The sequence below is a fragment of the Triturus cristatus genome, chromosome 9 (assembly GCF_964204655.1).
Source record: "Triturus cristatus chromosome 9, aTriCri1.1, whole genome shotgun sequence".
NCBI lineage: Eukaryota > Metazoa > Chordata > Amphibia > Caudata > Salamandridae > Triturus > Triturus cristatus.
This window is the reverse complement of record NC_140592.1, coordinates 479,816,688-479,888,776: the sequence shown is the minus strand read 5'-3', so window position 1 is coordinate 479,888,776 and position 72,089 is coordinate 479,816,688. Positions and strand designations below refer to the sequence as shown.

At 44.0% G+C, this 72,089-nt stretch overlaps 1 protein-coding gene and 1 non-coding gene across 2 annotated transcripts; one reads left to right on the top strand and one right to left on the bottom strand.

Annotated features, from left to right (window-relative positions):
• Positions 1–34,838: 34,838 nt before the first annotated feature.
• Positions 34,839–34,920, bottom strand: TRNAS-GCU (transfer RNA serine (anticodon GCU)). The gene has a single exon. It is a non-coding gene; the product is annotated as a tRNA-Ser (tRNA).
• A 608-nt stretch (positions 34,921–35,528) lies between these two features.
• On the top strand, positions 35,529–66,804 carry B4GAT1 (beta-1,4-glucuronyltransferase 1). The gene is made up of 2 exons (XM_085625431.1): positions 35,529–37,300; positions 60,456–66,804. Exons 1-2 carry the CDS (start codon positions 36,158–36,160, stop codon positions 60,645–60,647), a joined length of 1,335 nt encoding a protein of 444 aa, XP_085481557.1. The 5' UTR covers positions 35,529–36,157; the 3' UTR covers positions 60,648–66,804.
• Positions 66,805–72,089: the final 5,285 nt, after the last annotated feature.

Here is a 72,089-nt window from a genome sequence, read left to right as displayed (position 1 = left end):
GTATCACGTTTTCTAAGCTCAATGTGGTGGGCACGGATGAATTTTCTTAAAGCTTAACCACGGACTGGGCTTTGTGATTGACCTTCTCTTTGCTTTATTCTCTAGTACCATTTTAACCTATAATTGTTTTTACCATGATGTTTAGCCTTGTTAACTGTTTTAGCAATGTTTGTACCTACTTGTGTCAGTTCTTTTAAGGTCTATAAACCAAAATAAAGAAATATACGATGATGATAAAAGTAAATTCACACCTGCAATTCCCTACGCATGAGTGGGTATATGAGTCTAGAAGTGCAAATAGACTGAGGTGCCCACTCACACTTTATACTGTACCACAATTGTGTAATACTGTAATATCTCACACACACAGTCTACTGCGGCCATTAAAAAGGATGCAAAGATTAAAACTCCTAGGTACCATCAAGGTAGGCTTCCTGCATAGGTGCTTGGCAGGGTAGTTACCGAAGTCGGACAAACAGCGAGCACTTAGCAGCGAACACCAGGGGCACGAGCTGGGTCAGGTCTGTGCGAGTCAGGGCGAGGCGGAGGCAGGGCAACAAACAAGGAGGTGACGAGGGCACGTCATTGAAACAGCTCTGGCCTGCACTTGGCTCTACCTTTCTATCACACGTACACAGAAAGCCCTGGGAGGTGGCTGTTTGGTGAAGTCAAACATTTGTGTTTAAGTGACATGGCTGATGTTCAAACCGAGGTCTAGCGCCTTCGCCACTACTCACAACAGCTACTAGTATCCAGTCAGAGAAAAGTGAATGCACTTTACTCACAATATGAACCTCGCCCTAGCCGGACCTGTTGAAAAGTTTGTTATTGAAACAGGTTGAAAGGCGTGCACAGATAGGAAGGTTTAATCTCAACTGCTCTGGCGCCCTCTAGCGGCCACACAAGCACAAACACTTTCTGGACGGTCCTTTCAAAGCACAGACGGCGATAACGAGGCTGACTGAAGGCGGCGGAGGCCCAAATATTGGGGGCTAAACCGACACGTGAAATCAACACCGCACAAAGGATCACAAGCACAAACAAACAATTATAGGATATAATTCAAGATAGCAGTTTGTACTGAAAAAATCTGAAAATCACCTGTACATTTAAAACACAATAGGGGGAGGAGGAGCCTAGCGCGCATCCAAGATGGTCGCGTGAGCACAGGGCTCCCCGGACCCTCGCTGCTCCTCGGAATTTATCCTGACTTTATCCTGACTTGGTTGATGGAATCTGGAAGACGAATGCTGGCTGAACACTAAACTCCTTTCGGAAATCAAATCGGACCTGGCAATCCGGAGTTATGGTGGTTTGAACTTTTGAGGCCCAACCGATGGCTGTGCCCGATGCGAGGGTGATCTGTGGAGCCGGGGCGTAGTTGAACAACAACGGCAGCGGGGCTGTGCCAGTGGCCGTCACATCACTTTCGGTTTCACTTTTGGATCTTTGAGGGGCTGGACAGTGGACTTGCTTGGTGCGACTGGGCTTTCACTTTGCCTTCGCTTGATGCCTGTGTCTTCGCCTGCTACCAGTGTGCTCATCGACGGTGGTCCCTTCGCTCCGCCACATTGCGGCCTCTGGTGCGGCCCACGTCTGCTTGGCCTGTGCCCCCTCGACGCTTCCTCGGTGGTCCCCTTCGGCGAACGTGGTTCTCATGGGAGGCTGGGGAGACCCCGAGAGGCGTAAGACCAAGACATCCCTACGTGGGGGACCGGTCCAGACGAACAACATGGACCGCTACACTCAGGGTAAAGGATCCCCTGGGACGGCCAGTGTCCCCCCGATGATGCCAGTGGTGGCCCGTCCGTTTCTCCGGATCTGTCCCTGCAGGACATCATGGGCGCCATTAATGGCATCAGGGAGACCATCGCTACGCAGTACGAGGCCTTGGCCCGTAAAATCGACACGGTGGCCATTGATGTTACGCTAATCCGGGCGGATCTCTCTAAGACCAACGAGAGGGTTCAATCGCTGGATGTGCGGACGTCCTCCCTTGGTACGGACGTGTCGGACCTGCAGGCTACTCTCGGCGATCTCAAGTCGGCCAACGATCTGATGGCCCGGCGGCTGGAGGACTTCGAGGGACGGGCTCGACGCAATAACATCCGCGTCATAGGAGTTCCGGAGACCTCCGACAACCGCCCGGTTGATCTCATGGTTGAGGAGCTCATCCTCGAACAGCTTGCCCCCGCTGGCCTGAGTAAGTTCTTCGCCGTGGAGCGGGCCCATCGAGTTCCAGGTGGTCGGCCACGACCGGGGGCCCCCCCGAGGCCTATTGTTGCGAAACGTTTTCATTACAGAGACCGAGATGCGATTCTGCAGGCCTCACGGGTCCATGGCCCGGTCCGATATGAGAACTCTTCCATTAACTTTTTCCCGGACTTCACCCAACTTGTCCAGAAACAGCGGATGGGTTTCCAGGGGGTGAAGCGTCGTCTCCGGGACCTCGGTCTCAAGTACTCTATGCTTTTTCCTGCAAGGCTCCGAGTAGAATATGAAGATCGGACTACCTTTTTTGACTCTCCTGCGACTGTGAGTGACTGGCTGGATTCGCTGCCGGACTGGGGTGACCGGACTGGGCCCTCTGCCGGTACCGAGGGTGGCGGGTCTCCTTCAGAGTGACTTTTGGTCCTTGACTTTGCCATTTTGTACTGTTCGGCTGGGTTTTACTTCTTTAGTGCATTTTGTTTCATTATGACCGGTGTGGGGGGCAGGCGGGGACGGGTCCCTTTCCTCCTCCGGGGTCTTTTTGTAGAATGGGGTTTGTAGGGCGACAGGCACACTGCAAGTTGGGGTGGTTTTTTGGACCGCAGGGGTGCAGGGTGGGGGGTGTTGGATTCGGGGGGGGGTTGGTGGGTGGGTGGGGTTGTTGGGATTTGTGTTTTTTGTTTTCAAGGCGAAGTATTGGCTATGGTTCAGTTTCGGGTGTTGCGCTATTTGCTAGGGGACCGTTGTTCTACTGGAGGGGATGGGGGGGGACGGGTTGAGATTGATGTCTTGGAACGTCAATGGATTGGGGGACCGTATCAAACGGGGTGTTGTGCTGCAATATTTGCGTCGTCTGACTCCTGATGTGGTGTTCTTACAGGAGACGCATCTGGTTGGTAATGTTTGTCATGCCATGAACAGGGGGGGATACCGACTCGTGGCCCATTCTGGTTTCACCACTGGTTCGAGAGGGGTAGGCATTCTCCTGCGATCTTCACTTCCGTTAGAGGTCACCAGGGTAGTCCTAGATGATAGAGGGCGCTATGTGGCTCTGACTGGGAGGTGGGAGGGGCAGTCCCTTTCCCTGATCTCGGTCTATGTTCCCCCGGGCCTCCAGAACTCCACTTTCTCGGACTTGGGTCGTATGCTGCTTGGGCTTCCCGACAGTCTTTTGCTTATGGGTGGGGACTTTAATTCGGTTGTCTCGGGTGACCTGGATCGCCACCCGCCCAGGGCCCTCCCTGCTGCCCAGGCGTGGCTCGGCGGACTCCTGGAGACGTTCGGTCTGGTGGATTGTTGGAGATTAATGCATCTGACACAGTGTCAGTACACATTTCACTCTGGGGCCCATGGGAGTCTCTCCAGATTGGATTATTTCCTTATGCCCGCGGCCCAGGCTGCTCGGATTCGAGAGGTTAAACACCTGGCCCGGGGTATCTCTGATCATTCCCCACTGTGGTTGCTTTTTGACACTGGGACGCGGTCCGCTGGGCGGATCGCTCCTATTAACCCTTGGTACCTGCGAGACCCCAAGATCCGTGATAGCCTGATTAAGTCGATTGATCAATATTTTCTTGAGAATGAGGGGTCGGTGTTGTCCTCGGTATCCCTGTGGGAAGCTTTTAAAGCAGTGCTCCGTGGGCATGCCCTGTCCCAGATAGTGGAGGCTAAGAGGGTTAAGAGAGAGGCGGTGGTGACGCTGGAGACTGAAATATCGGGACTGGAGGCAGCCTTGGAAGCGGGTGTCACTCCGGATGGGCTGCATGCCCTCAGCCTGAAGCAGTTTGAATATAAGTCTCTTGTTACTGACGCTGCCAAGACCATGTATAGGGAGCAGCAGGGTAGGTTGTATGATGCCGGAGACAAGGCGGGTAAGCTGATTGCCTGGTTGGACAAGAAGGAGAGAGTGAATCGTGTGGTCCCGGAGCTTCGGGCTTCGGATGGAGTGTGTGTGACTGATCCTGGTGAGATTGTGGAGTGTTTTGCTGACCACCTCCGGGCGGTGTACTCCCCGGTGTCTGATAGAGATGAGGACGACTCTCGTCTTCTGCTGCGGGATATTGCCCTGCCCGGCCTGTCCGTCGAGGACCGCGAGCTGATGGATGCCCCTTTGTCTGTCGACGAGATTGCTACTGCGATTCGCTCCCTTCGCCCGGGCAAGGCTATGGGCCCCAACGGCCTGCCGATTGAACTGTATAAATTGCGCCCGGATAAAATCGCGCCTTTCCTCCGTCATATGTTTCAAGAGTCGCTCGAGAGGGGTTCCCTCCCCGACGACCAGCGTCTGGCTACTATAGTGGTGATTCCCAAGGATGGTAAGCCACGTGACCGCTGTGCCTCATATAGGCCTATTTCCCTACTAAACGCCGAACCCAAAATCCTTGCTAAGGTCCTCGCTAATCGCTTGCTGAGCGTTATATGTGACTTGGTACATCCGGATCAATGCGGCTTCATTCCACATCGCAATACCGCTCTCAACTTACGGCGTCTGCACGGCGTCCTCGCTAGGGCGGAGTACTTCTCTGAACCGGCCATATTGGTTTCCTTAGACGCCACGATGGCCTTTGATACCATTGAGTGGCCCATTCCTTTGGGCCGTCTTGGCGAAGTTTGGTTTTGGGGAGGGGTTCCTTAGCTGGGTGAAGCTCCTCTATGCTGGACCAATGGCTCAGGTTGTTGTCAATGGGCGGGTTTCTCGGCCTTTCGCTCTCGGGAGGGGAACTAGGCAGGGGTGCCCGTTGTCCCCGCTGCTCTTTGCTCTCGCCTTGGAACCGCTCGCTGCCTGGCTCCGTTGGGAGCCCTCGATTAGGGGGCTCCGGTGGGCCCCGGGCTTCGAGGATCGGGTCTCATTGTACGCGGATGATATTCTCTTGTATCTCACCTCTCCGCGGAAGTCGCTCAATGTTCTCTTTGATGTCCTTACTTCCTTCGGGAAAAATTCGGGTCTGATAATTAATTGGTCCAAATCTTGTGTGTATCCTATCTCTGGTGGCCTTCCTCTCTTGCCGCCTCGGCTTCCGCTCCAAGTATCTCAGTCCGGCTTTAAATACCTGGGGGTGTACGTTTCGTTGGATCCGGCGGTCCGCTATGAGCAGAATCTCCTGTCTCCACTCCGGCGTTTGAGGGCTGATACGGCTCGGTGGTGTAAGTTGCCCTTGTCTCCACTTGGTCGCGCGGCGCTGTTTAAAATGATGTCCCTTCCCAGATTTCTTTACGCACTCCAGAACTCCTTCGATGTCATTCCGGCGGCCTACTTTAGGGAGGTGGAGAGTTTGCAGAGGAGACTGGTTTGGGACAGGCGAGCGCGTATCGCTTTGGCAAAGCTGACTCTCCCCTGGTATGACGGGGGCATCGCGCTTCCTGATATTAGACGGTACTATTGGGCCTCCCAGCTGTCTGCCATTAACCATGCTACGTATGCTCCTGGTTTGAACCCGGCATATGAGATGGATAAATTCCTGCTTCCCGGTGGTAACTATAACAGAGCGCTTTACTCTCGATCTGCTGGTGGGACCCTCACGGGCCCTACTAGGATTGCGGTACGTGTGTGGAAGGCGGCGAACGTAGCGATGGGCTGGAGTGAGCGTTTAACGTGTGCCACTCCTTTATTCGCCTCAGAACGCTTGGGAAGCCTCTGGACAACGAAAGGCTTCGAGCACTGGGACACGATCGGCATCAGCCGAGTGGGGGACCTGTGGGTTAAAGGTGCGGTTAAATCCTTCGCGGTGCTCCAGAGCGAGCACGAGCTTAGTGAAAGAGAGTTCTTCCGTTATGCACAGGTTCGGCACGCCCTGCTCTCGGTCTTTGGGGAGGGGACCACGGTCCCTGCTTCTTCGCCTCTCGAGGACCGCATACTCGATGGTCACGTCCCCGACAGTACTATCTCCTTGATTTACAAAAAACTGATAAACAATCGGGCGGACCTCTTGGTGCGTCTTCGGGAGGCATGGACGGGAGATGGGGTGGAGTTGGACGACGAGGACTGGCAGACTGCACTGTCATCCCCTAAGGAGGTGGCCATCCCGGCCCGTCTCCGTCTGGTCCAGCTTAAGATTCTCCATCGTGTATATGTGACGGGCCCCCGCTTGGTCTCGATGGGGTTCTCTGACGACGGACTCTGTAAGCGTGGCTGCGGGCTCAGTGCCACCTTTCTCCACATTCTATGGGAATGCCGCGAGGTGGCGGAATATTGGCGCCAGGTGCATGATATTATGAGACGAGTCACAGGGGTCGCTCTGCTGCCGGAGGTGCGTCGTTGTGTGCTGAATGTATGGGAGCCCAATGACTATAATGCGGCTCAGGCTCGGTGGGCGGCCTTGGGGAACATGATTGCAAAGAGAGATATAGCGCAGCTTTGGGGCTCCCAACGGCCTCCCACCGTGTCCGTATGGAAGGAGAACATGGACTGGTGCATGTTTAGGGAGAAAACTGTGTATGTGGCTCGTGGTAAACCGGGGGCTTGGGGTAGAATCTGGGGGCAGTGGAACGTGTATCGCGGGTCTATCTGTGCTCCACCCCTGGTGGATACGTCTGGGGTCGCCTCGTCCCCCTGATCCTTGAGGGTTCCTTGCTTATCTCGTACTTCGGAGTACAGATTCGGTTCTCCCGTGGCCCCCCCCCTCCCTCTCAGGCCTTCTTTTATTGGCCGCCCTTGGGTGGTCGGGTGTGGACTCCCCCGGCTGTGGTTCGACGCCCATTTCAAGTCGTTTCGCCTTGCTTTTGTTTTTCTTTATTTTTGTTGTTATTTATATTAAAAGTGTGTATCCTGACTTCCCTTATGTGCAGTCTGATCTACTGTGATATAGCGGAGCCCCTGTGGGCCAGTCATTGTTTTTGATCTGCTTGACCACTTTAACTACTAGCGGCCGGCCCTGGTGGTTGTAGGCCCGTGCTTGTAATCTTTTCTCTGCACAATAAAACTTTTTTCAAAAAAAAAAAAAAAGAAAAAAGAAAAAATAAAACACAATAGACTCGAAAATTACACTTGAAAAACTGGTGTTAATCATGTTATTTAACGAAATTGTTTTGCCATCCCCAATGAAGTAAATGCAATCATGTTCAAGCTAATGTCACATAAAAGTACCAATAATTACTAAACAGTTGACGAGGAATAAATAACAAAGGTATTTACACAATTTGTGTGTGTGCGGAAGCGGGGGGGCGGGGCGCTAGCCCAACCAAATCAAACGAAACCGAAAGCATCAGCGGAAGAGATTTTGTCAAACACCTGAAGCGCACACAACACAAGAAAATTTATAATAATTGATTTCATTTTAAAGTAATTCAATTAAGATATAGAGACAGCACATCGGGTAAGACACCTGTTGCTGAGATGTGAAATCAGCCTGCAGGTATGTTGAGCTCTTATGCTTCGGAAGGTGAAACAAGTAGGACACGGTTGGGAAATCGCTACACCTGTATTTTTACGGGACTACTCAACAGTAATCCGTGGTGTTAAAAAAGCCTGCTGTGTGTGGTAAAAACATTTCACAACTTGGTCTCAAACTATTCCACGCTGATTAAGGCAGGAGCTGAAGTTATGCAAATCTGAGCAGGCGCGATCCGCTTTCGAACGAGTCGAAGTAAATGCTTCCAACCCTTCGGGGTGACCTTTCAGGTGAAACTGTTGGCTGGTGGCGGAGAGCCGACAGCCCGGCGAAGGAACATTAAGAAAGAGAGGGAGCGAGGGGCACAGAGTACGTATTATCTCCTAATGAGCCACTCGCCAGTAACTAACCGCAGTGATGCTACGGCAAGTTAGATGGAGATGTAATAAATGAAAACGCGCAGAAATGACAAAACCTGGTTTTAAAGTTGCAATCCTTTGAGATCTGGTCAGTAACATAAAAAGATAAAATTAAAGACATGGCTCACCTCATCGACTCCTGTGGGTTGGCCTCTTAGCACACAGTATAGACCTGTTTTGGCAACACGACCTCAGGGGCTGGAGAGCCTGATACGCCATCACCGCCTTTCTCCAAGGTCAAGCAGAAATGCCTCGGAGAAACGCAGCGGCATTTTCGGATTGGGGGGCGTGTTTTTCTTTCTCTCCTCTTGCCATTGGCTGGAATGTTTACATTCCAGAGGAGAGAAAGAATCGAAAAAACACGCCCCCGAATCCGAAAAGGACGGGGCTTGTTTGGAGAGACAAACCTCTTCTCCAATGGCTGACCAGCATTTAAGAGGCCAGCCAATGGAGAAGAGGTAAAAAAAGAGGGGCGGTTAAAACCCCACTCCTGAACATTAAATCTCGGAGCCTTCGAGCCGAGACCTAAAAAGATTGCTTTATTTAAATTCAATCACAGACATAGTGTGTAGTACCTTGTCCACGCAGGTAAGCCTCACATGGGCATTGTGTGATGTCATGGCTCGTGAAGGTTAGTGACACAGACCGTGTCAGCGAGAAGGTTGATGGTTGGAGTAACGGGCAGTTTGAAGAAGGGGACTCGGCTGCTTGTCTTTGGGATGATGCCTTTACACTTTGTGTCAAACTATGTATCTAGACGAACACCGTGTCCCGTGATCACTACATAAAAAACATGGCGTCGATCACCATCCCACACAGAACTCGCGTGAACAGACATCCGACGTACAAGGTGCCCTGAGTTATATATCATCATTCTAACCGAAGTCTCCGTCAGGCAATGCGAGGCGGAAGTGGACGAAAGTCAACCAATGCGGTTGGACGTCTCATACTGGCAGTTCGGTACTTGAAGAGACGGGATTGCAGCTGTGTAGTGCGCGACCTGCGGTAGTTCCTGGAGGGTTTTTGGTTTCCAGAAGAAGTTTTCCGCAGCTGCGTAGTTCATCTGGTGGGCGACTGTTCAAGTGGGTACGCCCTGGCTGAATTCAATTTTCACGGAGGTGGCCACTGGTGTCAGTCAAGGTTGCAAACCCGCCCAGGCTCAGTCAGATGTCTGCTGCTCGCACTGCATACTCTATCTGGTGGTTGGTTGCCTAGTCAGTGACACCCGGGCTGACTTCAAGCTTCAAGGAAGTTGCCACAGGTGTCTGTCAAGTCGGCAACCCAGCTCAGGCTCAGTCAGGTGCCCGTTGTTCATTTAAAAGCTGTTCAGAGGCTGTATTCTTCGATAACATTAGTAAGTACTGTCATCAATTTTTTCCATTACTTATACATACACAAGGGGGGTGACGTGCACATCTGTTGACCTTTTGTGTGGAACTTTGACAGTTCAAGTACAATTTGACATCGCAAACTGTGACAGCGTGGTGATGCTCACATCAAAACGTACAATTTTGTAATTTCTCATCCTTTGACACTGTATTTCTAGATGACTCGAGACAGCTCAGGTGTAATTCTTAGTAACAAACAGTGATAGTGCGGTGACGCGCACACCCACAGGCATTATTTCTATTTTTTTGTTTTTGTTTTTCTGCTTTGTTTTCAAGTGTCTTCCAGATATTGATTGTGGTTTTTGTACTGTTTATATAGTCACAGTTTTTTTTTAGCATACTTTTATGGCAATGCAGGCAGTAAATCCACCACCACTATTCTTGGATTCACCTGGTGAACCCCCAATTTCGTGGAGTCATTGGTTAGATGCTTTTGAAACATACCTTGGAACAATTGGTGCTCATAAATTTAGAAGGGAACGAAAAAGTACCTTTTACTACATTCACTTGGGTTTGAAGGAAGGGCAACGTTCAAACATCTTTCTGATCTTGTAGTGGGTGATGGGGAAGAATTGGATGAATACTAGAAAACCATAAATAGAAAAATTAGCAAGTAGTTATAACGTCCAACCTAGTCTGGTTGCATTACGTCATAAATTCTTTAAACGAGTCCAGAGGGTTGAAGAAGACGTTGACACATACATAAGTGTATTAAGGATGTTAATGGCAGAGTGCGATTTTGAGAATTTTAGTAACCAGTTGGTGCGTGATCAATTAATTAGTCATTGTTCTGACAGAACCATACAGCAGAAAATGTTGTCTTTGGGGAATCCCTCCCTGGAAGAATGTTTAAGAGTGGCCAAAAGTATAGAAACAGCACAACATTTATAAAAGAATTACATGGTAAAGCAGTAGAAGCAGTTACCCCAGTACGCCTCATTTCAAATACTCCAAGAAGGAAAAAAGATGGTTCACAGAGGAGTTTTTTAAAACAAACAGACCTTTTTTTTAGATGTGGCAACACTACTCATAGTAAAACAGACCTTTTTTTTTAGATGTGGCAACACTACTCATAGTAAGAGCGGAAGCTCATGTCCAGAAAAAAATGTTGTATGTAGGTCTTGTGATAAGCTTGGACATTTTACGACAGTGTGTAAGGGACAGAAAAAAATGAAGTAAAAGTAGGTTTTGGGAAAGACGACAGTGATGTAGAAGACATGATTTTGGACATGAGGGACATGGTGTTGGTTATTAGGGACGACACTGTAAGAACAGGAGTTCCTGCGGATTGTGTAGATCCACATGTCAACATACTTGTGGGTGAAAAAGAACTACGCCTTTTGGTTGATTCAGGTGCACGCATTACCATGATCACCCAAGCATTATTTTCTGCAAAGTGGAAAAATAGAGAGTTGATGCCACCAGATTGTGCACCTGGGTGAGGGTCGTAAAATAGATTTCCTTTGTTATTTTGGGGATGTTGTGAAACTTGAAGGCAGACGTATTCAGGCCAAAGTTTATGTTGCAATCAAAGGATTGAACATACTCTGGTGGTTCCATCAAGGTTTATTCGATATGCTGCTATGTCCTGGTGCCAATGAACAGGTTTTGGCTTTAAGAGATTCCACCCTGGTCGCAGAACTGTTGAATAATTACCCCAAGGTGTTTTCGGGTGAATTGGGAAAAATTAAAGGTTTCAAACATTGAATTAAAGGTAAAAGAAGATCTGTCCCCATTAAACATATGTTAAGGAGTGTCTCTTTCAGCATGAGGGAGGATTTAGAAAAAGAACTTGCAGTTTTTTGGTAGTAGCACGCAAGGAGATTATTGAGTGTTGAGTATGCATTGATTTACGCAGTCTCAACACAGAGATTTGGGTGGACTCCCATCCCCTGCCCAATACAGAAATGCTGCCCATTTATAAAACTTGATCTGGCATCTGCGTATCACCCGGTGGAATTAGATCCAGAATCACGTCACCACTGCTTTTGTGTCCCCATCAGATATTTTTCATTTTTGCCTTTCGGGTTAGCCTCGGCGGCATCTGTTTTTCAGCATCTCATGGTACACCTAGGGCTGGCTTTAGCACTGGTGGCGCCCTGTGCGACAATGTTTGTTGGCGCCCCCCCCAATAACCATCTTCGCCACGGATTTCCTCACAGTGCCCCTCATGTCTCCATAACCACTCCCTCCCTAAGTTGCATCTAATTAGGTTTATAGCGCCGCTCATACCAGTGTAGGGTGTCTGAGCACTTTAAACCACACACACATTACACAGAGACACTCAATTACACATGTGTAAATCAGTGTATAGGAATGTTACATAAGACAGAGGAATACAAGGTGTAGGAGTCACATGTCATCCATACTGGTAGACAGTATAGTTTAAGAGTGCTTGGTGTGGAGAAGCACAAACTCCGAATATAAAACATAACACCAAGGTTAGAATAATGAAAGGCTTGACAGTTATTAGCCCACTGTTCCATATTAGGATTTTAACTTATACACCACTAGGAACAAAATGATCTCTCTGACAAAACCACCGACCTCTTTAGATTATATGCACTTTGTGATCTGCACGGTACACTTACTTTGCATCAGGCATTTTAACCCACTACGCTACTTTTGGTTGAGTCAAAACTTCCAATAAACAAAACTCTGATCTCACTCCTGGTGCTTTTAAAACTATAACATACTTGCAAACATGGCGCCCCCAGAAGTCATCACCCAGTGCAATGGCACCAGTCGCACCACCCTAGAGCCGGCCTTGGGTGCACTTACTAAAGGGGGTAAAGAATGCAGCCATTTTTCAAGACAATGTCCTCATTCATGCTCCCTATAGCAAGACACATGATGAGATTTTGAACAAGGTTCTGTCTATCTTTCAGGATCAGGGTGTTGTTCTGAAACTTGAAAAATTTGAATTTTGTAAACAATCTGTGGAATATTTGGGACACATAATTTTCAGCACAGGAGTCCAGCCTGGACCAGGTCTAGTCAAAGCTATATTGCCGGCACCCATACGGCGTAACAAAACAGGAGTGACATCGTTTCTGGGTTTAAGCGAGTTTTACTTGCGGTTTATTCCTGGTCATGCCACTAAGGTCAGACCAATTTCCAATTTGTTGAAAAAAGACACTGTGTTTGAATGGGATGCTGAATGTGAAACTGCCTTTGAGTGGCTTAAGAAACAGTAGTATGTAGTCAAAGCTTTAAAACTCTATGATCCTGCCGCTCCATGCATCTTAACTGTTGATGCAAGTAATCACGGTTTAGGAGCAGTGTTGATCCAAAACATTGACAATGTGAAACATGCTATAGGGTTTGCATCTAGAGTACTGGAAGAAGCTGAAGTACACTGTTCAGTAATGTAAATGTAAATGTCAAGGTACTTATAGAGCGCACTGTCACCAGACAGCCACCTTGCGGTGACGCCTTTGCGGTTTCCTGGCGCTGATACTCATACCGCTGTGGAACCCCTCCTGGCTTTCCCTGTGAAGTGTCCACTCCTGGGCACCCCCAGGGTGAAGCCAGACATCCTTAGCGCTGTTGGGGCCGGTGTGGAGGCTAAGCAAGCTATTGCCCAGAGTTGCAGCGTGGGGCCCGTGATTAGAATAGGCACCGAGGCGAGAATAGACAGGTCCGAGGAAATTGAGCCCGAGCCCCGCCGAGGTGGAAATCGAACCCTGGTCCCTGGCCAGAACTCTGCTTCAGGGTCTGCCGCTCTAACCATTGAGCCACACTCCTCCACACACTCCTCCAGTAATCAAGAAGGAGCTCCCTGCATGTTAGTGCAGATTTAACAGATCTTTCAATTCCCTTTGCAATTTTACTGTCTCCTATAATGAAGGATTAATACAACATAGTCAATGTGCTTGTACCTTTTTGAAAGCCCAGTTCAAGACTATTTCATTTCGAATGTAATCATCAACAGTATTTTGAAAACAATGTGCTCGGTAGGATTCATATGGAAGAAACTTAATGGTCTATACTTACCAATGGTAACTGTTTCTTTGAATAAAAAATAAATCTATCTAATACCACACTTGGCTCATCGTGAAATGTGAGGAAAGCCTTTTCACAGCCACTGTGTAAACATTCCATATTCCAGAGTCCCCTAACACTTCTGTAGATGGTCTTACATCAGGCAAATGATGAAATATTTCAGAGCCTCAGTACTGAATAGCAGGACATGGCATGTTTTCCAGGGGCTGCCCTGCTATTCAGGGTTTATTATGATTTTGTGGGGGAAATGAGTATCCAGGTGGCTTTTAGGTTTCCTTCTAGAATTTTGGTGGTAGGAGATTCACCTATTAAACTAATGTGTCTGACAGAATAGAGAGTTTTTTAATGGAAGAATGTATTAAACATTACACTGTTTCTTTATATAGTCCACAATTCAAAGGTTGCTGTGGAGTGCGCCAATACATTGTTGAAAGAAGGTATTCAGATTACATTGACTTGTGGTGTAGATGTAGTCGAATTTGTGAGGGAAAAATGTGGACTTATCACAACACTCCAAATAGTGCCAGTGAATTTTACCCTTTTGTGTTGTTGAGGGGGAGGAAATTGCATACTGGACTTGAACCTAATTGGTTGGAAGAAAAGAAAAGGTCAGTAAAAATGCTAGGCAGGATAAAGTGTATTTGACTAAATTATATTCCACAGTCAAGCTTGCACAGGAGAAGAATAAACATTATCATGATAATTAATGTTGAGCTCTTAGTAACACTGTAATGATTGGATCTTGGGCCATGTTGAAAAATATGAGATCTAGAAAATGTAAAACTGATTATAATTTCTATGTTACCCGCAATTCAGTCAGGCTTTCTGGAGGTTGATGGTGGGCAAAATGCATCTTTGTTCTATTAGAGACATTTAAAGAGAATGCGAATCAAAGTAAATTGCATGTCCAAAAATAGTTACTATTGGGTGGTACTATTCCATAAGTATTGATTCTGTTTTAGCAGAAAGTTGAGCTTTGCAGAATGAGGAAATAAATCCATCTTCTGCTAATCTTGAAATGAACTGTCCATATTCCTACTGGTGATCCGGATCATAGTGTTCCCAATGAAGTCATTAATGGCCATCGATTTTGTTATCAAGTCATTACCAGATGAGGAGGACTTTCCAGAAAATCACACTATTTAGAAAATGTCTGTACTTGGTTACGTTTTTGTACTGTTATGTTCCTCTGCTTTATTTTTAATTTTTCGTGCATTAAATATTTTGTTAAGGGGATCAGATGTTGTATCTTGCATTACTTGTATTTATTCTCATATGTGTTTTGCATAATGCATGTGTTTGGTTCATGTCTGTTCTACCTGCATTCTGGTTCTTGATCCGGACCATTTTGTCAGTTGAGAGCCGGATTTGTGGTTACAGAAGACCTGCGGACTCATTGCCTGCTTATCTTCAATAAAAATGTATTCAAGAAAACCTACCATTCCAGCGTATTCTTTTCAAGGATATCTCCACAACAGGAACTTTTTAGTTAAATATTTTTACTCCTGATCATCTCCAGCTTCAGATCACGCCAATATCTATGAGCAGGAGCCTTACCTGGTACATAAGGATGCTCTACTGGTTGGAAGGAGGATACAGAGTACTAAATGTATCAATCTTTGCATTTGTTTGAGAGGCAAAGTCCCTGCTGGCAGAGCTGCAGCGGGCCGCACTATTTAAAGTTCCATACTTGTTTGGTGGGGATTTTTATCTGAAATGCTTTTGCCAACAGGACCGGACTACTTTTGTCAAAATTGCCCAGTGATCTCTAGCCAGCAGTGCCCAGGTACCATTAGGACCCGTCTGGTTTTTGTTTATCATTTTTCAAAGATTAACAAAAATCAATGTCCCTGACATACTGTAATTTTCTCACAGTGCTTAGGGGTCACTGATGTTTTTTTGGGCTGCCCGAGAACACAAGCAGAGCCAATGAGGACCCCAGCATAGGATATAACAGTAGCCTCACCCTTAACGGAGGTGAAAGAAACTAATGTTGGGCGTGCAGGCAAGCCGCTGATTTTTTATAGATTTCTTGTCACTTCCCAACTATAAGTAAGTTTCTTAGTACTTTATTTTGTTATGATAGATTGCGAATCAGTACATGCCCAGTTGCCTCCTTGGACATGTGTCAGAATCACCTGTGTAAACATATAGTAAAGAGGGAAATAATGACCTGTGATCACAGCGATGTTGAACACATTGAAAATTACAGGAGAAGTGGATGTACATCGGCAAATATTGAGTTGAGGAATCCCTAAACAAGGTAAAGCACTGGATGAATGTGGGTCATATAGACCAATCTCGCCTATGAATTTCAAAGCTAAGGTGTGGGCAAAAGTGCTGGCTAATAGGCTTTGGCCTGTGATTTCCACGGTAATCCATCCCGACCAATCTGGGTTTATGTCTATGAGAAGTACAAGGCTGAATCTCGAACGTTTATATGGAGTAATGCATGAGGTACTGGCGCGTTCGATTGAAGACGCAGAGGTGGTATTATTGGATGCCCATATGGCATTTGATAGTATTGAGTGAAAGTATTTGTCCAGGGTATTGGCCAAGATGGGCTTTGGACCAGAGTTTTGCGCCTGGGTCCGCCTGCTATATTCGGACCCTATGGGCAGAGTTCGAGTCGACGGGGCGATATCTAGGTTATTTGCGCTTTACTGGGGTACGCATCAGGGATACCCACTATCCCTGATGCTATTTGCCTTGGCCTTGGAGCCATTGGCAGCCTCGGTATGCAAGGATCCCTTGGTGCAGGGAATTGATGTTGGAAGGGAATAGGAGGAACGTATCTCCTTGTATGGGGATGATGTTTTGCTGTATGTACATAGACCGCGTCACACGATTCATAGATTGCTCCATATCTTTAGAACTTTTGGTAAATACTCTGGGTACCAGATAAATTGGGATAAATCATTGGTCTTCTCCTTAATGGGGCAGAAACTGCAGCTATCGTCGGCATGTGTGGCCCTACAGCAACAGGAGGAATTTAAATACTTGAGAATCTGGCTCACTAGGTCAGAAGAGAGATTTTTAGATCTGAATTTAAAGCCACAGATAGAGAGATTGCACAGAGATGTGATGCACTGGCAGAGGCTACCCATATCTCTTATGGAATGGGCGGTCTTGTTCAAAATGATGGCTCTGCCACGGTTACTGTACGTGCTTCAGAATACCCCATATCGGATCCCCATACGTCCTGAAACTCAGGAATCCAGCCATACTCACAGCAACAAAAGCAGTACATGGATAAGTGGACCACAGTGAGCAGAGAAACAATAACATTGATAACAATATTTTTTATATACACAAATCCTTTTTGAGGATTCCCTCTGGATTGTTTCTTTTTATATACTGTCAAGCTAATTATCAGCCTTGGTCAGTCCTTCTGGCCAGAAGTCCAGGTACATCCCATAACCATTTCCCCGGATACACCCGCCCTGAGGAAGGTGAGACCTTCATGAGGTTGTACACCGAAACGCGCGTCCGCGTTGTAAAATTCTTGTGGACCATATAAAACCCATTACCCATTTTTTCATTTTTTTGTTTGCCTTTATTGTTTAACTTTGAATGAAAAAGTTGATGGTACATATGCTATCAGTCTCAAAAAGGATTTGTGTATATAAAAAATATTGTTATCAATGTTATTGTTTCTCTGGTCACTGTGGTCCACTTATCCATGTACTGCCTTTGTTGCTGTGAGTATGGCTGGATTCCTGAGTTTCAGGACGTATGAGAATGCATGGTTATGAGTCTGTTGGCATGAATGGTTGAGCGAGTGGGGTGTGGGATGTTATTTATCTCATTTTTATTGTCTATTTAAAATACTATTATGTGAATTGATTATTAATACATTTTGATATGCTTTGAATCTCTGACTGTGGCATGCCTTTGTCTATAGGCCAGCTTCTTGGGTGTTTATTTATTGTCGACGTATAGCGCCTTTTGATTGATACAGGTAGAGAATTTTTGTATAAGTAGTCTGTGTTTCTTTCTCCTTCTTCTCTACCTTCATTCATTTTCAGGGGCCCCCCTCTGTTTGAGTGGTACAACTTAGGATTCTGCACAGATCCTATATGGCTCGAACACTGTAGCAGAAGCTGGGCAGATGTGAATCTGTTCAATGTGTTAGGGGATGTGGGGAGGTGGGTACCTTTTGCCACATTCTTTGGACATGCCCCATGATTCAGAGATACTGGCAGGGGGTTTCCCGAGTGATGGCAGTGGTGGTGTGTTCACAGGTCCCTGTTGAGGCGAGATGGCACCTATTAAGTGTGACAGGGAAATTGTTTGGACTAAATACATAAAAAATATGGTTGACATCGGGATCTGGTGTGGCAAAATGGAACATAGCAAGAGCATGTGGCGTGGCAGAACCACCGGAAGATGGGTTGTGGAAACAAGTTCAGGACTGGTGGCAACAAGCCCTAAGGTGGTATACGAGAGTAGAAGATGCCCCAAAAAATGGAAGAAAATCTGGAATATATGGGAAGAGTATAGGAATTACGCCATGCTGGTGGTTGGAATTTATCAATCTGTGAGAGGGTACTGAGTGGGTATGTTGGGTACAGAGTAGGAAACCCTTAGCACTATTGTAATGTGTCCTGCTATTGGAGTTATCATGACGCCCAATTGTAACCTGTATTGTCTAAATATCACAATGTGTAATAAGCAACTGATTAATAAAAAGAGTTAAAAAAAATATTGAGTTGAGGAGGCACAAATAAATTCTCTGGAGCACTCAGATAATCCGGTGAAAAGGCTGCAGAGTTCAAGGAAACCCATGTAGAGATGAAAACCATTCCCCAGCAACATATTGACCTTTTACTGACACACATCGACCTGACTACTCCTTCCTGGACAATAGGCATGGGCAGGTTGTTGGTACACCCACTGATGATGACACCAGGGTCGTCCAACACCGAGTAACATATTGAGCCCACATTGTGGTCACCACTTAATGTATGCTATGCATCACACGAGCTGCAGGAGAATATGTTCATCCATACCATCTACTGTACTCCCTCCACTTGATGGCTGCTTCCACATGTTCATGCCCGCTTCCACATGTTCATGCCACCCCTCCAACTGGCATTCATCAATAAAACCAACTGAAGACATCCATGGCTTTAGGCGCCCATCACTTCTATTGTGAGATGCGAAGAGTACCTGTTTGCATCTGACAAGAACACACATGCCAGCGCCCACAAACTCCCTCCCTACCAGGTCGACATGTCTGACTTCCATCCTGGTTTTCTTGTCGCAGCATCTTTTGAATGAATGCCAATTGATGGCAATCATTTCTTATATCTCCTTGGAGCCATTCATTCATAATGGTGAAATGGGGCAACCCTGCCACGTTCCCCTAAAAATCGGGAAACTTTTAGTGAGAGAGACATTAAGAAGAATCCTAGCTGTTGTGTGATCATTTTAGTGTTGTTATAAAGCATGGACCGAACCCCATAGCCGCCAGCACTTCCCATAGATAGACCCAACATGAACACGATCGAAAGCCTTGGCGGCATCCAATGTAACTACCGCCAGGGGCACCGACCTTGATGTAGCCAGATCTTTGCTACCAATTAATTGCTGGGTCAGTTCATGGATCTGCCTCCCAGGAATAAATCATTTTTGATCAGGATGGATAGGTTGGGGAGCCAATTTAGCCAGCCTTCCCGCCAGAATGCCGACGAAGATCTTATAGTTGCATTTAGCAGGGAAATCGGTCGGTATGACTCTGCCTTCCCGGGATCTTTGGCTGGTTTTAGGATCAAAACTATGGAGGCTTCTTTCCATGATTCCAGAACCCACGTCTTCCCTGGACAGACCAAATTGGACAGGTGCTCCCAACTGGGAGGACTTCCTCTATTAATAATTTATAGACTTCTGAGGGGATGGTATCCAAGCCAGCAGCCTTCCCATTCTTAGTTCTCTTAATAGCCCATTGATCTCTTCCTGGGTGATTTGAGCTTCCATACTCTCTTCTCCTTCGCTAGTCAATATGGGGAGGCCAATTGCCCCCAACCAGTCTTTAAGCCGTCGGGGTTCGGAAATAGTATCTTCACTATAGAGCTGAGAAAAGAGTGTGACTACATGATTCTGCATTCCTTCCCAGTTGTCAAACACCTACTCCGAAGGTCCCCTCAGCTCATTAATCAAATTCCTGGTTCTTTCGACCCTGGCCTTCCAAGCCAATAGTGCCCTGCTTTCTCTTCATATTCAAATCCCTCACATTCGCTGCCTGCCACCTTGCCTTACACTTTGACTCCAATTTGATCTTATAATTCAATTGGGCCTCTTCTAGTCTTCTAACCATCCCCTCCCTCACTTACAGATTGTAAGGCTGCCTCAAGGTTACCCACTTCTCTATCCATACCTACTTATTCAGCCCTCTCTTCTCTCACTTTAGCACATCCAAGATTGTTTAAAACCCCTGTGTATATGCTTTAAAAGCATCTCACACTTTTCAGGAGGAGGCAGTGTCTTTAATTGATCGAAAAGTATTCTGATGTGGCCTTTTTTAAGGCAAGCACCACCTCCTCATCTAAGAGAAGAGCGCGCTTTATTGTCCACCTGCTGGAGCAGGGTTTTCGGTTAAAACCCGAACATCAGCTTATTTTTTATATGTCATAATTAAAATTACTAATAATTAATTTCTAGATATTAATTATGTTGAGTTTCTGACTAATCAACCTTACTAATGAAAGAATTATACGTGGGAATGCATTTGCACGGCTTAATTAATACGTGAACTAAGTTGGTGAGCAGATTAATTAAATAGGTGTTGCTAAAGTGCTATTTGTTATGTGTTTGCGCTTTAAAATAATATGCTTTAACGCTTCTTTATGTCGCAAATGGCTAGATGAATACATACACATAAGGGTATTAATGGGAATTAACACTGTATAATCAATACGATGTAGTAACGTTGTTTTGTGTTTCTTTTAATTAAGATTGTCCATTTTGGCATATTGAAAGATGGCCGACATTTACAGCCTGCATTTGAGTAGATGAAATACGAAGAGAGGCCTCGCTGAATATGGTTGAAAACCTGACCTCGGCCTCTGTCTGTATTAAAAGTTTCCGTGAGGACAGCAGCTCCGGGCTCGTCGCCAGCTATCCTTGGGAGAGAATAAGAGCCACAATGAACATTTGATAAACTTGCGGTGGCTTCACTATGATTCCGGAGAAGAGCACCTATGAATGTAGCAGATTTAGTTTGTGCTTCCTTCTTCCGTGTTTTTATTTTTGTGATATTCGAGAGCGGAGGTTTTTCTAAATGTTGCGAGTCAACATCCTTTCCTGCTCGCTCTGCTCAACAGACGCTTGGAGCTTGTTTGTAACTTTTAATGTGTAAGTTTTACTATAAATATTGTTAGACTAGAGAGGGTCTAAGGCCACTTCTTCTTGAACCTATGCTCGAGAGGATCGATGCTGATTGAGAGGACGGCGACTCTGAAGACTTTACTGAGAGACCTGTCCTGACCTAAAAACGACATTTAGCTAGACTAGGTAACTATGAGACTAATGATTTCGCTATTGAATGACTTTCATTTGAACTAATTTAGATAAAATAACCTTTTGTTTGAATTCCAGTGTCGGGTGGTTATTTCTTTGTCAATTTATTGAGATCTCAAATGTGTTCTTATTGTTTAAATCATGACTCGAGACAAATCAATTAGGTTACATTGACCTCAGTTTAGATGCAGATTGATTTAGGAGTTCTCTCGTATATTCAGTGTGGATAGAGTAATAGAATGAATGTTGGTGTGATGGGCCCTAGCGTATGATGAGTGTATGTGCGTATGACGGTGGAATTACTCTGTCCGTGGAAGTAGGGAGAATTTATAAGCTCCGATCTGCAGCAGTTTCCTGGTAGCAGTATGATGGTTTTGATTATTGTCTTGATCTGATAGATTGCTTGTACATAGGCTTTTGGATTTATTGATTTATTGATTGATGTTGATATATGTACTAATACTAAATGTTGAAGTCGTTGTATTGAGTTATATGTAGTGTGTACGGCTTCTGGAACGTAGGGAGCTGGTGACGGTTCCGTAGTAGGGCAGAGGGAAATGAGTGCTGCTCTCGGGAAAGATGGGATTGTTGGCCCTGTACGAATGCAGGGAAAAGCGTGTAACAATTGAAGTTGCGCATCGCATTGTCTGGGTTCGGAATCCGTGACATCGCCGTGTGTTACTACTAGAGATATATTTTCTGTATAAGAGGAGTGTGTATGGTAGCGAAGAATATCTGTGAAACTCTGGTCTTAAGTCCCAGGGATCCGTAAGGTTTGCCGTTAAAGCTTACTGCCGGAGAAGTAATAGGTATTCTCTGAGCTTGTTTGAAGGACTGGGCAGAGGTAAGCGCTGCTTGGTTAACGTGTGTTATAATTCTGTAGTGGGACAGACTGTTCGCTGTTCTCGGGAAAGGCAGGATTTTGTGTAAATGTACTACATTTTCTAGTGTGAAAGTGCGTGAATGTATGAGCATTTAATTGATTGTGAGACTCTTTGGAGCATTCCGGGAGGAAGCGGTTAATGAATGCATGTTAGAAGGGCAGAGTAGAGGGATGGGCTACTGTGTCAGCGAGGGTAATAATTCCGTGATAGAGCAGAGGTAAGAGCTGTTCTAGAGAGAAGCGGGATTCTTGTGAGAAAGACCTTTCTTTACTATTCTATGGTTAGCGAAGCAGACAATGGAGATGTTTATATGTTGTAACTAATAGATTTTGAAGAAATTGAAAAAGAGTCTACCGAGGAGGCTTTGTAAAGGAGGGGTAGACGAGTGACAGGAGACAGAATAGAAGCGACTGCAGCGACTGCTGACGTCAGAAAGACCGCGCTGTAATTGGACAGTGGATTAGAACAGTGCTCGCGCTGTGATTGGTGTGCGTTGGTGTGAGCCGCGCAGGGATTGGAAGGAGTACAGGGTGACGTAGATGCTCCAGGATTGGTGCATTGGTGTGAGTCGCGCTGTTATTGGACAAAAGATCGTACAGTTGCGGAAAGGACTAGAGGGTTGTGGTGAACGCTAAAATGTATTACCAAACGGAGGAAAAGAAGAAGAAATCCTTGTTCGGAAAAATTAAAAAGTGGTTCGACAAGGATAAGGACATAATAACTAGAGAAGGTGAATTGCTACCTCCGACAAGAACCCCTGCATCCTTCATGGTTGCGAAATATGGGTATCATACCTGTATTTGGTTAGACAATTGGGCTAAGTACACTAAAGAAGATGGTGTTTTAGCATTCCCGGAACATGGTTCATTTAATCTGGCCGTGTTGAGAAATTTACGGGAAAAGATGATGTGTCTAGAGCCTAGACCAAGGCCGACACAATTCGAGGCATTGGTAGAATGGGAAGATGAGGTGCATGAGCGAGAAAAGCAGAGGAGTGGAGGTAATTATAGGTATATTTTTGGGAGGAAATATGATCGTGAAACTCATCATGATCGAATGAGGAGATGGCGAGATGCTAGTATGTCAGAAGGACTGTACCCTATGAGAACTGTTGAGGAAGCAGAAGGGAGGAAAGGTACAGAAAGGGTACCTGATGCAGAATTGAGGAGGTATGGGGCTAATGACTATGAGGATGAAGTCTTAGATGACATGATTTACAAGAGACCACCTCCATATAGACCAGAACCAGAAGTGAGAACACCAGTTGCTACTCCAATAAGAGATACTTTGCAGATCATTAAAACAGAAGTTGCAACACCTGATTTGAAAAGTGGTAGCTCTTTCGCGGAAAGGGAGAGAGAGAGAGAGCGAGAGAGAGAGAGTACAATCGGGGATGAGAAAACAAGAGAATTAGCCAGAACCACATCTGAATTGACTGAGAAAATTAGAGAATTAACCAAGAATCTAGAGGCTGTTACAGTGTCTGTAACCATAGGTCCGGTTATGCCTATTTTTGATAAGCAAAGAATGGGTGAAAATGGTTTGACAGTTCCATACGTAGGAAATGGTTTGGTTGGTTCTTTGGGAGAGTCAGGAATGAAGACGGAAGAAAATCATTTGAGACAGCTGAGACATGACACATGTGGTGGAGGGTCAGATGTAAAGCCTAATTCAGGATTGAATACTGATTGTGTAGGAGGATCAATTTTGGAACCACAGAGGATGGCAGAACGAGTGGGTACAGTGAAAAAGTCTATAGAAATAAAGGCTGAGGATTTGAATGATTGGTTGAAAGTTCTCCAAAAGAAGGATAAAGATTCACAGGCAATTGATGTAGCCAGGATGTGCATAGAATTGGAGGAGCTCATAGCGGGAACAATTCCTACAGAGATGTTGAAAAATCATCATGATGGAGAGTTGTTATTCATGTGCAAGAGTATTACATGGAGGGCTAAGAATACACATGACAGGTTGAAAGGAATAGCGAGTGAAATGGGAGTTGATATGGATAAAGTGAAAGCTTTGCAGAAGCCTTACAGGGTGGATTTTTCTGACAAGGACATCGAGAATCTAAATGATGTTGGAAGAACAGGGCAGATTAAGGAAATGATTTCCTTATTGCGAAAATGGGGTGATGTGGAAAAGTGGAAGGATAGGTGGTACAAGAAAAGGGAAGATTCAGTGGACAGGACTTACTCAGCATTTCCTATGAGAGAAAAGGAAAAGACAGTGGATGCCTATCCTATGAGAGAGATTCCTGGAGGAGGATATGTGCATGTCCCATGGACTAGACAGGATATTTTGTCATTTACGAATGATTTCCCTCGACTGAGAGAAAAGCCTGTCGAGTGGTATAGGCAGGTAGACAGGTTTGTGAAATTGTCAAAGGTGCTGTGGATTGACCTGAATAGTCTGTTTGATATAATTGTTCCAGCAGACTTGTGGGCAGAGTGTAAAATAGTTGTAGATTGGCCTGCTAAGGAGTACCCAAGAGATCAGAAAACAGGAGCTCCAGACCCGGAGGTAATGAAGAAGTACGAGCAGGTTATTGTGTTCCTGAAGAATAAGGTACCCCCTAAAGAGACAGACTGGGTTAAGAAAGATCAGACACATCAGGAAGCAAAAGAATCAGTTCATGCTTTTTATGAAAGGCTGATACTGGCTTTTAAACAGTTCAGTGGAGATGAACACCTGGGTGATAAGGATTTGAGTCATTTTGTATACAGATTTGTATATGGCTTGAGACCTGAAATCAGTGAAAGGATTCGTGAGCACACAGTTGATTGGCAGAGTAAAAAGATTGATGAAATCTTGAGACATGCGAAGTACTTTAGTGATGAAATTGAGGCAAAACAAAGAAAGCTGAAAGAGAAAGCAATGTGGGCACAGGTGAAGGTTGCAGAAAGACAAGAAGCACAGCTGGTTGAACAAGCAAACAATCAAGGAAATAGGCCCAGATATGGTTCAGGAAAAGGGAAGGGGAATTTAGAAGAGGCCAAAAAGAAGTTCCCATGTCACAACTGTGGACAATTGGGGCATTGGAGATCCGAGTGTACCAATCCACCATTAGTGAGTAATGAGAATAAATCATTGAATCAACAGGTGCAGAACGAGGGGTGTAATCATCAGCAGCAGAAGGTTGTCAGACAGCAGAATCAAGAGCCAAAACCGCCCTTGCCGCAGAATAGAGGGTCCCAGAAATATAACCAGGACTCAGGATTCTACAATGATGAGCGGGTAAACAAACCGAGACGTTCAAACTCGGTACAGCACTACTGGTTAAACAATGAAGGGAGTGAGTCTGAAGGGGACTATTGACGGTGCCGAAGAGAGGAGGAAGAGTGCATACTTGGAGCAACTCTAGAAATAGACCAGGCAGGACCATTTGTAGATGGGAAAATAAATGGGGAAAGTGTTACTTTTTTAGTAGACACAGGAGCGACGAGATCGACTGTCAGGTCAGCAGATATAAGAAATATTCCTGTCTCGGACGAAGCAATCCAAGTGGTTGGTGTAGCTAATACACAGATTAAGACTCGTTTTACCAAACCAGTAAGGGTAAGAATAGGGAAATTCTCAGATATGCACAGGTTTGTGGTCTGCGACACTAGTCCAGTGAACTTGTTAGGTAGGGACCTATTGTGTAAAATGAATTGCACAATTTTTTGTACTCCGGATGGAATAGCTTTTGAGACACCGGATGAGGATGTCTTATACAGGATGACTCTAGATAATAGAGAAAGTGAGATTGTTGGAACATATGCTGTATTTAATCCAGATGACTTGCCTCAAGAGTTGAGGAATACAGTAAAAGCAGCAGTTTGGGATTTTAATGGAGAAGATGTGGGATTGATGAATAATGTAGATCCAGTAAAGATTACAGTGAAAGAGGGAATCACTTATCCTAATATCCCACAGTACAGATTGACACCAGAGATAATTGAGGGAATAACCCCTATAATTGACAAGATGATTCAACAGGGTGTTTTGAGAGAGTTACTGAGTAGCCCATGTAATTCACCAATAATGGGGCTGAAGAAACCTAATGGGAAGTTCAGGATTGTACAAGATTTGAGAAAAGTTAACAAAATTGTGGTATCATGCTGTCCCATTGTGCCAAATCCATCAGTGATTTTGTATCAGATTCCTCATGATGCTGAATGGTACACGGTAATTGATTTGTGCCATGCTTTCTTTTCAATTCCATTGCATCATGATAGCCAGCCGATTTTTGCATTTCGGTTTGGACAGCGTATTTTGGCATGGTGCCGTATCCCACAGGGGTATACAGAGAGTCCATCAATATTCAATCAGTTGTTAAAGAAGTCTTTGGAAAGTTTGATCATGCCTGAAAGCTCAGTACTAGTACAGTATATTGATGACCTACTTGTGGCGTCAAAGACACGTGAAGCTTGTGAAGTAGATACCATAGATTTACTGAATCATCTGGCAGATGGAGGGTTAAAGGTATCTCCAGCCAAATTGCAGTTTTGCAAGAAAGAAGTACATTATCTTGGACACAATATTGAAAAAGGTCTGAGAAAAGTGACCAATGACAGGATCAAAATTATCAGAGGAATGAGAGCACAAATGACCCAGAGAGAAGTGAGAATGTTTTTGGGAATGGTGGGTTATTGTCGTCAGTGGATAAGTAATTTTTCCCTGATAGCAAAGCCACTGATTAAATTGACTAAAAGTGAAGTAAAAGACCCATTGGAATTGAATGCAGAACAAATGGCAGCATTTGAGGAATTGAAAAGCAGATTGTGTGAAGCTCCTGCTTTGGGGATGCCAGACTATGAGAAGGAGTTTGAATTGTACTGTAGTGAGAGAAATGGATGTGCACTTTCAGTGTTAATCCAGAAACATGGACGACTGAGAAGACCGATTGCGTACTTCTCATCAACACTTGACCCAGTGGCTGTGGGTTTACCAGGTTGCCTGAAAGCAGTAGCTGCTACATGCAGAAGCTTGGAACAGAGTGAGGGTATAATAATGGGATATTCTGTACGGGTATTCGTACCTCATGATGTGGCAATTCTTTTGACAAGAAGCAGAACTCAATATATGTCACCTAGTCGGCTGACTAAATATGAGAAAATCATTTTGGGAGCATCAAATGTGACTCTTGAGAGATGTGTGAATGTGAATCCAGCGACACTCTTGCCAGATGCTGAAAATGTGAGTGTGAGAGATGATGTTGATCATGATTGTTTGGATGTACTTGATTACTGTACAAAACCGAGACCAGATATAAGAGATCTGCCACTACCTGAGAGTGATCATGTATTGTTTGTGGATGGATCATGTCTGAGAACAGAAGATGGTGTACTGAGTGCAGCATATGCGGTGTGTAAAGTCTCAGAAGTTATGGAAGCTTCATCTTTGAAAGGAGTTAGATCTGCTCAGGTAGCTGAATTGGTGGCATTGACGAAAGCTTGCAAGATTGGGAAGAATTTGAGGGTGACTGTGATGACTGATAGTCAGTACGGATTTGGAGTGGTTCATGATTTTGGCCAACTTTGGCTACAGAGAGGTTTCTTGACGTCGAGTGGAACTCCTATAAAGAATGCTGAAGTGATTGGGAAGTTGCTTGAGGTGATACAGCTGCCTAAAGAACTAGCAGTTGTGAAATGTGCTGCTCATGGACAGGGTGATGATTTTGTTACTCTTGGTAATCGCTTTGCAAATGACATAGCACAGTATTGTGCAAAGAACGATCATTCGATTAACAAGGGAAGAGAGAAGGAAATGTCTTTTTGTTCTGTGATGTTTACTAATGTCCTGGAAACATGGGATGAGGTGAAACAGTTGCAGGATGAAGCAGGAGATGAGGAAATGAGAGATTGGATCAAAGCAGGTTGTGCTCCAAGAGAGAAAGATCATGTTTGGATCTATAGAGATGGAAGACCAGTTATGCCAAACTCCATGTTGTCAACAATGGCAAGAATGTATCATGGCCAAGGTCACCTGGGGAGGGATGCCATGATTAGGTCCTTTAAACAAACCTGGTACAATGCAAAGTTCAGGCTGATTGCAGAGAGCATCTGTCAAAGATGTTTGATTTGTCAGTAGTTCAATACTGGAAAGAAAACAGTGGTGAGCCTAGGAACAATAGGCAGGGAAGGAGGTCCTTTTACCAGAATGCAAATAGATTTCATTGAAATGCCGCAAGTCAATAGATTGAGGTATGTTCTAGTGGTAGTCTGTTTGTTTTCAAGGTGGGTAGAAGCCTATCCGACTAGGAGAAATGATGGAATAACAGTGGCCAAGTTGCTGTTAAGAGAGTTGATTCCTAGGTACGGGTTCCCAGTGACGATTGAGTCAGACAGAGGGGGACACTTCTACAATGAGCTCATGGGTTTAATTTGTGAAGCATTGAGCATACAGCAGAAGCTACATTGTGCATACAGGCCAGAGGCTTCTGGCGTTGTTGAACAGATGAATGGCACAATTAAAAACAGAATTGGTAAGATGTGTTTAGCCACTGGAATGAAATGGCCTGATGTCTTGCCTCTAGTGCTAATGACTATTAGATCTACTCCAGATAGAACTACAGGGTTGAGTCCACATGAAATATTGATGGGACGAGCAATGAGACATGCATTCGTGCCTGTCAACAAGTTGATGACAATAACTGATGACATGATTTTGGATTACTGTAGAGGCCTGGCTGACGCAGTTCATTCTGTGTTTCACCGGGTTGGAGGAGACGCCACCACACTTGAAAAGAAGCAAGCCCATGATCTGAGTCCAGGGGACTGGGTGAGAATAAAAGTGCACAGAAGAAGAAATTGCTTGGTTACAAGGTGGGGAAGGCCAAGACAAGTCATTTTGACTACGACAACTGCTGTGAAGTGTGCTGGTGTGAAGAACTGGGTTCATGCAAGTCATACTCTGAGAGTTCCAAATCCAAAAGATGGGACTGGGAAAGAGTATTTTGAAGAGTCTGATTCCAGTGATGATGCAGACACTGAAACAGTGGGAAGAAAAAAGAATCCTGAAAGGGGGGAAGGAGAGTTGGAAAGAGAGTCAGGTGATTCTTTTTTCTTACCGAGAGAGGCTTCAAGAGAAACATTGAGAGCTTCAGAGGGGAGTTCGGATTCTGTAAGAGTGCCTGGAGTTTCAACAAGCAGTGGAGAAAATAAAGGGGGAAAGAGGAAAGAAAAGAGCAATTCCACAGAGACTACACCTGAGTCAGATGAAGAGATTGAGGATACACCTGAGATTACTCCTGGAGAAGTAGGGTCAGAAGAAGATAGAGAGGGACAGATTGCGGAAGATCCCCGAGGAGGTGTAGGGAACATTCCTGATAAGCCAGGTGAAGGGACAAGTATACAGCAAGAAGATTGCGTGTCGGAGACCCGAGGAGGGACAGTGGTAGGGAAATCTCAATTGGTGGAAAAGAAGACTGCGGAGCAAAAGAGAATTGTTGATGAACAAGAGGCAAATGAGACAGAATCGGATGAGAGTGAGAATGAGAAACCAGAGGGTCGAGTTCTGAGAAAGAGAACTTGGATTGTAGAAAGAAACAACAGAGAAGTGAAACAGAAAAGGAGCGTAAAGGGAGATCTTTGGCCTAACAAGATAAAGAGGTTGAGGTACCGACTGACACGAGCAAATTCATCGAAAGCTGAACAGGTGAACGAGGTGTCGAGTCAGAATCAAGCAAAGGGTGAAAAACAAAAGGAATCAAAAGAACCGGAGGAGATCAAGAGAATCAGAAAACCTAACCAGAAGTATAGGTCACCGGAATGGACATATGTGGCACTGTCTGAAGAAGAAGAGGCAGAGAGTCAAGGAAATCCAGAGGGGACCTTACGGGAAGTGGTTGAGGAGGAGAAAACTGTTGGAGTCCTGAAAGTTATCTTGACTGACATTGGAGAAGAGTCAGATGCTCAGGATATTGAAGATCTGATACAATTTGATGTTGCTGAAGAAGAAGTAAAAAGTGATGAAAATCCAAATTGAATGAACTGAAGGAGTCACTTGGAGAAGAGTGGAAAAGAAGAAATCTAAAATTAATAGATTGAAATAATCTAGTGTTCTAGAGATTCAGTAGTGGAGTAGTAGAGGCTAAGTCAAAAGACACAGCCAAAGTAGTAAAATGGCTAACACAGAGAATAATCAAAGTAGATGTACCTTTCTGAAAAGATGGTGCAGAATGTGCTGCTGTTGTACAGGATTATTAATGCTATTATGGGGCGTACTTGCTTTATTAGTTACTTTTAGAGTTGCAATAGACACTTTTGGAATACATACTGAGAATATGACTAACATAGGGAAGAGTTCACAGAAAGTAGTGCCAACTAGAATTAGTAACATATACATACATAAGGATAGGTCAATTAATGATTTTTCTAGTAATGTTTTTTCAAAATTATTGTATGAATACGTAAAGACAATGGAAGTAAGGGATTGCTACGTCTGTATGCAATTGCCTGCATCCGTTTCAGAGGGAGTTACTTATCATCATCTTCCAGCTACGTATGGGATTTCATGTAGTGTGTTGAGTAGTATTTTCTATCTGTTAGGGAAAATAGATTATGAGATGTCTAATAGGGATAACATTTTTGGGCAATTGCCTATGGATAAAAAACTGAATCCTGCAAAGGAAGCTAACATTTTTGGTGAGATGTTTATTGAAACAGAAGAATTAACATTAGATTACATTTTTAGAAACAATTTAACTTGTAGTTTGAAGGAAGAAGAAAAAGCTTTCCTGGATATGGTAGAGAAAAGAAGAGTGAGCATGCATGAAAAGGCAGGAGGATATAAAATGAGTGAGACAATATGGGACATTGAGATGGGAAAGGAGTTGAGGAATGGGGCCAAACCAACTTTGGCTTTAGATGCACCACAGAAGGGTAAACTATGCATTACCAGGAGGAAATCCCAATATGATAATTATTTTGTTGGAATTAGTGGGTGTCATGATACATACTTTATTGCAACGGGATGGGGATTTAGAGGTGGAGAAGATCCAGTTTTTCCGGGAGTGTATTATATATGTGGGAATAAGGCTTATTACAGGTTGCCTGACCATTGGTATGGCACATGTTATGTTGGCTTGGTCTTTCCAAAGATTTTTCATATGGATAGAATAGAAGATGCAGAACAAATTAATCTACTAACACGCTTTAAGAGAGAAACTTGGTCAGAAAAGGTAGGAGATATTTTTGGAGCTTTGATTCCAGCAGTGGGAATTTCATTAAATGCATATGGAATTTGGAAGCTGTCAACAGTGGTGGATCGCTTATCGACAAACACCGCTGGAGGGTTTCTATTGGTAAATACGGAGATGGTTGCCTTACGCGCCATGTCTATACAAAATCGACTTGCCCTTGATATTCTATTGGCCAAGGAGGGTGGAGTCTGTGGAATGCTGAAAGTTCAACATTGTTGCACTTACATTCCGGACGAAAGCAGAGACCTGAAGGTCTATATCAAAAATATTACTGATTTGCATGAAGAAATAGTACCACTGGAAGCTGAAAGTATCAGGACTAAAATGGCTAATAAGATGATTGCTGTTAAGAACTATATTGCTAAGATAGGTAGTACTATATTTGGTAAGATATTGTTTCCATTGACATGTGTGATTGTTGTTCTATTGATATTTAGATTAGGGTGTTTGTGTTGTAAAAACAGGAGAGGGAAAAAGAAAATAATTAGAGATAATATTGAAAAGAAACAAAAGAGGTCAAAAAGAGACCCACAAGAAATAGAATTAGAAGAATTTAGGGAGAGTGTGTATTTAGAATCAAAAAGAGATGATGAAAGAGAGACTGGTGTGTAGTGTAATACAAAAAGACATTTGAATTTCTCCTAAGAAATGGGGACACATTTTTTTTTTTGGGTTGGTTTTTTGTGGTGATAATATATCACCAAAGGGGGGATTGCTGGAGCAGGGTTTTCTGTTAAAACCCGAACATCAGCTTATTTTTTATATGTCATAATTAAAATTACTAATAATTAATTTCTAGATATTAATTATGTCGAGTTTCTGACTAATCAACCATACTAATGAAAGAATTATACGTGGGAATGCATTTGCACGGCTTAATTAATACGTGAACTAAGTTGGTGAGCAGATTAATTAAATAGGTGTTGCTAAAGTGCTATTTGTTATGTGTTTGCACTTTAAAATAATATGCTTTAACGCTTCTTTATGTCGCAAATGGCTAGATGAATACATACACATAAGGGTATTAATGGGAATTAACACTGTATAATCAATACGATGTAGTAACGTTGTTTTGTGTTTCTTTTAATTAAGATTGTCCATTTTGGCCTATTGAAAGATGGCCGACATTTACAGCCTGCATTTGAGTAGATGAAATACGAAGAGAGGCCTCGCTGAATATGGTTGAAAACCTGACCTCGGCCTCTGTCTGTATTAAAAGTTTCCGTGAGGACAGCAGCTCCGGGCTCGTCGCCAGCTATCCTTGGGAGAGAATAAGAGCCACAATGAACATTTGATAAACTTGCGGTGGCTTCACTATGATTCCGGAGAAGAGCATCTATGAATGTAGCAGATTTAGTTGGTGCTTCCTTCTTCCGTGTTTTTATTTTTGTGATATTCGAGAGCGGAGGTTTTTCTAAATGTTGCGAGTCAACATCCTTTCCTGCTCGCTCTGCTCAATGGACGCTTGGAGCTTGTTTGTAACTTTTAATGTGTAAGTTTTACTATAAATATTGTTAGACTAGAGAGGGTCTAAGGCCACTTCTTCTTGAACCTATGCTCGAGAGGATCGATGCTGATTGAGAGGACGGCGACTCGGGAGACTTTACTGAGAGACCTGTCCTGACCTAAAAACGACATTTAGCTAGACTAGGTAACTATGAGAATAATGATTTCGCTATTGAATGACTTTCATTTGAACTAATTTAGATAAAATAACCTTTTGTTTGAATTCCAGTGTCGGGTGGTTATTTCTTTGTCAATTTATTGAGATCTCAAATGTGTTCTTATTGTTTAAATCATGACTCGAGACAAATCAATTAGGTTACATTGACCTCAGTTTAGACGCAGATTGATTTAGGAGTTCTCTCGTATATTCAGTGTGGATAGAGTAATAGAATGAATGTTGGTGTGATGGGCCCTTGCGTATGATGAGTGTATGTGCGTATGACGGTGGAATTACTCTGTCCGTGGAAGTAGGGAGAATTTATAAGCTCCGATCTGCAGCACACCTACTATTGGGATGTGTTCCTGGGGCTGTAGTGTCATAGTGACTGCTGAGTGATCCGAAATGTGAGCTGGATGGTGTAAAATCTTTTTAATATTGGGACCATAAACAGAGATGGTTATAAAAAATGATTACAGATGATTTTATATAAAGTTCTAGTTCAGTATCAAGTCGGGCCTTTGCAGAATCTTAAAATGTGAAACCATGACTGGTATTTTTTTCTGGGAAAGGTGGAAACCCTATGTAAAGCACTCATGGTAAAGCTGCTTCATCCAGTGTGCATATTGTAATGGTATTTAGACTTCTAAAAGATTACCATGGCTTTCCGAATGGGACAAGGTGTCGCAGAAGAGGCCCTACTATTGATGTGTACAGTAGGAAAGCATCTGCTCTTTTCTGTTAGTATCTCTTCTTCAGCTCCACACATTACACTTGGCTCTCATTGAAACTTATTTTATTTCCCTCATAGAAGTGAGCAACCACTGAAAGCTTGAACCAGGCTCAAGCCAGATGCCTGACTCTATTTCAGCTCGAAGTCCTCTTCCCAGGTACTTAAGAGAGAAATGCTCTTGACTTTGTTCAGTCCCTATATGAGATATGCATACACTGTAAGAATGTCAGATATGCTGGTCGCCCCAGTATTTACACAAATAACAATTTAAATACCACTATTTTTTTTGTAATAGAGCTTAGTGCTACTCATCATCATGCAGGGTGTCAGAGCGCTTTACAGCACACGTACACATTATACATTGACAATAAATTATATGTGTGTACATCGATAAAAAAGCATATGTTACATAACACAGGGAGGGTTACAAGGTGTAGGAGTGCCATGTTCATACCTCACTGTGCTATATTAGAAGTATTACAATTTATGAACTGCACGTAACAAAAGGATCCATGTCTTAAAAACATAATGGGCTTTGCAGGACACATATTAACCCTCTATGCTACTTTGGGTCAGAACTAGGACTAGACAAAACGCAGATCTTTCTAGCAAATATTTTATCCTCCAGAGTTATCTTACCATTATTATTATTCCCTGAGATTTAGCTGGCACATGAAGATCTGCGCAGCAGGTGCCTTAACTCCATAAGATATTTTAAAATACAGGCATTGCAACCAATTAAGCAGAACTTATTTACTGCCTCGATTATCCTTGTTGCCAATTTCTTTGTGACAGGGTTTAACAAAAATAAATGGTTTAAATAGTTGGGGCCCAGATTTTGTGTCGGGGTGCGTCAATATTTTGGCACCAACCCAAAGCAAAATCTATTTTGTTAAATATTGTAATGCACTCAAATGTACTCATTATAGACCTGCTAAACATTTATGCGGTCTTAAAATCTGATGTCACATCCTCTGAGGTCATGGGTTGTGATGCCACTTCCTGTGATGTCACATGTGATGACACACATAATGATGTCACTTACTGTGATGTCATATGCAGAGATTGTCACTTCCTGCGATACTTCATTTTTTAAGACTTGAGCCCTTTTTATCATATTATTATATGCTGTTTGTTGCATAGTTTACATGCCAAACATTTTCAGGGCTTGGCTGGTGCATGGGGTGTCTTACAACCCAGCAACTAGACCCTCCGCTCGGCTTTGGCTCTTCTCTCCCTCTAAATTTGTTGGCTCGCCCACCTCTAGTGACACCATGGAAGTCACAGAACACATGTACATCAAGATGTTCAACAAGGGAACCCAATACTATTAGTGACCATGCTGTACGTGTCTGTGCCACTGAAACTATACACCGTCTTTTTCAGTACACAAAAAAAAAATGACCGGCCTTGAGATACAGTCTCCCTTGTCCAGCCGAAGACAGTAGAAAGTAATAGAAAAGTAGTTAAAATAATATTGAAAACTCAAAAAAAGGATGACGACGAGGATGGGATTCGAACCCACGCGTGCAGAGCACAATGGATTAGCAGTCCATCGCCTTAACCACTCGGCCACCTCGTCCTGATGACAGCGAAAATGCACCACCTTTGAGATACCTCACAGAAGCAGTGTATGTTATCCGAATAGATCTAAGTAAGGTACAATACTAAAGAAGGGCTGCTTGGATGAGTGCCAAACTCAGAGAATATAATGTGAATTTTTTATGTTGTGATAACGATTTATCCAAAGCACTTCTGTAGACATATATCGGGAAAATATCAATATTCCTATAAGATTTCGTGCATTCCGATATAAGCATTATAATTAATTACTGTCGGTATAAAAATATTATTTAAGTAAACTTTTAGGTTTACCTTTTAAATCAAACTGTCCCGTGAATACAACGAAACGCCCCATTCCAAGATGGCCGCGATTAAATACTCTTCGTGTCGTTTATGTATTATGTATTACTAAAAAAAAAATAATGAAAACCAGCGGAATGTGGATCAACCATCTAACTTACATTTCTACCGTCTCAGAGAAGAACTATGGGGCAGATTTACATGCCCCTTGCGCCACTTTTGCGTCACTTTTAACAAGGGAAAAGTGACGCAAATGTGGCGCAAGGGGCTGATAAATCTGCCCCTATGTATACAACGCAAAGGCTTACTAGTTAGTGGGTGGTGTTCTGGTGGCACAACAAGCAATTCGTCCCTTCCAAGGTGGCCGCTTCGCACAATTGTAATGCCTGATCTTTCTTTTATGTCCATGTTATTGAGCCTGGTCGTTTGCATTGAGGTCAGTGGGAAAGCTGTCGTATGCGTGCTGTAATGCAGTAGATCGAAGGATGATGTGCAGGAGGGTTTGCGGGTTCTGCTACAGTAGAACATTTTATTGCGTTGAATATTTTCGAGTTGGCAGAAGTGGTGTGCAGGGGACAAGACTGTCGGTTGCATACGTGGGATCCAGGACACACTAGCAGATCAAAACTACCAGACCAGAGGTTCAGGCTTCAAAACACGTTCATTGTTGCAGAGTACTCAGTTAAGGTACTGATCATTTGCAGCCCTAGATTTCAGCAGACATTTCTCGTATTGATGCCCTTGAACCGCTGCACGATCCTCCAAATGGTGTGACCTATGGTTGCAGTATATGGGGCTCTTGTTATTCCGTTAATCAAGCTAGTAAATGTTTAGCAGCCCAAGGACATGGACAGTTAATGCTCTTCGAACCGTTGATCAGATGCATTGGGATCCCGTGGGCAGAGGCAGTTGACACCTTGTGATCCTAATAACTCTTAAGAGGCTGTGGGAAAGCAATGCAGCTGCCTAGGAAATGCTCTTTCTTTAAGGTAGTCCTGGCTGCCCTGCTGCTTGTAGCTCTTCTGCAACTCATCTATCTGTCCCTCCTCTCCGGACTGCATGGCAGGCAGCAGAGGTTCCGTTTTCTGGAACTCTTTGAGACCAGGAAGGCTGAACCACCCCGACACCATTGGGACCAAGAAAAGAAGAGCCGGCTCAAGTCGTCGCTGGCCAGCGGCGGCATTCTGGACTCAAGCGGTCAGTATCGGCTCTATAAAGATCTGGTGAAGGCTGGTGAGGAGGCAATGATTGAAGACGGGCCCGGGATGGGACCATGGGCAGCAGTAGCCCCGCTGCCACCCAAGGAAGATTTGGTCTTGGCTACTCATACTACTTTGAACAATTTGCACAACTTGAGAGATGTTCTGACTCGTTGGAGAGGTCCAGTTTCGGTAGCCTTATTTGCTCCTGGCCCAGAAGAGGTGCGCTTTGCTACCATGATGATCTACATCCTAGCCACTCTATGTGCTCCAGTAAGAGAATTGGTCTCTTTCCACCTAGCGTGCCATTCTGGCAACTTGGCCATCTTTCCAGAACTGGAGGACAGCAGTGAGTTTGCACGCCTGAAATCCTGCAATGATGTGTTTGGGAAGTTGGCTGACACAGGGACCAAGCTGCGTAACTATGACATGGGGGTTAACGCATCCTACCCAAATAACCTGCTGCGTAATCTGGCCAGGGCTGCAGCTGGAAGCCGCTATGTGCTGGTCATCGATATGGACATGCTGCCCAGTGAGGGACTGCGACTATCCTTCCTCTCACTGGTGGCTGGGCAACCCAGCACACCTGAAGCTGAACACATTGTCTATGTGGTGCCTGCCTTTGAGATCAGGCATACCCGTAGGATCCCAGGTGCCAAGGCAGAGCTACTGCAGCTCTACCAGGTGGGGGAAATACGGCCATTCTATGAAGAGCTCTGCCCTCGTTGCCAAGCTCCTACCAATTACTCCAGGTGGTTAAATCTCCCCACTGGAAATGAGTTGCAAGTGGCCTATGGGGTGGAGTGGAAAGACCCTTGGGAACCTTTCTACATCAGTGCAAGTTCTGTGCCACCCTATGATGAACGCTTTAAGCAGTATGGGTTCAACCGCATCAGCCAGGTACGTGCAATAAGATCAACAGCATGATAAAGTATTCTCCTGAACCCTGTTTTTGTCAACTCCTTAGTTTCATTTATTTAGTATAAGCAGCAGTAGCACAGAAGTATTTCTACCAAAGTACAGACTATATTCCTCTTGGGGTACAAGAGATACTATTGCTCACTGCTAGTAAGCCAAGGGATACTGTTAGCGATGTCTTCAGTAGAATGCAAAATGTTATCATATAGTTACCTTCCTTGGTAAGCGAGAAACTCCAGACGCCTCCATCTTTTTCCTACCTGTTCCAAATACCTTCTATAGTATTTGACTATTTTCTAATTTTTCAGTCTTTGAACACCTCCTGAGACCCAAAAACCACCGATTCCTTTGCTAATTGGAAACACATATTCCTTACCAATATTCAGGATGCAATGGAGGGCCAAGCATGTTAAGTAATTTGGAAGCTGTAACGTAGAACTAGTATCTTGCCATGTTTTTTTCACCGATAACCCTCCAGACTGTGATATCAAAGGAACTTTACTCTTTGTTTGCTACCTGAAAGAATTAGAACATGAAAGAAAAATAATATGTGTCCTTGTGTATCAACTCATTTCTCACTTTATACAAAACAGATAAAACCATAGATCAGGCCACAAGTTCTAAGTGGTGGTACTGAAGGATTTAGCGGGTAATAAAATGCAAAACATTTAATATTTTTGACAGATCATTATATTCTGTTTCAATCTGAGCAGTGATGATATCCTTACGGTAACCACAAAAACTGAAAGAAGTAAATTCCTCTCATTATCTTGATTTATCATTTTGTGGCTTTAGGACTCTTACAATTCACTTTCTAATATTGTATTGTATTGTAATTGCATTTATTTAGCGCTTACTACCCTTGACGAGGCGTCTAATTGCTATTTCAGAGAGTAGCACGCTTCTCCGGAACCCATAAAGGATTAGTGGTGAATTAGTATAGTGAAATATGGAAGTAATTTGAGTGGTGGATATGTTAGTCAGTTATTTGGATTCAGAAAGATAGTGGAGGAATAGAAGAGGGAAAATGTTTGCATTTATATAGCGCTTCTTACCCCTGATGGAGTGTTGAAGCACTTTTTCGGCGAGTATCACGCTATTCCAGAACCCATAAAGGATTAGTGGTGAATTAGTGTAGTGAAATATGAAAGTAATTGGAGTGGTGGATATGTTAGTCTGTTATTTGGATTAAAAAGGATAGTGGAAGGATAGAAGAGGGAAGGATTTAGATATTTGTTTATTTTTTTGTTGGTTTGTTTAGGAGTCCATAGCAATAGGAGGAGGCTTGGGACGAATAAAAGGGATGTGAAGGGGTAAGAGTCAGAAGGAAGGGTTTAGAAAGGTTTGTTTTGGGGATTGGAATAGTAAAAGAGCTATGAGATGATGCAAGGAGGGGTAGAGTAGGGCAGAGTCTAGAAAGGGTTATTCTGGGGATCATAGAAGTGGTATGGGGTTTGGGATGAATGAGAATGGAGGTAGAGGATAAAATTAATAGAGGTGTAGAGTGAGAATTAGGGTAGTGCATTGGAAAGAGTGGTAGAAAGGTTTGAGATGAGTCAGAGAGTTGAGGTAAAGGATATATTGATAGAGGTATATGGTGAGAAATAGGGTAGTGCATTTGGTATGCTGAATTAGAAGAAAAGTAATACATATATTGATCCATAAGTACATGGAAGGTATATAGATGCATAAAGGAAGTAAGTAGATGTAGATTAAAGATACATTAAATGAACTCCGGCTTTCAAAATGAATTGTATTTATTTGTTTATATATCTATATATATATTCACTTAAAAAACCATAGGTTTCACACATGTTATAGTTAGCTGGACATTTCACTCGTGAAAAACCATTGAAATTCCCCTGTTATAGTTAGTGCAGGCAACTATAACTCACGCGACCGCAATCCTCTGCTGATGACGTCAGATATTACATCACTGTATTTAGACACTTATTTACCCATGTCTTCTTCCATAAATTTTTAGCTATACATATATTACAAATATTTTTTTTTCAGAAAGACACATATGTCATCAGTGATTTAATATCTGACGTCATCAGCAGAGGATTGCGGTCGCGTGAGTTATAGTTGCCTGCACTAACTATAACGGGGGAATTTCAATGGGTTTTTACGAGTGAAATGTCCAGCCAACTATAACGTGTGAAACCTATGGTTTTTTAAGTGAATTTGCAAGGTTTTTTAAATGCTAATTCCTAACTATAGCGTGTGTGAAACCTATGGTTTTTTCAGTGAATTTGTACGGTTTTTTAAATGCTAAGTTATGTATATTTTTTTTAATTTTTTTTTAAGGTTTTTCACCGTGCGCGTACCGTACGCGCACGGTGCGCTTCACAGAATTTTTCCGTTTCTACCGTACGCGCATGTTACGCGTACTCCGCGAATTTTTGCAAAAAAATTAAAGGAAATTTTGGCCCTTGGGGGTCCTTCTGTGACCCCCTGACAAAGGCTAGGGGGTCAGGAACTGTCCACCCTGCCCCCTTTTCACGTTCTCCAACTTTGTTTTTCACCCCCTCAGACTGCGAGAGACAAAATGGCGGCCGACACTTCCTGGTTTCGACCGATTCGAATGTTTACTAAGATCTAACAACCAATCAGAATCGCGCTCGCGCACGGCAGCGTGCACGTACGGTAAGTTTTACCGTACGCGCATGGTGCGCGCTTATAGATATATATATATATATATATGCTTTTAAATGCTATTTTCTCAGGAAATACTGAACAGATTTACACCAGACCTGCAAAAGGCACATCCCTGACCTGAGGACTACCTCTCTGCCAAATTTCAAGTAATTCTGTTCAGCCGTTCGGGCTGTAGCTTGGACTAAAGGTCCTATGGAAAAATGCATGGGGAAAACGCGTTTTGGGACCCCCCCTTTTTCTCAGCCCCCGCTTGACGAATCCCCCCGAGACTTTCAGGGAAGGAGCGGAGCGCCCCACCTATTTTGAAAATTTCGCGAGGAGTCGTCAATCGGCGCCAAAGTTATTCCAAATAGAATGTTGCGGATTTCCTATGGAAACACGATCCTAACTATAACTATCTACTGGCGACCGCCAGTAGATAATATATATATATATATATATCTCCATCCATATGAAAACTGCTCACAGTAGGAAGCCCCACACATAACATTTGCCAATTTGTCACCATACGTGTTTCAGGATTCTTCCCCCTTGCTCACTGGCTTGGCAGTTGGAGAACCGACAGGTAAGCAGTAACGCCACACTTGCAACTAATTAATAGTCCCGCCTCAGTGGGCGTGTTTCCAGTTCACCCACTGTGGTAAAACGTGAATTAAGGAGACAGTACAGAGGCATCCATTATGGACAACAACTGAGGTAAAGACTTCCTAAACCAGAATGCACTATATGCATACGCCCACTGAGGCGGGACTTTTAATTAGGTGTTGCCTTTTTGTTTTTTGTAGCAAATGCAATATTTTTACATAATGCATTCTGGTACATGTAATTTACCATAGGATATCTGAGGTAAATGGAAAGGAATTCGGTAGAAATAATTCAATAAATGGAGGTCTGCATGTAAGCATGAATTATCAACATGCTGGAGTCCAAAGTAGCATTAATCAATTGTGAATTTAGGCTGAGTTGACAACCAAATTGGAGGGGTGCTTTATTAGGGTGAATGATACAGCAGTGAACTACAATAAAATATTAGTTTATTATAAGACCAAAGTACGCTTATGAATTGAGAGTAGAGCAAGCAAACATGTCTGAAGAAATTGAAGAAAATGATACAGATATTGTAATATTTTTTCTTCAAAATTGCTTTTTTATGGAATGAAGTAAACCTAGTGTAAATTAGAAAGACCACAAAAATATTAAATGGCCAGATCCAGTATTAATATATTGTGGAAATTATGGGATTCTAAAGACTGTCCGATTTCAAAAACATGAACTCAAAAGGGGTTTTATTAGGTCTTGTCTCCCAACCACCACAATCTGTCTCATTGCAAAAGACCTATTGTGGGTTTACTACAAAACGTACAGTGGGCATAGAGCACGCCCTTTGCTTGATTACCATTAGTTGGCTTAGTTGCTCTCATTTGCTTGCTTCTTCTTCAGTGTCTTGCCTTCCTCTTCTTGTGTTTGTCCCTCCCCTGTAGCTTAGCCTTTTTACCACCCTTTTGGCTGACTGCTGCTCATATTTAAGGACCTACTTTCAGCTATTTGCCATCTATACTCGTGGGCTCACTGTGTACTTAGTACATCCCTGCCACCCTCCTAAATATAAGAAGTGCTGGTTCCTTCCAAACATTTTCCAATTCAGATTTCAAAATGTTATCATGATAAAAGTTCTTAAAGAATTTGGCTTTAGGTAACTGGTTAATGTATCTTCATTTTGATTGGCTGCATCTACATCATTTAAAGCTCCAAAGCAGCTGATTCTTAACCATAAAACGTTTGATGTTTCTTCAAATCTAAAAATGTACATGTTATGTTATAGGGATTTGTAAGGCAGGCTAATCACCTGGGAGGGTATCCTCACTCTCTAGAAGATGCAATATGAGTTTTCTGAGTGGAGCTTAACTGAACAAAAATGTTTTCATTTTCCTTCTGAATTCTAGGAGGAAGTTGGCTACTCTGATGGGGTGCTCATTTCAGGTCTTGGGTGCGATGTAAGAGCAAGTGTGTCCTCCTATTTTTGCACATCTGATGCAAGGACTGTGGACGACGAGTAGGCCCTCTTGTGTCAGGTGTTTAGATGGGATGTGAAAGCATATGCGGTCATAGAGGTAGGCTGGGCCTAGGTTGTGTAGTGCCTTGAAGGTGGGCATGAGGAATTTGAAGGTAGTGCATTTTTGGATGAGAATAGAGGAGGTGTTTGGAGATTTGAACTCATGGAGGAAGATCAAATGTGAGTCTGGCAGCCGTGTTTTGAACTACTTGGAGTGTTAGTGAGCTTGGTAGAGATGCCTACTTAGAAGACTTTGGCGCCTTCTAGTCTGCTGGTGAGAAGTGTTTGGGTTACTGTCTGCTGTTTTCCAGCGGGAGCATTTTAAATATTTTCCTCAGCATCTTGAGGGGGGGGAGCACATTTCTAATACTGAGTTGAATTGGCTGGAAATAGGGATTTGGCTAACCAATATATCTATTATGACGTAGCAACAACAACAAAAAACACGAAACAATGACGGATGGAATGCTGAACATTGTCAAACATTCACCCCAGTACAGAGATCTGGCCTAAATGCATTGTTTTTTTGCTCGCTATTCCATTTTGGACCCAGCTATATGCAATAAGTCTTGACCCTGCTCACCTTGGGAACAGTCCAGCCAGAACTGCAAGACCAGGTCCTTCCTGGACTGGAAACATGCATCTTGGGACCAGTTTGGGACCAATTTCGGGGTGTCACCCTTCATCAGCCAGCCTAGCTTAAATCCAGTGGCACAGTGAGCACGGGAACCATATCTGGGCATACCCTTCCCGCTTAGGGTGATTTATAGCAACACCAATAGATGATGGGTGGAATGCTGAACATTGTCAATCAGGCGCAGTTCCCTACCAGTCAATCCAAACATACCTACAAAACCTATCATGCTTACCCTACCTAATCTACCTACAAAACCCAATTTACCATATCAAATGTATTGCTCCCACCTAGATAACCTACTTCATTTACCGAAATTAACCTGACATACCTGCTTACCATAGCTAGGTTACTTACCATACCTAACTAATGTACCTAACCAACCTACAGTACCTTCCTAACAGCCCAACTTACTGTACCTGACTACCACACATACACTCTTACCATGTATAACTAATCAGTAAAAACTGTATCTATTACAGTTTTACTGTAGTTAATAACTATATACAAATATAACACACAATCCTTCTATTTCAACATGTTTTAACAGAACTAACAGTTATTACCTAACATCTAAAAAAAAAAATACCAGACCTTTTGACCTTACCAAACCTTGTTTTGTTTATGTAGGCTGTTGCAGTGGATACAACTTTTATTAGTGTACTTGAGTGAGGGGAAAAAAACAACTACGTGTTTACAAGAATTCACCTTTCAAATTAAAGAGTTATGGTTGTATATATTAAAGCAAACACTGCAAAGCACAGTGAAACTTATTTATTAGGGACAGTCTACTTTCTTCTTGTTTAGGAATGAATAAAAATATTGACACAAGGCATGATCATTAATTTATTTATTATTACAGATTTAACTGAGGTACAATGTTCACCAGCGTATGATTAGACAGGTCAGTATTTGGATATTTCCTAGTAACATTGCAAACTATCCATACCCTTGTACTTGCCCAAACATCGCACAGGCTTATCACCATATTTCGGATGTGTGACGAAACCATGCATGCCATTACCATGCATAACTTTACAACGCGTCCAATGCCATGCATAAGCCTTTATCACACAAATTTTATACGACACATATGCCTTTACCACGCAGTCCTTTACAACGAAAATCGAAGTATTTCGCAGGAAAGTATTAAATATACTTACTGATCCGATCAAAAGCTCAACCACCCTTAAACCCTAAATATACCCTTACTATCCACAATGCTTACCCACTCTAAATCCTAAAAATACCCTTGCCTCCCTAATACCTTTACCCAAACTAAAAATACCCTTGCCACCCAACTATCTTTACCCATCCCAAATCCTAAAATACCCTCCCCACCCAAATCCCCTTACCCACCCTAAACCTTAAAAAATTCCCTTGCCACCGAAATACCCTTTACCCATCCTAAACATACCCTTGGCACCCAAATACTCTTACCTCCCCTAAAAACACCCTTGCCACCCAAATACTTTGCCCACCCTAAACACAATTGCCACCCAAATACCCTTAACTACCCTAAACCCTGAAAATACCATTGCCACCCAAATACCTTTACCTACACTAAAAATACCTTTACCACCCAAATATCCTTACCCACCCTAAACCCTAAAAGCACCCTTGCCACCCAAATACCTTTAACATCAACCTTAAAAATACCCTTATCATCCCAATACCATCACCCACCTTAAACCCTAAAAAACCCTTATCACCCAAACCCAAATACCATTATCCACCCTAAACCCTAAAAATACCCTTGCCACCCAAATACCTTTACCTACCCTAAACCCTAAAAATATCCTTGCTACCCAAATACCTTTACCAAGCCAAAACCCTAAAAACACCCTTGCAACCCAATACCCGTACCCATCTTAAACCCTAAAAGTACCCTTGACACCCACAAACCTTCACCCACCCTAAACCCTAGCCAGCCAGTACCCTTACCCACCCCTAAACCCTAAAAACGCCCTTACCCTAATATTTGTATGTGTGTATGTATATGTGTGTGGTGTATGTATATATGTATGCATATATGTATGTGTAAATATATGTGTGTATATATATATATTCACTGAAAAGACCATAGGTTTCACACACGTTATAGTTAGGAATTAGCATTTAAAAAACCTTGCAAATTCACTTAAAAAACCATAGGTTTCACACATGTTATAGTTAGCTGGACATTTCACTCGTGAAAAACCATTGAAATTCCCCCGTTATAGTTAGTGCAGGCAACTATAACTCACGCGACCGCAATCCTCTGCTGATGACGTCAGATATTACATCACTGTATTTAGACACTTATTTACCCATGTCTTCTTCCATTAATTTTTAGCTATACATATATTACAAATATTTTTTTTTCAGAAAGACACATATGTCATCAGTGATGTAATATCTGACGTCATCAGCAGAGGATTGCGGTCGCGTGAGTTATAGTTGCCTGCACTAACTATAACGGGGGAATTTCAATGGTTTTTCACGAGTGAAATGTCCAGCTAACTATAACATGTGTGAAACCTATGGTTTTTTAAGTGAATTTGCAAGGTTTTTTAAATGCTAATTCCTAACTATAACGTGTTTGAAACCTATGGTCTTTTCAGTGAATTTGTACGTTTTTTTAAATGCTAAGTTATGTATTATTATTTTTTTTTAAGGTTTTTCACCGTGCGCGCTCCATTTTGGCCCTTAGGGGTCTTTCTGGGACCCCCTGACAAAGGCTAGGGGGTCAGGAACTGTCCACCCTGCCCCCTTTTCACGTTCTCCATCTTTGTTTTTTATCCCCTCACACTGCGAGAGACAAAATGGCAGCCGACACTTCCTGGTTTCGACCGATTCGAATGTTTACTAAGATCTAACAACCAATCAGAATCGCGCTTGCGCACGGCAGCGTATGCGTACGGTAAGTTTTACCGTATGCGCACGGAGCGCGCCTATAGATATATATATGCTTTTAAATGCTATTTTCTCAGGAAATACCGAACAGATTTACACCAGACCTGCAAAAGGCACATCCCTGACCTGAGGACTACCTCTCTGCCAAATTTCAAGAAATTCTGTTCAGCCGTTCGGGCTGTAGCTTGGACTAAATGTCCTATGGAAAAATGCATGGGGTAAATGCGTTTTGGGACCCCCCCTTTTTCTCAGCCACCGCTTGACGAATCCCCCCGAGACTTTCAGGGAAGGAGCGGAGTGGAGCGCCCCACCTATTTTGAAAATTTCGCGAGGATTCGTCAATCGGCGCCAAATTTATTCCAAATAGAATGTTGCGGATTTCCTATGGAAACACGGTCCTAACTATAAGTATCTACTGGCGACCGCCAGTAGATAATATATATATATATATATATATATATATATATATATATATATATATATATTATATATATATATATATATATATATATTTATATATATCGGTTCTCCTTCACGGACTACCTTCGCAGCTGCTCAACGAACAGACGGCATCCAAGATTCCTTTACAAAAAAAATGTTTTTCTTTATTTACACATTTTTTTCCTTTTTAGTGAGTGCGGCTGTAGGAGAGTAGGGTCTGCTATCCTATGGTAACCCCAAATTTTTGCTTTTTGCTTCACTGGTTTTTGACATATTGAGGCTGTGGGCCTGCCAATCAGACCCCCAGCCTGCTGTTCTCTCTACTAAATTAAAACTATGCACCCTAGGTGCATAACCAATTGGAAGTGGATCACCCTGTCAGCCCCTGTACCAGTGTACACTAGGTACCCAGGGCATTGGTGTACCCAAGGCCTGCCAAGGGCTGCAGCATGTATTATGCCACCCCAGGCTTGGCCTAACAATTTGACACAACTGGCTGATCACTCAGCTGGGGTAAGTTGGTGTAATCACCTCTTACTTAGGTGTAGTATACCTATACCTAACCTTAAATGGGACACCTGGTAACCTATAAGTCATTCCTATGGCAGGCCTTAACAATCCTGAAGGCAGAGTGCTTGGTTCCATGTGAGATGGTGCTCTGGCATGAGCTGAGCCTGTCTGCAGTGGTCGGAACAACTTCCTTCTACTGTTTCCAGATATCGTCATACCATATACTCTTAAGTGCATTATGAACCTCGCGGTTAAATGCTATCTTTGGTTTGGCTTTATCAAAACATGTCGAGTAAGGTGTCATACGAATTGGAATACTAACCCCTCGCCAATTCTGGCGACGGGGTTAGCATTCCACCCTTCTAGAGGGACACGACATGTACAGTACCTGAAACCCGGGTAAAATCAGACATAGCCTCAGCTCCACAAAATGGATGCTGCCACCACAGACACAAGTCTGCCCTCCTGCTGCTGGGAGTCCTTCCAGCTTGGGAGGTGTGGACAAAGGGTTTCCTGCCAGGGGAGGTGCGTGCACCACCCCAGACAGGATTTTGTGTATTGGTCAGGTAGGGCTTGAAAGAAACCAGACATGCCTGTGGCTCACAAGGAACCTCGGTGCATATGCCAGTTCAAACCGGTCCTGGGGCACACCAGTCCCGGGCCTGGGGCGAGCTGGACAAAGGATTGGGGGTGTAACCACCCCCCTTCCTGGTCCCACCCATAGGGAGGGACCTAGCAGGTAGTCCGGCCCCTAGAATCCGCTTAAAGGTAGGAGCTGTGTCCTAAGACTTCAGACATCCTGGAATCAACTTAAAACTAAGAAGAAGACGGGAACTTCGACGCTCTGCTGCACAGAGGACTGAAGCCAATCTCCCCTGTGGTCAGGGAGTGACCACCTTGCTAACGCAAGCACCATCCAGCGAATCAACGTCTGCTTTGCCGCCGCCTCCCGCCGGAGCCCGAGCCCAGAGACTGACAAGACCTGGACCTCCAGACCTCTCACCGCCCGATCCACAGTCCCTGCAAAGAGGAGACCCGTGGAGGCACCGAGACACGTGGAGCCAGCCATCTTGAAACGACTACGACAAGCTGACCAGTGCAACAACCGAGGCTCCCTCCAAGTTGTGCTTTGGGTCCTGAGAAGCCCAACCCTCGAGCAGCATCTGCACCAAAGGTGAGCCCTCCAGCATCTCCACGATCTGCGTGGGGCCCTTCTGCATTTTGCCACTCGACGCGCCTAACCGGTTGCTGGCCGCTGGCTAGTGGCCATCTTGGCGACAAAATCTACGACAAACGCCGCTGGTCTGGTTGCTCCAGACTGGCCCTTGCTCCCCTCCAAAGGAGCAGTACCTCTGACCTCGCTGGTCAGAACCATCAGCTTATCTCCTTGCCTACAACAATTGCTTTTGCCAAGGCTTGTTTGCTTCGATCAAGTCGCCGACACCGCCGACAGCGAGAGCCTGCGTGGGACAGCTCGTGACTCGACTCCTGGACGTCGTCGACCTTCAGGGACCACGTGGCTGCAGAGTCAAGCTACACCTTCCTTCCTGTTTGCACCCGACATCGCCTGGTACCCACCTGGTGCCACGCTGGTCACTGGCTAGTGACTGTGAACACTGTCCCCTCTGCTTACAGGTCTTCAACATCTCCGATCCACTCTTGGATCCACTGCATCTCTTCCCGACCGACCGCCTGCAGCACTTTTGTCTACAGGCCCCACGGAACCGATAGAAGAAACCCGACGCACTTCGAGGCCTATGCACCCGCTTCCTGTGGGTGAGGTAAAGCTGGCACTCCTGTGCCCAAGTGTAGTATTACATCTCTAGTGCCTGTGTTCCAAATCTTAAGTTCCTAGGTCATCCGGAAGATTCCTTTTGCAGTAACTTTGTACTTTTTACGCACCCATTGAAACCTATGGGAGCACGCGTGTGACTATTTGCTCTGCACACGCCACCCGTGGACCTCCTGGTCACTAACTGACGTTAGCTCCTTGTAGGCCCAGCGATTCTAGAGGCCCTAGGCCTTTTCCCTTTTCTGTTCGTGGTACTTATACCACTATTTTAGTATATGGTTTGAGTGGCCACCAGGGCCTATCCATATAAAGTGCAACTTCTGTGTATTCTGTGATAATCTTGTTTGACGATTTGTGCTCCTGTGCTCATAAAGAGACTAGGGGTTACTTTGAGAAATAAATACATATATATTTTGAATATATATCTGTGTGGTGTCCTTTCATTGGTATAAAAGGGGGTTACTATTGGTAAAACAGCTTGCTTAACACGCATCACGAGTTTAGCCTCAAAGACTGCTTAGCCTACGCTACCACTAGGGCAGCTAGTCCAAAAAGGTTGACTTACAACCACACCATAAGGGTTGCTTGGCATGGTACAAGGTGGTCACTAGAACTAGTGAACAGCATATACCAGGCCAACTTCTCACATTGGTGAGCAGCGGTTGGATTTGAGCTTGCTGTGTTTTACCATTGTAATCTCTTGGTTACCAATTGAAAGATCACATAGGTACCTGTAGGTACATATAAAACAAGATTAGATATACTTAAGTTCTACTGAACTTAGTTGTTGTAGAGCAAAGGAGTAGCACACCCTGACTACAACTACTAGATAGGTTTAGTAGGTAAACCCAAGTGTAGGTAGATTGCAACACATCCACCCACACTTAAGAGCAATGGCTGGGGCAGAGGGGTCCACTGTACCCATCTCTGTTGAGAGTGACCCCCCGAGGGCACCATCCATCTTTGCTACCCTTAATCAGAATGAGCTCAGGCAGTTGGCAACTCTTAGAGGCCTTAAACAGCCCAAGAACCCTACCTCTGCTGTGCTCAGAGCACTCTTGCAAGATGATGAGAATCAAAGAGAGCTCAAGAGAGCTTCCCAGTTAGCCCCCTTAGGGACAGGAACAGGAGGCCCCCCTTCTGAAGATGCCACTGAGGTACCCCTTTCCAATAGCCATCCCTTAGATGAAAACCATACTACAGAGGAGGAAAGTGAGGGGGATACAGACAGTGGTGAGGATGAAGGGAGAACTAGCCCAGTGCCAAGTGTTATACTTGGCCCAGCTAAACCAAGGCTATTGGGGACTGACAGTGGGTTCACCCCACTGGATCTCCCCAGTGGACTTAACACAGGGCTTGGGAGGCAAAGGAATCGCTCAGGTGACTCCAATGCTTCTCATGGCTCTAGAGGCTCTCAAGGTCACTCCAGGAGAAGGATGACCACCCCTCAGAGGAGGGAACATGAGGCCAAGATGCAAGAAGCCCAGCTGAGGATCAGGAAGCAGGAGCTAGAAGTAGCCCTGATGGAAGAGAAACTGAGCAAGGCTAGACAGCATAAAGAGAGTGGGTCTATACCCACTGGTGGCAGCATTGTCCCTAAGGACAAAGATAGGGTTTTCGATAATAGAAACCTGTCTAAGGTTGTGCCCCCCTACAAAAGTGGGGATAACATCCACAAGTGGATAACTGCTCTTGAGAGAGCCTGCAAAGTACAGCAGGTTCCTGAAGACCAGTGGGCAGCAATCCTCTGGCTCTCCTTTGAGGGAAGAGGCAGAGACAGACTCCTCACTGTTAGAGAAGAGGATGTCAGAAACTACAGAGTCCTGAAGAGTGTTCTAGTTGATGGGTTAGGCTTAACCACTGAGCAGTACAGGTTAATGTTCAGAGACACCCAAAAGACACAGACTCAGGACTGGTCTGAATACATTGAATGTGCCACTAAGGCTTTGGAGGGTTGGTTGCTGGGAAGTAAGGTATCTGATTTTACAGGATTGTATAATTTGATGATGAGAGAACAGATTTTAAATAACTGTCAAAACCAGCAACTGCATCAACACTTGGTTGACTCTGATCTGACCTCTCCCCAAGAATTGGGAAAGAAGGCAGACAAATGGGTCAGAACCAGGGTTAAGCAAAAGAACCAGAACCAGGGCCAAGGGGGTGATCAGAAGAAAACAGACCAAAAGGGTGGAGATCAGAAATCTAAAGACCAGAAGTCTTCAACAGGGCCCCAAACTACTGCTAAGGAGGGTGGGTCCCAACAACAGTCCAAAAAGAAGAAAGAAGGTCAAAAGAAACCCTGGTGCAATCATTGCAAAAATACAACTCACTGGACTAGTGATTGCAAAAAGGGTGGAGCCCCCAACACTGTTGCCCCTAAGGCACCTGCTCCCAGTACTACTGTTAGCAGTGTTGGTCCCCAGACAAAGGGTGTAGTGGGAATCACTATGGGAACTGAAGGAGATTCTGACTTAGACAGAACCCTGACACAGGCAGTCTTGATCTGTGATGGGGACATTGATTTGTCCCTGACTGTGAGCCCCAGTAACCTGGTCAAGTACAGACAGACTCCTTTAATTAATGACAAAGTGGCTCAAGCCTACAGGGACACATGTGCCAGTGTCACTATGGTGACACCAGGCTTTGTGGACCCTGGACAGTACATACCAGGTGAGAACTACCTGGTGACCAATGCCAGCAATGCCACTACTTCACATAGTGTGGCAGTTGTTAACTTCTCATGGGGAGGGGTAACTGGCCTCAAAAGGGTTGTGGTTAGTGCAGACCTCCCAGTAGAATGTTTGTTGGGCAATGACCTAGAGAGTTCTCTATGGTCAGAAGTGGAGTACAGGACTCATGCAGAGATGTTAGGTATATCATCACATGTCCTTGCTGTGACCAGGTCACAGGCCAAAAAGTGCCTCACTGAACCACAGGTCTTGGATCCTGGAACAATGGACCAAGCACCTACCAAGAAGAAGAACAGGAGGGTCAAGGCTGTGCCTTCCCCCCTGCCTCAGAGTGATGATCAGCCTTCCCAGGAAGCTGATCTAGAGGACCCTGAAGGAACTGTCCCTGAAGAGCTTGAACCTGACCAGGTTGAGTTTCTGGGGACAGGGGGACCTTCAAGGGCTGACTTGAGGCAGGCTCAGTTATCCTGTCCCTCTCTTGAACCCCTCAGACAGCTGGCTGCTGCTGAGGCTGCTGGGAATGCTCAAGGTACCCATAAAGTGTATTGGGATGAAGGGCTCCTTTATTCAGAGGCTAGAGACCCCAAGCCTGGTGCAACCAGGAGGTTGGTTATACCTCTGCAATTTAGGGGCTTCCTTCTTACCTTGGCCCATGATATTCCTTTAGCAGGACACCTAGGCCAGAACAAGACCTGGGACAGACTTGTCCCTCACTTTCACTGGCCTCATATGAATGAAGATACAAAGGAGTTTTGTCGCTCCTGTGTTACCTGCCAAGCCAGTGGCAAATCAGGTGGCACAACAAAGGCCCCCCTGATACCACTACCTGTGGTGGGGGTTCCCTTTGAAAGAGTGGGAATAGACATAGTGGGTCCCATGGATCCTCCCACTGCATCTGGGCACAGATTTATACTGGTGGTAGTGGATCATGCCACCAGGTATCCAGAGGTAATTCCCCTTAGGACCACTACAGCTCCTGTTGTGGCCAGGGCCCTGCTGGGAGTATTCTCCAGAGTGGGGTTTCCTAAGGAGGTAGTATCTGACAGAGGTACCAACTTTATGTCAGGATACTTAACAGCTATGTGGAAGGAATGTGGTGTCCACTACAAGTTCACCACCCCTTATCACCCACAATGCAATGGGCTTGTTGAGAGATTCAACAAGACCCTAAAGGGTATGATCAAAGGATTACCTGAAAAGCTCAGGCGAAGATGGGACATCCTTCTACCCTGCCTTCTGTTTGCTTACAGAGAGGTCCCACAAAAAGGAGTTGGCTACAGCCCCTTTGAATTGTTGTTTGGGCACCCTGTGAGAGGCCCACTGTGTTTGGTGAAGGAAGGCTGGGAGTTACCTCTCAAAAAGCCTAAGCTAGACATAGTGGACTATGTACTTGGTCTCCGCTCCAGGATGGCTGAGTATATGGAGAAGGCATCCAAAAACCTTGAGGCAAGCCAGGCCTTACAGAAAGCTTGGCATGACCAAAAGGCTGTCTTGGTTGAGTTTCAGCCAGGACAGAAGGTATGGGTGTTGGAGCCAGTGGCCCCAGCAGCACTCCAAGACAAATGGTCTGGACCCCATACAATCCTGGAAAAGAAGGGAGAGGTCACCTACTTGGTCGACCTAGGAACTCCCAGGAGTCCCCACAGGGTACTCCATGTTAACAGGCTTAAAGCATATGTTGACAGGGCAGACATGGGCTTGCTCATGGCTACAGATGAGGGACAGGAGGAAGAGAGTGACCCTCTCCCAGACCTGTTGTCTCAGAACCCTGAAGATGGCTCAGTTGAAGGAGTGACCCTTGGAGGCAACCTCACTGCCCATCAGCAGACTGAATGTAGACAGGTTCTACAATCATTTTCACATATGTTTTCCTTGATACCTAGTCAAACTGACTGGTGTACCCATGTGGTGGACACTGGTGACAGTCCGCCTGTAAAGAACAAACTTTACAGACAACCTGACCACGTCAGGGACTGTATAAAGGCTGAGGTACATAAAATGCTGGAATTAGGTGTCATTGAACCCTCAGAGAGCCCCTGGGCTAGCCCAGTGGTTCTGGTCCCCAAACCTCACACCAAAGATGGCAAGAGAGAGATGAGGTTCTGTGTGGATTACAGAGGACTCAATGCTGTCACCAGGACAGATGCACACCCTATTCCAAGGGCAGATGAGCTCATAGACAAACTAGCTTCTGCAAAGTTTTTGAGCACATTTGACTTAACAGCTGGCTATTGGCAAATCAGATTAGCTGAGGAGTCTAAGGCCAAAACAGCATTCTCAACCCCAGGTGGGCACTACCAGTTTGTGGTGATGCCCTTTGGTCTGAAGAATGCACCTGCCACCTTCCAAAGGCTGGTGAACCAAGTCCTTACTGGGTTGGATGACTTTTGCGCAGCATATCTTGATGACATTGCTGTCTTTAGCTCCACCTGGGAGGATCACCTGATCCACCTGAAGAAGGCTCTTGAGGCTCTGCAAAGGGCAGGCCTCACTATCAAGGCTACAAAGTGCCAGATAGGGCAGAGTAAGGTTGTATATTTGGGCCACCTTGTAGGTGGAGGCCAAGTTCAACCACTGGAGAGTAAGATACAATCCATCAAGGACTGGTCCCCTCCAACCACCCAGACTCAAGTTCGAGCTTTCTTGGGCTTGACTGGGTACTACAGGAAGTTTGTTAAGAACTATGGGTCCATTGTGACTCCTCTTAATGATCTGACATCCAAGAAGATGCCCAAAAAGGTTCAGTGGACAGTAAGCTGTCAAAAGGCATTTGATGACCTGAAGGAGGCCATGTGCTCTGCACCTATCCTGAAAAGTCCTGACTACTCCAAAGAGTTTATTGTCCAAACAGATGCTTCTGAGTTGGGTGTGGGAGCTGTGCTGTCACAACTTAATGTAGATGGTCAAGACCAACCCATTGCTTTTATTAGCAGAAGGTTGACCCCCAGAGAGAAGAATTGGTCAGCTATTGAGAGGGAGGCCTTTGCTGTGGTGTGGGCCCTGAAGAAGCTGAGGCCATACTTGTTTGGCACTCACTTCAAGATTCAGACCGACCATAAGCCCCTCTTGTGGCTAAATCAGATGAAGGGTGAAAACCCCAAACTGCTTAGGTGGTCCATTTCCCTACAGGGGATGGACTTTACAGTGGAGCACCGGCCAGGTACTGACCATGGGAATGCAGATGGTCTCTCCAGGTACTTCCACTTAGGACATGAAGACGAGACTGGTCAAGGCTAGTTTAATGTCGCAGCGTTTGGGGGGGGGGTTGTGTAGGAGAGTAGGGTCTGCTATCCTATGGTCACCCCAAATTTTTGCTTTTTGCTTCACTGGTTTTTGACATATTGAGGCTGTGGGCCTGCCAATCAGACCCCCAGCCTGCTGTTCTCTCTACTAAATTAAAACTATGCACCCTAGGTGCATAACCAATTGGAAGTGGATCACCCTGTCAGCCCCTGTACCAGTGTACACTAGGTACCCAGGGCATTGGTGTACCCAAGGCCTGCCAAGGGCTGCAGCATGTATTATGCCACCCCAGGCTTGGCCTAACAATTTGACACAACTGGCTGATCACTCAGCTGGGGTAAGTTGGTGTAATCACCTCTTACTTAGGTGTAGTATACCTATACCTAACCTTAAATGGGACACCTGGTAACCTATAAGTCACTCCTATGGCAGGCCTTAACAATCCTGAAGGCAGAGTGCTTGGTTCCATGTGAGATGGTGCTCTGGCATGAGCTGAGCCTGTCTGCAGTGGTCGGAACAACTTCCTTCTACTGTTTCCAGATATCGTCATACCATATACTCTTAAGTGCATTATGAACCTCGCGGTTAAATGCTATCTTTGGTTTGGCTTTATCAAAACATGTCGAGTAAGGTGTCATACGAATTGGAATACTAACCCCTCGCCAATTCTGGCGACGGGGTTAGCATTCCACCCTTCTAGAGGGACACGACATGTACAGTACCTGAAACCCGGGTAAAATCAGACATAGCCTCAGCTCCACAAAATGGATGCTGCCACCACAGACACAAGTCTGCCCTCCTGCTGCTGGGAGTCCTTCCAGCTTGGGAGGTGTGGACAAAGGGTTTCCTGCCAGGGGAGGTGCGTGCACCACCCCAGACAGGATTTTGTGTATTGGTCAGGTAGGGCTTGAAAGAAACCAGACATGCCTGTGGCTCACAAGGAGCCTCGGTGCATATGCCAGTTCAAACCGGTCCTGGGGCACACCAGTCCCGGGCCTGGGGCGAGCTGGACAAAGGATTGGGGGTGTAACCACCCCCCTTCCTGGTCCCACCCATAGGGAGGGACCTAGCAGGTAGTCCGGCCCCTAGAATCCGCTTAAAGGTAGGAGCTGTGTCCTAAGACTTCAGACATCCTGGAATCAACTTAAAACTAAGAAGAAGACGGGAACTTCGACGCTCTGCTGCACAGAGGACTGAAGCCAATCTTCCCTGTGGTCAGGGAGTGACCACCTTGCTAACGCAAGCACCATCCAGCGAATCAACGTCTGCTTTGCCGCCGCCTCCCGCCGGAGCCCGAGCCCAGAGACTGACAAGACCTGGACCTCCAGACCTCTCACCGCCCGATCCACAGTCCCTGCAAAGAGGAGACCCGTGGAGGCACCGAGACACGTGGAGCCAGCCATCTTGAAACGACTACGACAAGCTGACCAGTGCAACAACCGAGGCTCCCTCCAAGTTGTGCTTTGGGTCCTGAGAAGCCCAACCCTCGAGCAGCATCTGCACCAAAGGTGAGCCCTCCAGCATCTCCACGATCTGCGTGGGGCCCTTCTGCATTTTGCCACTCGACGCGCCTAACCGGTTGCTGGCCGCTGGCTAGTGGCCATCTTGGCGACGAAATCTACGACAAACGCCGCTGGTCTGGTTGCTCCAGACTGGCCCTTGCTCCCCTCCAAAGGAGCAGTACCTCTGACCTCGCTGGTCAGAACCATCAGCTTATCTCCTTGCCTACAACAATTGCTTTTGCCAAGGCTTGTTTGCTTCGATCAAGTCGCCGACACCGCCGACAGCGAGAGCCTGCGTGGGACAGCTCGTGACTCGACTCCTGGACGTCGTCGACCTTCAGGGACCACGTGGCTGCAGAGTCAAGCTACACCTTCCTTCCTGTTTGCACCCGACATCGCCTGGTACCCACCTGGTGCCACGCTGGTCACTGGCTAGTGACTGTGAACACTGTCCCCTCTGCTTACAGGTCTTCAACATCTCCGATCCACTCTTGGATCCACTGCATCTCTTCCCGACCGACCGTCTGCAGCACTTTTGTCTACAGGCCCCACGGAACCGATAGAAGAAACCCGACGCACTTCGAGGCCTATGCACCCGCTTCCTGTGGGTGAGGTAAAGCTGGCACTCCTGTGCCCAAGTGTAGTATTACATCTCTAGTGCCTGTGTTCCAAATCTTAAGTTCCTAGGTCATCCGGAAGATTCCTTTTGCAGTAACTTTGTACTTTTTACGCACCCATTGAAACCTATGGGAGCACGCGTGTGACTATTTGCTCTGCACACGCCACCCGTGGACCTCCTGGTCACTAACTGACGTTAGCTCCTTGTAGGCCCAGCGATTCTAGAGGCCCTAGGCCTTTTCCCTTTTCTGTTCGTGGTACTTATACCACTATTTTAGTATATGGTTTGAGTGGCCACCAGGGCCTATCCATATAAAGTGCAACTTCTGTGTATTCTGTGATAATCTTGTTTGACGATTTGTGCTCCTGTGCTCATAAAGAGACTAGGGGTTACTTTGAGAAATAAATACATATATATTTTGAATATATATCTGTGTGGTGTCCTTTCATTGGTATAAAAGGGGGTTACTATTGGTAAAACAGCTTGCTTAACACGCATCACGAGTTTAGCCTCAAAGACTGCTTAGCCTACGCTACCACTAGGGCAGCTAGTCCAAAAAGGTTGACTTACAACCACACCATAAGGGTTGCTTGGCATGGTACAAGGTGGTCACTAGAACTAGTGAACAGCATATACCAGGCCAACTTCTCACAGCGGCACATTCCTGTGGCATAACAACAATTAACACAACGACCGATGCGTTTCAGCAAACTCCTTCAACTGGGTCTCATGGTCTTCGCGATGAGCAGCATATGTATATATGTGTGTGTGTTTGGTTTATATGTGTGTGTGTATATATATATTTGCATGTGTCTGTATATGAGTGTGTATATATATGTTTGTGTATATTTGTATGTGTCTATATGTATGTGTGTGTGTATATATATATATATATATATATATATATATATATATATATATATATATATATATATATATATATATATACTAAACTGCAAAGTACTTTTTTGTTGTAAAGGCATGTATGGTACATGCGTGGTAAAAAGTTGCGTGGTAAAGACATGCGTTGTTAAGGCATATGCATGGTAATGGATCCGTGGTAAAAGTATTGTGTGGTAATGACTGCATAGTAAATGTTGTTTCCCACATACCCATGTTCAACTTGGACAACCAGGTCAAATAGAGATAGAACAATAAAACTTCTGCTCATTTAAGGACCTCTCCACTGACATCCTTCTACCTGAACCTAACTCTTGTCCCCTACATTTTCCCCAGAAACCATAAACTTGAAGACATTCCTTGAAAACCACATACGCATCCGTATCCCAATGAAAATACTAATGTACAGACTGAAATCTTATGCACCCTGGGACTCAAAAGACCTAACCAACGACAAGCACATCATTCACAAAGAGAAAAAGAAATGGAAAAAAAGCAGATTATCCAGGTGATGCTGAACTACTACAATTTCTCGGAGCAACACAGGCAACTCTTGAAATCAGCAAGAGCCATGTGCTACACCAGTGCTATAAATGAAGATTGCAACAGAAGCAATGAGTAACACCCATGCCTATATGATAGACAAACTAACCCTTCCGGACATATCACAGCACACCAACCAGGCCTGTAGACAAAGAAATGTGAGAAAAAAACAGGACATTTTTCTTCTCCATCCACACACTCACTATATGGAACATCTTAATGACCATCAGAATTGCCCAGTACACTTCCATTTAAAAAAAAAAAAAGACCTAAAGATTCACCTCCTCAAACAACACTATAGCACAATATCTAAGAAAGTCCCATACACGTACAGACTACTGTAGACTCCCTCTCATCAACTCTAAATGGGCCTGTATCATAATTTTGACTGCTAGCCTTGGTCAGTTGCCACAAGTAAGGTATGCAGTACATGGAAACCCATATATATATACATACACATCTGTAGTACTATATGTAACCTTTTTACTCCAGCAGCTCGCATCCCCTGCCAATCAAAACAAGCACTGCATCCAAGCAAAGTTGCTCTCCTACCCTGGCTGCAAAATGTATAGAATAATTGGCATTGAAATTAGCATTCCACTTCAGACAAGGCAAAAGTTAGGCTAAAGTGTGTCCGAGATACTTCTAGGTACAGTACCAAAATGATGAGCTCATCAGCTACTACAGTAGTATTTTAATCGAAGACAAGAGAAACTAGAAAAGAGAAATTTGGATCCTTCAGAACAAAAGGTATCAAACCACTAATAAAATGTTGTCTTTTAGATTTAGGATGTGAACCAGTCTAGAAGAACATCAGCGCGTACAAGATCATCAAAATGTAGATGCGTCAAGCTTGAGAATTGGCAGATGTGAAAGTGAATTTAAATGGATAAAACAGATGAGGCTGTTGAAACCAGTAAATCATGTTCACTCAGTGGTCAAAAGGGCCCATTTTATCCCTACTCCATTTTCTCCAGTGAGTCTCTGGAATGGCATTTGTTACAGGAGTCTTATCTCGTTACTCTGTTCAGTGACGCTGAACCTCGCTCAGATGGCAGTAGTACATGAGCAGTTCGAGGTTCGAGAGTATGAAAAAGGGTCTGATAATTTAGTTTTTTTCCCTTTTTAATTGGAATTTGAGTAGTTTGAATGTGTTGTTTAGTGGGTGCATTATTAATGTCTAGAGCACATATTGGTCTCCAGAGGGTCCTAGATAGTTTTACTGATTTTATGAAGGACCTAGGTCTCTCTATTAATATATCAAAGACTTTTACTATGAGTTGTGGTCGTGGGAGTCAGAGGTCAAGAGGCATGTTTGTGGACGGGCAGAAGTTAGCCCTGACAAAGAGTTTTTCATACCTCAGCATTTTATTTAATCAAGGCGATTCATGGGCTCAAGCCATATCTGCAAAAAAACTGGTGTTTATTAAGACAACAGCTGCCCTCGCTTCTTTTTCCAAGAAGCTAGGTAGGAAACCGCCAGGAGAGCTCATTCAAATTTATAAAGCCAAATGTACTACTACTGCAATGTGTGGGCGGTAGTTTGGGGTTTTACTAATACCCACCCGATACAAGTTGTGGAAAACTCCTTTTTAAGATATATTTTATCGGTTCCAGCCAGTACTCCTTCTTATGCCTGCCATGATGAGCTGGGCCTTGATTTCATCTCTGACCTTATAAAACTGGAACCCATCCTCCTGTGGCACAGGATTTGGTCAAAAGAGCAGACGAAGTTGAACAGGGAGATTCTACAGGATTGCCTCAAATTGGAAGGGGTTTTAAAGATCCCTTGGGTTAGGTATGTGCGTGATTTTATTAAAGATCTAGGGCACCCAGAATATTTATCTGACCCTAGGTCTATGCAGGCAACTACCAGAAAGGATCTAAGAAAGGAGGGTCTCCAGTTATTGTGTACAATAAGAATGTCAAGAGAGATTTTAAAGCCCAGTGTTAAACAACATCAGTTAATTTTAAACACTTTACACATGAAATCATATTTAACATTTGTATCCGGTGGTTTTGACATGCGGTTATTAACCAGATTTAGGCTGGGAAATGTCCACAGACTCGTGACCTTCCCTAAAATGAATGACTGGTCACGGAAACTGCAATCATGTCCGTGCGATAATTATTATGACCAGTCCACGATTCATCTAGTTTTATTTTGTAAATTTTATTCAGCGTTAAGGAAAGCATGGATTCTTGCACTTTTAAAACATCAGGGGCTGAGGCAATGCCGCCCGGCATTAATTAAACTTCAGTTCTTGGAGAATGGACATATAGCATGGTGCTTAGCAATGTTCTTGAAGAAGGCACTCTTTCAAAGGAAAAGAATTATAATTGATGAATGGTAACTGAATGGGCATTTGCTGCTTCTTAGATGGTTTTATCATGGTCGCATTAATTTTATCCTGAATTTTAAATATCGATATTTGATTGTGGGTTTTCAATTGTGTGTAATTTTATGAAAATATTGTGTTTTCTTTTTTTATGTGCTTTTATGATTGTTAAAAAATGCAGTCGAATAAAGCTTTCCTTGACCTTGTTTAGTGGGTTTAAAGTGCTTCTCTTTAAACACTTTGCTTTTTCTGCATATATTTTGGAAACTTTCTGCATTGAGACTTACCCCATTGTGCTTGCGTGTCCTCCTCCAGGCCTGTGAGCTGCACGTGGCGGGCTACACCTTCCTGGTGATAAACAACGCCTTTCTGGTGCACAAGGGCTTTAAGGTCTCTGGCGACTTCCACGCTAAGAAGGACGCCGAGAACCAGCACAACAAAGTCCTCTTCCGGCAGTTCAAGCAGGAGCTGAAGACGAAGTACCCCTCGTCAGGGCTGCGCTGCTGACGTCACCGACACCAGAAGATTGTACGGGGGCGGCAGCCAAACGCCTTTCACCTTCCGCTAGTGACTGGACTCCAGGCGCAGATTTTGGTTAATGTCTTGATCTGCGAGGCCCCTTTGGTGTGCCCAAAAGACAGGTTTTAAAATGACTTTTCTTGTTACTTGTTTTTCAGTTTTGTGTGGGGCACGCGGCTCTCGGCTGAGCAGAAAGGAGCGAGACAGCAATGGAGAAGCCTGCGCGAGCTTGCCCACTGGACTTGTGTTCTAGGATTTCCACGGCCTTCATCCTCCGGGTGACCTGAGTTTTGTTTTAGCACTGGGTCATTTCTAGAAGGCAGTCGGCGCACTAGCTGCTAGCCACAGTGTTTATTTGGCTCCTATTTTGTTCATGCCTTGTTTTCCTTCAGGACAGGGACTGGAATTCACGTTGAACAGATGGTGTGAGTATGATATGGTTTGACAAGCTTTTTTGTTAATTTATTTTTGCTTTCTGAGCCTGTTTACATCCTGTTTCTCTCGACTGACGCTTCCCTCATTCACAAGGAAACCACCCTTGGTGCAGCTCAGAAACTGAATTCGGATCCGGTGTACACGCTGCAGTGTCTTCAGTCCTGTGTATTTGTCACAGAGTTGTCAATTTGTAGAGAAGTGACGTTATATCAGATTCCTGATTTGGGTACTTTCCTTATCTGAAGGATGTGAGGATAGTAGCGCATGGGTACTTCAATCAAGGTAGTTCCTTTTTAATGTTCCCTAGACCAACAAAATGGGTCATTGTCGCAGAATGAACATGATGCTGAACAAGAGATTAGTTTGCCTGAGGCAGGTACTTGGTCTGCCAGAAGCGGATTTGTTAGCAGTTAACACAGTTTAAAAAAACAGAAGTCTTGCACACAGTTCTAAAAGCTCTCACCATCCAAATAAAAAGTATCATATCAAATATACATTTGCAGAAACTAATTCAGTCTTAGAATACCTTGTAGTTTAGTTAATTTCCACATTTCACACCTGTGGCATGGATAGACTTTCACTCCAGCCATAAATCGTGTCTGACTGTAAATCCAAACATTTTGGGTTATATTTTTTCAGTTACGTGAGACAGGTGACCAATCGCTCTCTTGGGGCAGGGTATTCCATTACGCTGCAAACTGGGTTTAGTAGACTGTTGGGTGCTTTTAACCACCATGTGTCCTCTGCCTAATTTCCTATGTCACTGTGGATTTTATATTAGCTACTTTTGCGAGACCTTCTATCTGGCACCCAATGCTACTTTTATCATATGGCCAGGGTAGGACTGATTCCAAGGAGGTTGCGACATCGGGTAGAAGATTTGCAGCCTAGGTGCGTCCGAATATTGAAATAATATTTCTTTTAAATTGGGAGTGATGACCTCTTTCCTGTTGAGATTCCATTTCCTCCTTCAATGTCTTCATCCCCAACTCCCATTCTGCTGGCACAGTTGTCTGGTTACATCTGTATGTGGAAATCAGAGTGGAACTCTCCAGTGGGTGCACAGACTGAAAGTGGGCTAAACGCTCTGAGTCCCACCAGAAAAATGTAAGATGCTTTCCTTTCATTTGCCCTTCTGTTCACTTTTACTGATAGCAATATGTATAAGTCTTGCCCTTTTTGTTTCTTAAAATATGAATTGTTCCAACTTTCTTCTCATTAAAAAAAAAATAGATCCAGTCGAGTGCTTACAAATAAAAGATTTGGATATTTCATAGATTATCCCTCCAAAATCTCCCTGTATAGAATCCTCAAATGTTGGCGAGGGTGATGTGCCTTATAATTGATGTGATTACTCATCCTGTAAGCCTGGATTTAAATTCATTTTGTATGCCTTGAATTGAATACGTTTTTCTTTCACCTTATTTGCTGATGGAGTTTTCTTACCCTACTGTGCCCCTTAATAAAACGTGCATTAGATGTAGGGCTTGTCTGCTGTGGAAGTGAGTGGTCTTGAGACAAAATCTTGGTGTAATGAAACAAAATAATTTAAGCTCCCAACCACATAATGTTTCTCTATCGTAGAACAAGCATAACTTGCAGCTGTAAGGTAAAACAAAGACTGTTAACTGGGAGAAATCTTGCAGTGTAATGTGACATGTACAGGACTGCACTGATTTTAGTTTGATGCCGCCTTGGTGGTGTTACAGAGGTGAGAGTGCAGAAGGGTCCCATCTATGAGTAGCACATAAGCAGTGCCATACAGACAAGAAAGGGGTGGCAGAGATGGAGAAGTAGTAGCTCTGTAATCGAGCTGAGTACAGTGCCTTGAGTAGGTACTCACAAAAAGGAACTTGACTGTCAAAATGAATCTAACATAATCCAAAGATGACACCACAATTAGAGCAGGGGAAAAAATCTAAGTAGACATGGAGAACTAGGCTGTCTTTGGATAAAGATGCCTACCACTGATGGACAATTAAGGACAATTGAAAGGCAAATTTGGACAAGGTTGTAAGCATGGTGACAAGGAGAAACTGAGCAGGAATGTAGAAGTAACTAAACAATTATTGGTAATTTAAAATCTAAGTACTTCTGGGATTCTCAAGCAGGAGAAAACTGGGCAACTGGTAGTAAATCAAATGGAAACCAACGCAGGAGAAAATTGGGCAACTGGTAGTAAATCAAATGGAAATCAACGCGGTTCACCGACAATTAACTACATCACCATTTTCGGAATTGGAAAGTAGCTAAATTAGCTGTTACACAAATGACTTCGATTGGGGAGTGCTATAAATCAAATTTCAGCTTACAAGTTTCGATCGAGATCTGTATGTCATGATCATGTATTTTTCTGGCAGATCCACTTAGGAGGCAACATAGAAAACAGGAGCAGCATCTTATTAAGCAAGAACACGATTTTATATTAATCAGTACAAGAAGAACACCCATAAGTAAAGTTTGTAATATGGTGTTTCACTGGCACCCCTTGTGTGGTCAAAGATTTCAAGTATATGTAATGTAGGAAATTGATAGTGAGGGGAATATGCCAGACTTTATTTACATGAACTACCTCATTTTTACTTCGAATTCATACAAGGAGCTCTTGAAAAATAATTGAAAACAAAACATGGTTACAATTACTTTACAGAACAGACAACGCACCAAACAATGTGCACTGCTAAAAAGCAAATACAGTACGAGGTGAAAAAAAATAAGATTAAAGCTACCTCTGTCAGTATCGTTCTTAAAGAAAAACACAAAAGTGCTAATTAACCATAGACAGTCAATCAGAAGTGTTATCACAGAAAAATGTTAAAAACCTTTGTAAATTCACACGAAATCAGCAGATAAACATTGGAAAATATTATGGGAAAAGACCAGACTTCACAAGGGGCGGCTCAATAATGATGTTTAAGAGCCAAAGTATTTCGCACAAAATATCATGTGAAAAAAGCTAAATGAGCAGTTCTGAATAGCCGCAAAATCAACCATGAAAACTAAGCATTAAAGCACCCTTACTGCAGAAAATGTGCATGGTAGCGTAAAGAAAAGTGGTAGGTAGCATGAAACAAGGAAAGTGACTCACAGTAAGAAGGAATGCTAAAAGCAATTTGTAGAAAACTGAAGCCGTTTGGCAGACTACGATCCAACATAGTGCCATGGAATATCAGCTAGATATCAAAAGAGTTCAGACAAACCTATTCTCAGTCACCAGACTCAAAAACAAAGTTGAATATGCAGCTAAGGATCCCATTCAGAGCAGATCAGTATAGGCTAAGATGTGTGTTTAAAAGCACCTGATAAACACTATTACCCAGGGATGAAGTAGTTGCTGGGTCTGAGAAATACCTCACCCTCCTATTCCACTTTCTGGATGGTAAAATGAAGCACAACATGCAGATTCTTTGTTTATCGCACCAAAATCAATGTTTTGCCTTTCCCCCAGATAAATCTCACCAGGTTCAACCTGCTGAAATCTCATGGAAAAAAAGTGGATTTGAGATAATCTCACACTTTGAAGTTCCGATCCCCATACAGGCTCCTGTTTGCACAGGGATCTGAATTGAGCCCCAAATTTTACATCGGGATTGATAGATTAGCCATCTTGCATCGTCAATGAAAGGTCGGTTTTGGAGTAATGCTGACCCTTGCTGCAAATTTCTGGATTGCGTTGGGCTTCTTTGTAGTTCATAGGAACTTAGAAATTTGCAAGCCGACCTGAGTTCACTCTGGGTCAACCAGTCAACCAAAGCAACAATTTTACTCCAGATGTGATTCCACGCGTGTTCAACATACCTGATAAATGTTAAGTTTGAACAAGTTTCAAGATTTATCCTGAATGCTTGGTGCTACCATCAGATGGGTGCCCACTGAAATTTTGAAATTCCCCACACACGAATCCAATATCATTCCCACTACAATTGTTGCCCAAATGTGGGAATGCTAGTATTGTATCACAATAAGTATTAAAAAACGAAGTTAAAAGAATCCATTCCTTTTTTCCAACACCCCTCCCTCGCCCCGGATCTTTGTTCACTGTTATTTCCGATATGCCGAAGGAAAAGTCATGAGTGAGTCATGCTGATATTCAGTTCACCAAATTTAGCTTAAGGTAGTGTAAAAAAAAAAATCAAAAGAAGATCTTTAAAAGTGGGGTGGTCTAGAAAATGACTAACAAGTGCCTGCAGTCAAATGTTTTCTAGAGACTGCTGGGTAAGGAGATTTCTGAAGTTTGTGTGAAACTTAAAACATTTGTGGTACTGTAAAGTAAGCAAAATTGGCACAAAACACTGCCTCTACCTTAATTAATTTGCTGGTATAAATTATTATAGACAACAAATGCATTAAAAATTGATTCAAAACTTGTCTTCAGTTTCAGGTTTAGTGTGTGTTTACACTACAGGGCTTCTGGACACACCTATTCCACCAGTAAACAGTTATGAAACATATTTAATATAGATAGTATAACTGGCTCACTAGGAGATGCTTTACGCTTCAAGGCTGCAAACTTAAAAAAATATGCAAATTGTTTGAGTTTATTTTACACTGTGAGTGCCATCATGGAAATAAGCATTGCTGCTTTAAGAACACTGATGTACATTTTTTCATGATAAGGTATCGTTTTTGAGCCTATTTTAATTATATTTAAGTGTGTAGCCTTCCTTGTTCTTTCTAAAAGACAAGAACCCTTCCCTCAGTCAATCAGGTGAGGATTATAACAACTCTTGGGCAAACTTTCACATCTTGAATGCAAGTGTTGAGCTGTCAACCGGCGAAAGTTGACTTTTGAAGGGTGCCAGGAATTGTGTAGCACTCCACAGAGAATGGTTTTAGTATTGTCTGATCCATTTAACTTCACAATTAAATTATTATTTTTGTTTCTAATTTGTAAGTCATGCAGCCGAAGGTCAATTATGTGGCTAGAGGATCAAAGGCATAATTGTATAGGGAAAAACTGAATGTGTGGAATCATGTAAATTTAGTTGCCTTTGTGCTATTGACCGTGTACACCAGTGGCCGCAGCAGGAAGAAAACAAAACAAAACTATGTGAAAAATAATTTTACATCCGCAATCTGTAAGAATATCTGAGAGGGCTTGCAAAGTTTTGAGCTCATGTGTGTAGTAGTCAGCTAACTGGAAAAATATGGTGAGAAAATTATTTTGGTGCTGTGATCTATGCTGAATGCCCCATTTCTAGCTCCCATTATGATACTGTCCTGCTCTTGATGTTCTTTGTTTGACTTAAAACAAATGTAGAACTATTTTGTTAGTCCAGAATTTAAGGATTGTATTAGTAAATGTGGACTACCACCCAAAGGGGTTGTAGTCCTGCTGAAATAGCATCTGTTTTGTACTGCGATTCTGGTAATTTGTTCAAGATCTTATTTTACAAACACGATCATTGAAATACATTGTTTCACAAGACCAGACAGAAAATCTATTTGTCAGCTCTGAAAATGGTCGGTCCTTTTTCTGTTAGTAAAAAAAAGTGATGCTCAAACATAGTATTGACAAATCTTACTTTCTAATGGAGAGGGTAAGCAGCAGTACTAAGAAATTAGTAGTGTTTGGATCTGTACTGTTAGGGGTGAGTGGGCCCTAATCCTTAGACATAGCTTGACATGGGCTAGAACAGGTACCAGATGCTCAAACTAGGAGTTCTTGGACATTAGGACTGTGCCCTAAATAAAGTGTTTTGAAACAAATGATGTGTTGTGCTACTTTTTGTAACCATCCATTTTCACCACTGGGATTCATAATGTAGTAGAAACACTTTTTTCCCTTTTGGGGCTATTTCATGTACACCCTTTTCACGCCAGCTTCGCTTTATTCTCTTGTTTCTGGTCTACAAGAACTGGTATCCATCTTGTTGTCAGCCTGTGCTTCACCCGGAAAGAGGGAGGTATTTTTGTACATTTGCACTCTCTTGCGTTTTGTAAAGTGAGGTTCTCAGGGATTTACGATGTAGACAGAGGATAAAGAAGTTTCATCAGCTTTCACTTTTCATTGAAAAAGCTAGCATAGTCATATGATGCTTGTTCTGCAGTCTGCGTTTCCCCAAATAAGATGTATTCATTGATATTTATTTCTGTGTATTGAGCAAGTTTTTTTCAGAGCGTTATCCCTTTATAATTTTTTTTATCATGTTCATCTCTCTCATTAATCCTCACACAGGCTTCTACTAACCAGTACCAGGCTTATTGCTGCTTTACACTCGACATGTAATTGCTGATTCATAAAATATACTGCTATATGCAAAGACATATTCTATTTATAAAATAGTTAATGATATTGCTATTGATAATTCAATATCGAAGGTTATTGAAGCAATCTGCAAGGAACTTTCGTTTAGGATTGAACACAAGAATTGGTTCCGGATATTCAAAGGCTTAACTTCAGGAGGGGTTCTTGGAGTGGTATACCCCCCTAATAAATGTATTGTATGGTAAAAATGTTGGGTACAGGTGCTTTCAGTCGGGTGTGGTGAGATGTCTGTCGGATTTTACCAGGAATTTGAATTTAAACACATACAAAAAAACACACACACATACTCACACTCTCCCTTTCTGCTTTCAAAGTCTTAAAAAGTTGGTTATTTTACTAAGTTTTTTGTTTTCCTTCACTTAGAACCCCTACCAGTCGGCACTGCCCCTTTGGCCCCTCTCTTGTGCCCTGCTTGTCGTATAATGTATTTTGACATTATATGACAGTGTGATTGTTGGGTAATCTGAAGCTCCCCTCCCCCCTCTCCACCCCCCCCCCCCCCCCCATTTTACTGACCAAGCTACGCCCCTGCAGATATTGGAAATGCCACATGGATAGCGGTGGCGGATCTTTATTTCCCACACACAAGGAATCTTGAACTACTGCTGCCTATGTAACCGTAAGAGGAGGGAGAAGGAAGAATATTGATTGTTTCCTTCAGGGAGAGGGCACACTGGAATGTATGTGCAGGGTGCATGGAGGAAATAATACTGTGCAGTTCAGCAAACACATGTAAACGAAATGCCTCTAATAATAAATATGTAAATCAGTGTTTGTTATTACAGTTTTCCAGATATCATTTGGTATTATGCTATACTGCATACATCTATGTATATTCATTACAGAGGCACAGTTGTGGACACCACATTCCATAGTAAATCTAATACTTAATCCTTCCTAACTGCCTCCCTCTGATGTAACTGCATCAATCTTATCAACTGAGGGTATGCAGCTTCTTCGTACCTGTATTTGATAGGATTTACGTTGGAAGCACATTGCTGGACCTACATGCGCCCCCCCCCCTTCTTGTGATATAAAGTATCTACATCAAAGTCAGGAAAGAAATGCAGTGGGGACTTGTAAGAGCCTGCTCATATTTGGGGTACATCAGTCAAACGGTTGAAAGAGGGGATCCCAAACTTATTTGCAGTCCCAAAAGTAGGTATGTATGTATTTTGTATTTATATAGTGCAAACCTAGCCAATAGGCAGTGGAGTGCTAAACAGGGTCAACAGCAAAGATAGTCAATATTTGATAGTTGAGCCAGTTGGCTCGTGAACGATACTGCATAACTATGTTGCATTCTATAAAGAGGTGTGTCTTCAGCTCTTTCCTAAGTTGAAGGTGTTTTTGGGCAGTCCTGGTAGAATAGGTGTACAGATAGAGAATGGCTGTTGCTTTATTTTAAATTTGTTTGCCTGATGATGTCTTGGGTGTGGGTGTGCAATGACTACATGCGATGATGATCTTGCCAGCCAGGTAGGCAGGTACGCTGACCATGACAGCTTTGTAGATGACATAGCTGGTGTTGAGGATGATGAAGGTCAGCTACGGGAGCCAAAGGAATTGGATTAGGGATGGGGATGGGGATGGTGTGGGTATATATCTTTAGGCATGTAATGAGGCATACTATAGAACTAAGGATAGCCTTAAAGGGAAGCCAGTGAGGAGGCTGGGAGGTCATGGAACAGAGCAGTACCACCATCCAGACATCCAAATGTGAAAGTATGAGGGCTTTAACAGCATTTCTTACATTGCTTTCTGGGAACAATTGCTTCACTTTGCTAAGGAGGGAGAGCTGGTCTTGGCTGTCCTAGTTTTCTTGGTGATATTCTCTTTGTGTTGCAGTTTTATATAGCGAAACTTGATCCTGAAGGTATTCGAGTGCTTTACGTGACCATCAGATGCATTTCACAAGGACACATTCATTTTGGTAGGCATGGGGAGATTAAGTGATTTGCAGAGAATCACAGGATGTTGAGCCAACCCTGAGACTAGAACCTGGTTACCCAGTTCCAAAGTTGGAAGCTATGATCGTAACGCTACATTCTAGGGATTTTGATTTTTGGCTGTATCCGAGGGAAATGGCATTGTGTGAGAGCTAATGTTCGAATCCATAAAGGTTCATGTCGTTGGGCACGGTTTGAACTAGTTTTTAGGTCTCGCCTGAGACAGCGCTTTAGCGCTGCTCTGGCGAGACTTATAGTAAGCGAGTTTTGGAAGTGCAAACAGTGGCTTTTCAGGCCTCCAAATACAGTGCATGTGCGTCGGCCGGGCGCGCGCACCATTTGGAGGCCTGAAAGCACTCGTTTGCTTTCACTTTCGCGGGCCGCACGGCCGCTTTGATGTGATCGCGATTACTTTCACACACTCACATACCGTTAATTAGTGCATTTAGGGCGACCAGGGGGAAAGATTGTCCATAATCAGCAGGATGTGCCGACGCAGAGGCTCGAACAAGGATCCCCAGCTCTCAAGTTCTCAGCTCTAACTGCTGCGCCACAGACGGTCTCTCACTCTGGGAATCCCTGTGTTCACCTTAAAGGGTCTGCTCTGATGTTTGCCTGGCCGCATCTTTGTTTTCTTCGGCGCGGCTCACAAATTCTAATTTTTCGATATTTTAATTTTTTCGTAAGCAGCATAGCACACTACCTATGCTCCGCTGGTTATTTTAGTAACACACATAGAGTCCTCCCCTCACCCTCCTCCAGGTTTCAAAGCATGTCCTTTCAATTTCAAAAAAGCGTCACTAGTACTGTGTTCACTACAGAATCGGACTAGCAGCCTGGGAGCCTCACAGATGTGAGTACCTTACAAGCAACTCACAGGCTGCATTACGATGTGTACGAGCTTACAGCTTCACTCTCTGTTTCCCTGTCTTGTAGAGAGGGGGGGGGGGGGGTCGTTTCCCGATTTTACCCCTGCTTTGCTGGATTCCGTCATCTTTGTTTTTTGGAAGCAGTACCTCCAAGCCTGTGTAACAGATGCCTCGAAGCGTGAGCCTTTCACCATGGCAGTGTAAAGGTCACGGCACAGTGTCTCAGTGGAGGAAGGAGTCATTTAACTTTGCAAGGTAGAGGCATAGCTTGTCTTACAGCGTTACCAAAGCCTGCATCCAAGATACCATTTGAGTTGCATTGACACATAGAGTCCTTCCCTCACCCTCTTCCAGGTTTCAAAGTATGTCCTTTTATTTTAAACAAGAATTTGCAATGCAATAGGTCTCGCATTTACGCGAGTTTAAGCTATTGGCATTGTAAATGACAATACCTTTTATTTTAGGTTTTAAAAACCAAAACATAAATAAAAGGCATTGTCATTTACAATGCCAATAGCTCAAACTCGCGTAAATGCGAGACCTATTGCATTGCAAATGCTTGTTGATTCTTGTGCTTGGTAAATAGCAGGAATTTCGTTTTGGTGGGGATAAGCTTCAGGTAGGTTCTGAACATCACGGCGGGTGTTAATAAGGGTAGGGTGGTAGATGGTGTCGAAGGCAGTTGAGAGGTCCAGTGATATCAAGATACTGGGTTCATCTTTATCTGCAGTCAGGAAGGTGTCAGGTTTGATTTGCAAGCTAGCTGCTTCAGTGCTGCAGTGTGATCTGAAGCCTGATTGATAGTTGTGCAGGAGACGATTGAAGTTGAGGTGATCTTAAATTTGTGCCTAGACTGCTAGCAAAAATGGATTGCCACAGGAATCCATATTTGTGAAACTTCTGAACGGATGTTCTATCAATCAAACCGCATTTGTAAAACGGAACACTGTCACCCCTCGGGGTATCTGGGTGCTTTGTCTCCGTCGTAGGAGAAGGAGCGGTCACTGCTGCAGCTGCAATGGATCTGGGGGTGCGAGGGCGAGTGAAGAGGAGTGCAGGTGTTTAATCAGTTGGTGGAAGTTCAGTAGATGGTTGATTTGGGCAGGTCTTAGGTCGTGGAGGGCTTTGTAAGTGTGAGGATCTTGAATTGGCATCTCTTCTGGATGGGGAGCCAGTGGAGGTCTCTGGGGTGGGGGGGTGATTTGTGTTTGTTTGGGGAGATGCAGGATGTGTCTTGCTGCACCATTCTGTATGGTCTGGAGTCTTCTGAGGAGCTGGATGGAGATGCCGGTGTAGGGGGCGTTGCTGTAGTCGAGGCGGCTGGTGACAAGGCCTGAGTGACAGTCTTTCTGCTGTTGGTTGGGATTCATCTGAAGATTCTGGTTGGTTGGGATTCATCTGAAGATTCTGGTTATCAATTGTTTTTATGGCACAGTGGTTCTTTGGCCATTTGACACCTTTTCTAGGTATGGGGAAATTCTGTGCTGGAGTTTTGGATAGAAACCATCAATCAATGTCTAGTACACTTGTCAACTGATATATACAGTCACAAAAGATAGTTTGCAAACATGATTCTTTAAAGTTCTAAACATTTACAAACCATGTTCTGAGTCTGGAAACTATGCTTCAAAGTGTACCAACTAATTTGAAATTATAGATGCTCAACTGGTTACTCAGCACTCTTAAAAGACACGCTCCTGATTACTTTTACTTTCAGAATGATATGGGCCAGACACACATGACTGATACACACACTCCAGGACTCCTGATACACACTTCTGAGAAACACAGACATAAAACACACACACTATCTACACCCATACTGATATAGATGGCCACCACAACTGATGTATGAAGATACTCTTGGAAGCCTAATACATACATACATACATACCTACATACATTCCTG

Bases quoted from the DNA above. Each gene is read 5' to 3' on its own strand.
- B4GAT1 (XM_085625431.1), top strand. From the start codon at position 36,158: ATGCAGCTGCCTAGGAAATGCTCTTTCTTTAAGGTAGTCCTGGCTGCC. The intron at 37,301-60,455 runs GTACGTGCAATA...GTCCTCCTCCAG, and splicing joins GGTTCAACCGCATCAGCCAG to GCCTGTGAGCTGCACGTGGC.